This window comes from Echiichthys vipera (assembly GCF_963691815.1).
Source record: "Echiichthys vipera genome assembly, chromosome: X".
NCBI classification, from domain to species: domain Eukaryota; kingdom Metazoa; phylum Chordata; class Actinopteri; order Perciformes; family Trachinidae; genus Echiichthys; species Echiichthys vipera.
Window position 1 is genome coordinate 4,023,527 of NC_139825.1, and position 72,089 is coordinate 4,095,615.

General features: G+C 41.5%; 1 protein-coding gene across 1 annotated transcript; it reads right to left on the reverse strand.

Annotated features, from left to right (window-relative positions):
* Window positions 1–14,132: 14,132 nt before the first annotated feature.
* On the reverse strand, window positions 14,133–47,937 carry LOC310965489 (3'-5' exoribonuclease HELZ2-like; the record flags this gene model as incomplete). The annotated part of the gene is given in 25 exon segments (XM_083939118.1): window positions 14,133–14,245; window positions 14,331–14,498; window positions 16,299–16,455; window positions 16,604–16,813; window positions 17,879–18,025; window positions 20,837–20,929; window positions 20,933–21,029; window positions 21,691–21,819; window positions 21,906–22,050; window positions 22,133–22,288; window positions 22,371–22,496; window positions 22,654–22,739; window positions 22,901–23,565; window positions 23,568–23,636; window positions 23,638–24,483; window positions 24,487–26,297; window positions 26,459–26,534; window positions 26,638–27,436; window positions 27,628–27,685; window positions 27,688–28,259; window positions 28,353–28,867; window positions 43,018–43,125; window positions 44,556–44,739; window positions 46,588–47,541; window positions 47,543–47,937. Coding segments are annotated over 25 exon segments (8,679 nt in total).
* Between the last annotated feature and the right edge of the window lie 24,152 nt (window positions 47,938–72,089).

Sequence of the window (72,089 nt, forward strand, 5' to 3'; positions counted from 1 at the left end):
ATGAGAAATTAATATCCAAAATAACAAAGGAAGAAATCCGAACAGCAATTAGGAGAATGAATTCTCCTGGAAGTCTCCAGGGACGGATGGTTTGTTCCACAGAATGGTACAAAACAATGCAGGATCAACTAATTCCAACATTATTAAAAACATTCAACTGGGTTTTGGAGAACAAAAATATCCCCCCCTCATGGAGGGAGGCAATGATTTCGATCATACCTAAGGAAGGGAAAGATAAATTGGAGTGTGGAAATTACCGTCCTGTAAGTCTTCTAAATAACGACTATAAACTGTTCACCTCCATATTATCCAAACGAATAGAGTTGTTACTACCATTATTAATACACAAGGACCAGACTGGCTTTGTCAGACAAAGACAAGTCACAGATCAAAAACTGGAGACGCTGATATTAAGTTTGGACGCCGAAAAAACATTTGACTCAGACAGGTGGTAATTTTTATACAAAGTACTTTCAAAATTTGGCTTCCATGCAACTATAATTGACACGTTTGCAGCACTATATAACAAACCAACAGCTAGAATCAAAATCAATGGAAACCGATTCATTCACTTTAGAAAGAGGAACGAGGCAGGGATGCTGTGCGTCGCCGCTCCTTTTCACCTTGTTTATAGAACCTGTGAGTCAACTAATTAGGCAGAGGAATGATATAAAGGGGGTAACAATGACTTCTGGGGAACAAAAACTGTCCCTATTCGCCGACGATTTATTGATAAGTATAACAGAACCGACTCAGACACTCCCAAAACTGATGAAATTGTTGGAGGAATTTGGTTTAGTTTCTGGTTACAAAATTAATATTAATAAAACTCGAGCATTAACATTTAATTATGACCCTCCACCTTCAATTAGGACCATGTACAATTGGAAATGGGATGCAGAGTCCTTTAAATATTTGGGTGTCTCACTACCTAGGGACTTCACAAGACTGTACAACATAAATTATGGCCCACTAAATTCAAAGATAAAAACTGATATACAAAGATGGAAAGTTATTCCCTTTTTAGGTTTAAGCTCCCGGATAGAATCAATCAGAATGAATATTCTTCCACGGATGTTGTACCTTTTTCAATGTTTACCAATTGAAATATCATCTAAACAATTCTTAGAGTGGGACAGAGTAATAGCAAGGTATCTGTGGCAAGGGAAAAGGGCCAGAATCAAATTTAAAACGCTGCAATTAAGAAAAGACAAAGGGGGAATGGGCCTTCCCTGCTTACAGGATTACTACCACGCAGCTCAGTTGAGGCCTTTAATCTGCCTGTGCTCACCTACATACACTGCAATATGGAAGGAAATTGAAGGAACGACGATAAAGGGAGCTCCAATAACGGCTTTATTAAGTGACAATAAATTACAAGAAGAACAGGAGATCCCAGAGGACTCTATAACATACAGATTACTGAAGTCCTGGCAGGAAATAGTCAAAATTTGCAGATTAAAAGACATATCTAAGATATGAGGTGGTGTGCTGAAGAATAAAAAATCTTGTGTTAGTGTGTGTATTAGTAATGATTCAATTAATAATCATGTGTTAGCGTGTGTATTAGTAATGATTAATAAGAGTGTGATAATCAATGATTCAATGTTAGCGTGTGTATTAGTAATGATTAATAAGAATGTGATAAGTGTGATTATTAGGTATGATCATTTAAAGTGTGATAGTGATTAGTTCAAGCTCAACCTTTTCTGTTCCCAGCATAGCACATAAACTTTTGATTCAATCTGCATCTGCTTTCTCTGCACAGGAACAAGTCAAGGTCACAAAGACAAAGAACTAGTCAGCGCTCGAACAGGCATCTGGCAGATAGCGTAAGAGTTAGGAGAATTGCTGTCCGTGTTTTGTTTCCTTCACAGATAAAGAAGAAGACTCCTGTGGACACAGAGGGAACCCCTACGCCTGGGAGTCGAGATGGAGGTGTCCTGACGGCTGTTTCAAAAATACACACATGCACGCACAAGCGCACACATAACCACGCCTTTGTAACAAGTTTATATGCTGGAGTAGTAAGAATAGATATCAGAACTTCTTGCCTCTGATCACGGGTACTGTGTGCTCACAGTTACTCTAGATAGAGAATAGAACATTTCTCCAGACGTCTGTATCATCCGATGTCCTTCTGCTAATAAATGCCTGCTGGCGCACTAAACTACCAACGACTCTGCTGACTCCAGAAAGCCTCCTGTAGAATTTGAATTACGCAATATTTAACTCTGTTAGGTCCTTTTGATTGGTGTGAAATTCTGAAAAGTATTGTGTAAAATTCCTACAGAGAAACTTGGTGACCCCGACGTGATTCTAACAAGGAGGAGCGGGCAAAAGGAGCTGCAGAGGTTGGACCGGTGACCACGCGGAGTCACTGGGAACCTCCTGGGGCCGACTGAACTTCTCCACAAGGGCGCCATCCACTCAGAAAGGTAAGCAGTCACCTATTCTTCTTAAGAAGTAAAGACTGTGATTCGGCCTAAATCTAAATTGGTGGAGAATGTCAGTATGTTTCCTAGAGGTTAATTTGATCCAAATTTAGCCGGGGGACTGACGATCGAAAAAAGGCCTGTTAAACTGATTTGGAATCAGTATAAGTAAAAGGTAAAGGAGTGTTGGGATCATAAATCCTGACAGGTCCTAGGCGCATAAACGGTGCTCAGTAAGACGTTCAGGGAACGCAGAAAGGCCGGAGGCTGTAGAGACCCTCGAATATACATTAGGCATTAAGGACTAAAAGCGCCACAGGGGGATAGCCCCTAGGTGAGCCTAGAAAGCCACCATAGGTCTGGGACCTAAAGGTTCTGGGAACCAAAGAAAAAAAATGTAGGTCTGGGACCTAAAGGTTCTGGGAACCAAAGTATAAGAAATACTTAAAAACTGTGTTTATTTGTGGGATTGTTGTGTGGGAAGTTTCGAGGATAATAGAGAACACAAACAGATAAAAGTGTGAGTAGGTTTCTGTGGTGGTGGATACACCCAGTCTGTAGCCACTGATGGTGAAACACTGTCAGTAGAAGCTTGTTGCAGACATCACAGAAAAGCCTGACGATTAAACTCACCACTGGTCTTCTCTTATCTGGGGGTACATAAATAACAGGGCTGTGACACTCGGCTTTTGGTCATTAAAACCAGTGATTAACATCGTCTCACTCCGCTCTATCACGGTAGAGTAGAAGCTTGAGTGAGGGGAGGATCACTGGGGACTAGATCCACTGACCGGATAACGAGTGTGTGTGAATAAATAATAAATTAATACCTGTGAATAGTACTTCAACAGCTGAAATAACTATGACAGGCCCAGGATTAGGCTGGGATGAATACTGGCAGCGAGTAGTAGGCCAGGCCATTTCCGGATGGCCTACTCATTGTCGGGATAAAAAGAAACAGGAGACCAGATTGATAGATTTGAAGGAGTATTTAAAGACGTGTAAACGTTGGGGTGAGGGCGACCCAGAGAATATGATTGAAATTATACAGTTAGAGGAGGACAAGGCACGTGAAAAAGTAGTGGGAAATAGAAATAATAGTCTAAGTAGGTTGTGGCATAAGAGAAAACAGGAGGAGAAGGAACAAGAAAATAGGGAGGAGCGAAGAGCAGATTTGCATATGGCCGGAATGGCAGCGGAAGTTGTACAGAGACAGCTGAGAAATAGGGTAGAGAAGAAAAAGGCAGACGCAGGGCCTCCACCCTATCCAGGTCCAGTCTCGGCACCGTCAGCCCCACCCTCAAGCAGCATTTATCCAGAGTTGTCTTTACAGTTACCTACAATTGAGGCAGAAGGAAGTATGAAGGTAAGAATGAGAAGAAACGCAGATCGTGAGGATATTAAAAAGAGTGATAAAATGGGAGAGGAGGATTATAGTATAATAACAGGTGAATCTGAGAGGGTGAGACTTCAGACAGAAGAGGAGAGACAGTGGGAGGAGGAAAAGCGGAAGGAGAGACAGCGTCAGAGAGGAGCGCGAGATGAGGAAGGGAGGGGGCATGAGAGGGCACAACAGAAAGGAGGGGCCTTCGGAGAGCAGCTGGAGGAAGAGACAGTGGGAGCAACAGGGGGGGTAGCAAGACTGCCCTTCAATGAAAAAACACACACGAACATTCACAGACACCAAGCATGCAGACCCAAACATGAGACTGACTCAGACCATTCAGATCATGACTCTGACTATGACCATAGGAGTCAGGAAAGTGATAGACATGGGAAAAAGAAAGGGGGATTTAAAGATAAACACATTAGTTTGAAAATAAGCGTGGCTAGTTCAGATTCAGAGGTTGAAGGAGAAGATGAAGATATGTGGTCAGATTGTACGAGCCAAGGATCCGCTGCCTCACCAAAACAGGAGGCCTTGGTGAGAGAGAGAGGAAAAGGTGGGGCAGGAAGGCCCAAAAGTAGGGTAGTGGATGTGGAAGCTTACGTGAATAGGTTAGAGAAAATGGTAATAAGAAACAAACATGAATTAGAGTTAGCTCAACAGAGAATAGAAGAACCAGTATCATGTAGAACGCGTAGCGGTGTTGCTAAAGCATCCGGCATGATGCCGCTGGTGCTTTCGAAAGGGTCAGGACCACCAGTATATAAACTATTTAGTTTAGCCGACAAGGAACACATGAATGCACAACTACCACCACTTAGTGACGGAGCTGGAATGTGGTTACAGAAATTAGCTGGCCTAACCGTAGGCACAGAACTTACCATAGGCGATGTGAGAGGATTAATTGGACAGAAATACGGATTGGGGACAACAGACCAATTGGATAAAGATGCAAGGACCATCAACGTTCCTAACGAAGACCCTTACAGCCACCACGCCACAGCATACGGAGGAGCCCTGAGGAAAAGATTCCCACAGCAGGGTAGTCATCACACCGTAGCATTTGTGAGGAAAGAGGGAGAGGGACCAGTAGACTATGTGGAGAGATGTAGGAAAGATTGGCAGGAGAGATCAGGAATGAATCCAGGGTCAGATCCATTACAGGGATCGATGTTTAAAGCAGCCGTTATGAAAGGAACAGATAAGGAAGTACAGGCAAAGATGGAGGATGACCCCAGGGCAGACACAGAGCCACTACACATATGGATGAGGACACTTCAACATCACATGCGCAGAGCAGATGAGAGAAAAGAGGCAAGCAAGACAGAGGTAGAGAATTTGAAAATACAACTGACTAAATTACAGTTAGCAAAAGCTAGAGAGGAAGGCGCAAGTCACAAACAAGCAGCCAAAGCGAAGACACAAGCACAGATGAGCCAACAACAGGCCGAGCCAGCGCCAATGGGAATCCCCATCCCTGTTACCCCAGTTGTGGGCCAATTCTATGCAGGACCCCCTCCCCAAGGACCATGGAACCCGCCAGGACCATGGGGCCCACCACAATCACATTATAGAGGAGGAAGAGGACGAGGCTTTAATCCTCGAGGAGGTTATGGAAGAGGCAGGGGCGGACCACCGGGGGCCAGGGACAATGGGTGTTTCGTGTGTGGAGGTCATGGACATTGGGCACGAGACTGTCCACAAAACCAGAGGGGGCCACCAAGAGGGGGACCACCACCACAGCAGCAACAACAGCATGTGCCACCACAACCACAACTGGCCCCAGGTAACCAGTTGCCCCAAAGCACCGGGTATCCAGACCAATACTAGGGGTGCCCAGGGTCAAGGGCGAGGGGAGAGGCTGACCCCTTGCTACGGGGAGAAGTGAACGAACGAAGAGTGAACTTTTTAGTCGATACAGGAGCAACACATTCGACTCTGATACAACCTCAGTTCGGTCAACAGCTCTCCAGATATTCCATAGACCTGGTGGGATTTGGAGGACAGCCAATGCCACTCCCTTTCACAGAACCCCTCCCCACGAAAATAGCTGGTTACCAGTTTCATCAAAGCTATGTATATTCGCCACAATGCCCAATCTCACTGCTAGGAAGAGACGTCCTAGTCAGATTAAAAGCATCTATCCTATGTGGCCCACAGGGGGTGCAAGTTCATTTCCCTAATGGAGTAAAAATAGACTGTTCAGAGACAATTACTTCAAGATGTAACAATGGACAATGGATCCTAGGGGAAGATCCTGATCAGCAGCAACAGTCGGCCAACGTTTACTGGGCTCAATTGAAGGAAGACCCAGACCCGCCAATCACCAATGTTTTGAAACTGTATCAACAATGGACACCGTGGATTCACTCAGTGCACCCATATGAACCGGTCCCTGACGTTCCTCACTGTACTCTTCTCTATGACCGCACCCAAACTGAAGAAGTGTATGAAGAAAAATTTAGGGAAGTGGAGGGTTCCCCTTGGACACTGACTTCGGACTGTATATATGTATCAAAGAAAGGAGTAGTAGCACAAGTCCTGCTCACTGCAGAACAGGCAGAGTGGTACAACATGGGGGACACTGCAGCACCCCATATTAGCTTAGCATTAGGAGCAGGAAGTCAAGCTAAAGATTTAGGGCCCATGGTAAAAACCGCCTCTCAGTTACAGGACTGGGAACAAACCACAATCCCCGCAGTCACATACAGGTGTATAAGATCACTCATCACACCACCTCACAATCAGAATTAGAGAAAAAGGTAATTACAAGAACACATGGCAGGGAAAGTACAGATCATGAACAGACAGAAACCATGTTAGGAAGAATACCTAGCACAGTGTGGGCACAGGGAAAGAATGACGTGGGACGATGTGAACCGCCAGAGCCACCCAGATTCAAGGTAAAACCAGGACCGCCAGTGTGGGTACCCCAGTACCCTACAAATGTAAAAGCAAAGGAAACCATAACTAAAACCATAGAAGAACTCAAACGGAATGGAGTGTTGGAACCCTCCGACAGCAACTGGAACACTCCTATTCTACCAGTCCCAAAACCAGATGGCACTTTCAGGATGGCATATGACCTTCGATTAGTCAACAGAAGAATAGAAACCCCTCCTATTCCGGTTCCAAACCCACACACAGCACTAGCAGAACTCACTAGGGAAATGTCCCATTTCTCAGTAATAGACTTGGCTAATGCGTTCTTTTCCATTCCCCTGGAACAAGATTTAAGAAAATACTTTGCATTCACATGGGAGGGACAGAGATATCAATACACATGTTACCCACAAGGAATGAATCTCTCACCCGGAGTGTTCAACAAAGTGTTAAATCAGCATTTAAAGAAGGAGGTAGCACTCCCAGAGAATACTGTTTGTCTACAATATGTAGATGATCTGTTGATAGCATCAGACAATGCAGAACATTGCCTACAAGCGACAGAATCAGTGTTAAAAGCACTAGCTAAAACAGGCTACAAAGCCTCGAGGAAAAAACTCCAGTGTTGCCGAACACAGGTGCAGTTCCTAGGGAGATGGATAACCGGAGAAGGAACCAGTCTCTCAGGAGCACACAGAGAGACGATTTTAAGACATCCAAAACCAGTGGACGTGAAAGGAATGTTGAGCTTCCTAGGACTGACAGGATACAGCAAACATTTCATCCCAGACTATAACAACAAAGCAGGCCCATTGAGAAGAATGGTCTTAGAAGCAGGGATGAGAAATCAGAAGGAGATTTTGAACTGGACTATGGAGGCCGAAGAAGCGTTCATACGACTCAAACAAGAGATGGCGTTAGCATCATCTCTACAGACTCCAGACTACAAAGAACCATTTTATCTAGACACATCAGAGAAAGACGGGACAATGAATGCAGTACTATACCAGAAAACACCACAAGGGAGAGCAGTACTGAGATATGTAAGCACACCATTAGATCACATGGAGTTGAGACAGCCTCCGTGTGTGAGACATGCAGCAGGATTAGCAAGAGTCCTAGAGAAAGTAGAACACCTAGTGGCAGGGCATCCACTTAAAATTTTGACCAGACATAGTGTAATAGCGTTAATCTCATCATCCGTTTTTACTCTATCAGGCTCTCGACTGAGGAAAGTAGAGGACAGCTTAATTGCGCCAAACATAACGTACACACACAAAGGAATTAATGCAGCGAGCTGTTTAGCAGTTCCAGATGACAAAAACCCACATGACTGCATTCCACTGACAGCGCAAGCCATTAAAGTGAGACTTGACTTGCATGCAAGATCATTGGACCGACGAGACATGGACTTGTATGTAGACGGCTGTTGTTTCAGAAAAGATAATGGAGGACTAAGCGCAGCATAGGCAGTGGTTACCAAAGATCAGGGAAAGTTTAAGACACTGAGTACAGGAGAAGTGACAGAAAAACCGTCAGCTCAGCTAGCGGAAGTGATGGCAGTGACAGCAGCTTGTAACCATGGTGAGGGAAAGAGAGTAAACATATATACAGACTCAGCGTATGCATGTGCAGCAGTGCATTGTCAGCTAAAAGAGTGGGAGAGAGCAGGTTTTGTGACAGCTTCAGGTCTGCCTATTAAGCATGAGGAGGAGATGAGGAAACTGACTGAAGCTCTTATGAAACCAGCAGAACTAGCGGTAGTAAAGTGTAAAGGTCACAGCACAGAGAAATGTGCCAGTGTGAACAGAGAAAAGAAGTTTACCCCTTACGAGTTGCTTACAGGTCGCACCATCCCCGGACCAAGACACCAGGAACCACTAGAGCCAGGGGCCACACCCGGACTAGCACGGTCCTACGTGACTCAGCTCCAAGGCTGGGTAAAGACATTGGCAGGAAGCCAAGGGGGGTCAGGACCAGCACCAGCCCCACTGACTTTGCTAGGAGAACCTTGGGTGTATGTAAAGACATTGAAAAGAAAGTGGACACACCCCAGGTGGACAGGACCCCATAGGGTAGTGGAGCGAACCTCCACAGCAGTAAAAGTGCAGGACAGTGACAAGTGGATTCACCTTTCAAGGTGTAGACAGGGGGAGGAGCCCAAAAGGTCCCTAGACCAAGTCAGAACAGATCTAACCGAACAGGGTTAAGGGACTTCTGTAAATACATATAATCCATTATTGACTCACATACAACATTAAAAAAAAAAAAAAAAAAAAAACACCACAGTATATAGAGTGAAAAAACAAAAAAACAAAAAAAAAAGAGAGCACAAAAACAAACATTGTGTGTGTGTGGACACTTAGTGTGTTTTTTGTAATATTCATTATTTTAGTGGTAATCTATCTTATATGTGTATGGTTTGATAATTGTTAGTTATGGAACTTGGCAGGCCACGTCCGTGGCATCCCTTTAGACACCCAGGATTTTGTGGTCTCAGAGGAACATTATGTTTCCTCCTAGGAATCACCCTAGTAGTAGTACTCCCGCTGTTACTTCTCCATGATTACAAAACCCAGTTGCAATCTAACAGTACCGTCCCCACTAAAGCCCCAAGTAATGTGACTCATGCCAAGAATCGTTCAACGTCAGAAAGTGAACAGAACTCCGCCCCCTGCAGTCAACCACAGGCTCACAAAAGCATGACACAATTCTGTCCATATCTCAATCACATAACTACGTTTGGCGTACAACTCAGCACACTGTATGGGAAAACGGGGAAGTGGGGATCGACAAACGCAGGTCAATATCATCCCAGTGGCTGGTACTTAACTAATGATCTCAAGAATACGGGGTGGGGAACATGCTTCGCAGACGATGGGAGAGTGGGGTGTAAGCCCAGCACCACTAGTGCAAAAGAGGCGAAGAAAATAATTACAATGCGGGTCACAGGGTCAGGGGCCAGACACACCCTTAAATTGACATTCAATCTAACCGGAGTAAATCAACATAACGGGTGGGATCTCCTGTTTTGGGCCTACTACAAATCAAGCAAAGACCCCTCCTTTCAGATTAAGGTTAAACCACAGATGAGGAACACCACTGCTCGGAGGAATAGCCAGCTTTTGGTTAACCAGGCCGCTACCGAAAGGGGGGAGGTCAAAGTAATAGTATGGGGTGACCTCGATGATACAGATTTTGATTTCTTTGTTGCTACGGGGATTTCTGGTAAAGGTAACAACTGGCTAATGTTAGCTCAACAGGCAGCAGTGGGAGCAAGCACGAGTTGCTTGGTGTGTATGGGACCTAGACCTCTTTTACACATTGTACCAGCCACAATAAACGCCACTTGTATGATTAACCTTATGACACAAGACAATCCGACTCAGAACTGCTCCAGATTTGATAAAGTGTACCCACTGACTCCCCCGACACAAAGGAAGCCGTTGTTTTCTACTATAATACCACCAATGAATTACACATGCATTAATTTCACAGGAAGTGTACCGCTATCAACATTTAATATCTCCCTATGTCAGACGGTCATTCTGTATAACAAAAGTCAAAACATACTGTCTAGAGCCGACATCTGGTGGTACTGTGGGGATAGGAGACTGTATGATATCTTCCCGGAAAACCAAATGGCCGTTTGTGCTCTAGTGTCCCTTATCCTTCCGGTTAAAGTAATTCCCATGGACGGTACTGACATTAGTAAGGCAGTGGAGCTGTCAGGTGTATCATTGGTCAGGAAAAGACGTGACTGGAAACAGGAACCAGACCCTACGTATATTGATGCTATTGGTGTCCCTAGGGGCGTTCCGGATCAATATAACTTAGCAGATCAGGTAGGAGCTGGGTTTGAGAACATACCAGTGATAGCTGCAATATTCCCGATCACTCCCAATAAGAATGTTGACAGGATCAATTACGTACATTACAATGTGCAGAGATTAAGTAATTGGACACAGGAAGGTTTTGATGCAGTGAAAGATCAGCTGAGTGCAACTTCCATGATGTCCTTCCAGACTCGCATTGCAGTAGACATGTTGTTGGCAGAGAGGGGGGGCGTTTGCTCTATTTTTGGTGATCAGTGTTGTACATTCATCCCCAATAATACAGCGGCAGATGGTAGTTTGACAAAAGCCATAGAAGGTCTCAGAGTATTGAACAAAAAGATGAAAGAGCACTCAGGTGTGGACACAAGCATGTGGGACAGCTGGATGGGTGTTTTTGGAAAGTACAAAGCCCTTGTGTCCTCAGTATTGGTGTCAATTGCTGTGTTTGCAGCTATTTTGACCTTGTGTGGCTGTTGTTGCATTCCATTCCTTCGCTCAATGACTGAAAGGATTCTCGAAACGGCTATAAAAAAGGAAGGGCCCAAGTATCAAATGTTAGCCACAACAGACACAGACCCTAGCAATGAGATAGTCCCATTGTCTGACCTGCCAAGAAGAAATGATCACTCTAGTGAGTGATCAACAGGGGGAATTGAAGAATAAAAAATCTTGTGTTAGTGTGTGTATTAGTAATGATTCAATTAATAATCATGTGTTAGCGTGTGTATTAGTAATGATTAATAAGAGTGTGATAATCAATGATTCAATGTTAGCGTGTGTATTAGTAATGATTAATAAGAATGTGATAAGTGTGATTATTAGGTATGATCATTTAAAGTGTGATAGTGATTAGTTCAAGCTCAAACTTTTCTGTTCCCAGCATAGCACATAAACTTTTGATTCAATCTGCATCTGCTTTCTCTACACAGGAACAAGTCAAGGTCACAAAGACAAAGAACTAGTCAGCGCTCGAACAGGCATCTGGCAGATAGCGTAAGAGTTAGGAGAATTGCTGTCCGTGTTTTGTTTCCTTCACAGATAAAGAAGAAGACTCCTGTGGACACAGAGGGAACCCCTACGCCTGGGAGTCGAGATGGAGGTGTCCTGACGGCTGTTTCAAAAATACACACATGCACGCACAAGCGCACACATAACCACGCCTTTGTAACAAGTTTATATGCTGGAGTAGTAAGAATAGATATCAGAACTTCTTGCCTCTGATCACGGGTACTGTGTGCTCACAGTTACTCTAGATAGAGAATAGAACATTTCTCCAGACGTCTGTATCATCCGATGTCCTTCTGCTAATAAATGCCTGCTGGCGCACTAAACTACCAACGACTCTGCTGACTCCAGAAAGCCTCCTGTAGAATTTGAATTACGCAATATTTAACTCTGTTAGGTCCTTTTGATTGGTGTGAAATTCTGAAAAGTATTGTGTAAAATTCCTACAGTGCCTATGATTCAGACTTTACCCCAAATAAAGCCGACGGCAGATTTAAGACATGGATCACAAAGGGGGCATTTCAGAGTTTTGAGTCACTACAGAAGGATCATGGTCTAGGGAGAGAAGATTTCTTTAGGTACTTGCAAGTGAGAGACTACTATAACAAAAATATTAAAGAGGTGTTAAGAAAAGACGAGTCAGGGTTCATGGAGGTATTCTTATCATTAACTAAGTCCAGATCCTGTAACAAAATTATCTCCAAATTATATAATGCCATATAAATATCCAAACCAGAGAATACAGAATACATAAAGAGGAAATGGGAAACGGAAATAAGGATAATTATTAGGAGGGAAAATATGTCAATTACAGTGGATCTCAAACACTTGGAGGGAGTTCTGTTGGAAAAGTATAGCAAGATTTTTTATCACACCCATCCAGAAGCGCCATCAGGGTAACGGGGATGCTTGTTGGAGACTCTGCGGGTCTAATGGAGCCAATCACTTCCACATATTTTGGGACTGTCAAATAATAAAATCCTACTGTGAAGAGATCGACAAACATATTAAAAATATATTTAATGTGAACATTCCATTAAAATGTATAAACTATAATGTTTGAAACATGGAACATAAAAGACAAAAAACTATTAACCATACTGTTGGCAGCTAGTAAGAAATGTGTCACTAGAAAATGGTTAAAAGTGGAACCTCCCACCATTGACGAATGGATCGACATTGTTTATGAGATTTATGTTATGGAGAAGATTTCTTTTTCCCTCAAAGTTGAGAAAGAAAATTTTTATAGGATCTGGACCAAATGGACTGAGTATGTAAAACCAATCAGAACTGACTTTATCTGACTATACTTGTGCTTTGTGTGAACCTACCCCCTTTTATTATGTATGATGTAATGATTACATGTAGGGTTGCGCTCCCCGGTTTTGTTGTTTTTGTGTTAATGCTTCCACCTGGAACGGTTCAGAACGGTTGGAAAGCTCCAGAAGGGCAGTTTGTACAACATCATTGTATCTTTGACAAACTGAGTCAATGTATGTGAGAAGTGATGTATGTGAAGGAGGTCTGCCTTTCTGAATAAAAAGAGAATATCAAAAAAAAAAGTATACGTCTTCTTTTCCATGGTGTTCAGTAATGTATTTTACGTATGTGTGTAATAATTACATCTTATTGACATGACATAAATCCACAGGGAAAATGCTTGCCTTGAGGCAGGCAGTACCTCTGCCTCAAGGAGGGCGGCGATAGTGAGCAGCCTGATAGCCTGCCACCAGCCAGGTCACAGTGAACTCTAACCCATGTGCAAAAACTAAACACAGAAGTGTGCTGTGCGACGCTGTAGAGCTTAGCAACAAGCTGTCATTTCTCGCCCTGAAAATGGAGGATTTGATTTCTAAACTAAGAAAGCTCGTACACGTGGGCACGCTCGTGCTTGTACAAGTGCAATCGTGCTTTACAAAAGCCGACCTCTCCCAAACCGTCCGTGGCCGCCAAGCGGGCCGCTCCTAGACGCGGTACAGTTGCACTCACACTAGTCAAACGAACTAGGCTTTACCCGTAAAACCTGTTTGGGCACGGTACAGATGGACAGTGTGAGTGCGACCTTAGTGGTTAAAAAAGTTGTTTACATGCCTTCACCGTACTACCCTGAGCTAATCAGTGTTAGCCACATCCAGCTTTTAGCGGCTGTTAGTGACTCTCCGGGATATCGCCTAAAAATTGTCTCCATGGCTTATTTGATGAGTGTATTTGCCGAAAAAGACCCTGGGATGATTTTATGCCGGAATTTCACTTTAGGGGTCCTGCTTGGGGGTGGTACTCTGAAAGTCTGTTTCCAAGTATGTCCGTTGCTGAGTAGTCTGACATATACAGCACTGTTGCAACTTTTATCAAATGTAATATCTAAAACTGAAGAAACTAAAATTGAGAGAAAAAAACACAAAACCCCCAGACTATTAAGTCTCTGTGTCAAATACAATAATGAAAACCTCAAATATGATACAAAACTGCAAAGCGTACGTAAAAACTAACAGCTACATCATAGAAAAAATGTATACATATTTAATGAAGTTGTGCTGTCTGCTGCTTGTAGAAATCAAGTTTTAAAAAAATCATAGATGAGATCAGCTATTTGGCACAACACACTGAAATCTTGTCTGCATTTGTCACTGCGCCGTGAGACTTGTAGTGGGCCAGGAGCCTTCCCCAAGCTCTACTGCTGCTCAGCAACTCTTGTTTCCCTTTGAGAGGACAGGAACATTTGAGTTATGAATTTACATAGGAGCTCTGTGCGTAGAAATAAACCATTGAGCTACAGTATATTACCAATGATGCACAGTCCCTCCTTGGCCCTGGTGATGCCCACATTTATCTGCTTGGGGTCGCCCACAAAGCCCACATGTTTGGACAGCCAAGCTCCGTCTGGTTCTCTGTCAATCTCTTCACTTGGCAGAGAGCACACTGTGGAAATTAGGACGTAACGCCATTCACTTCCTACAAGACCAACGTGATGAGCCAGGGTTAAACAACAGAGTGGAGGTTGTCCTTTGGTTTCTTCTGACCGGCACTGAGATACCACATCTGAGTCGTCATGAGATGGTCATTTACCCGTCCAGAAAATGTCTATATCATGAACAAAATCTAACTACATCAATTTGAGCAAAAAGTAGACAAGTACACTTGAAATGTTACTTAAAGGTTGAATATGGAGAATGAGCAGAACAGCGCCATCTAGTGTCTCAAGATAGTAGACGCAACAACAAAAAAATAATTCCAGCAGTCGCCTTGCCAGGTTGGTCAGACCCGGCCCAGTGGCTACAGGAGACCAGAGTCTGTTTGAGCCCGTTTGAACACATCCCCTCCAGCAAATCACACCATAAAAACAAGGATTAGAGGAGTTTGACTGACAGTTAGCATTAACCGTTAGCGTTAGCCATTCCAGCTAAGTAAAGATGATAGTGATGTTAGCGATCAAGGAGAAACGTAGCCAACGTTCGTTTTAATGCCGTTGAACTCCTTTATCTCAGTCCATGGAGTGAATGCTTGGCCTATATTGACTCTGGTTTTTGCCCGTCTTCACTCATTCAGCTGCTGGGACAAATAACCCAGTGCCAGCCTACAGTAGCTGCGCTGAACAACAGACAACCTGCTATTGGCTGCTACAATGTAAACAAAACGTGACAGAAGTCATTGTCAAACCTGTCAACATTTAAAAAAAATATTAATTCAGACTAAATATACATATTTTATGGAAAAGCAATACTTTCATTCTGTACCCCTCAAAATACTCCATGGGCGTATTGTTTTTTTTCAAAATATAGCTTTTAATAAAGATTCTACATATTCAACATTTAGGTATTTTCATTTTGTGAGACCCACTACATTTATCTGTAGTTAATACTTTAAAGATAAGGATTTTAAAGAGGACCTAATATGCTTTCCCGTCTTTTCTGACCTATGAATGTAGTTATATTGTTTTGAAGTCATGTTAAATAATACCAAAGCATAAAAGAATGAAGTCCTTGCATTTAGAAGTGAGCCCTGCTGACCGTCTGGGTCTCCTGTGCTCAGCTCTGAACGCTAGAGTGTCGCTCGCTTTTAAAGATTTCTTCAAATTTCCGGAATTTTCCTCTGTAGAAGAATCCTGACTTCCCTATTGGTCAGGCTGCTACACACAGGCTCAAACTGTAAGCTGTAAGTTCGGACACTTTATGCTGTTTGGTGTTTATTTTGGAAGTTAACCTGTTAAAGCTAACGTTAGCATGTTGCACAGCTAACGTGGCTAGCTTCCATACAGACGGTGTTTTCAGCTGTTGAGATAACGGATTCCATATATAGTAAGGGGCATAACATTTCCTGACACGCAGGATAAGGCAGAAGCTCAGACAGAGCTGCCACAAAGAGGTGTTGCATGGGTGCTGCAGCAATGGACAATATGAGAAATATGATGTGTTTTCTAAAGATTAAAGCATGTAAACCTATTGTATTGACCCAAAAAATACAAAAATGACCCCGAAAACCAGCATAATAGGGCCTCTTTAAATTGAAATTGTGAGATGCTCATATAATATGACATACTGCTTTAAACTAGCCATCAGGACAGGTAGTAGTCAGACTCAGCACCACTGACACAAGCTCCAACTTACTGTACTGGTTACATGTTTACAGTCAATACTTTGAGAGGAGCTATTCAGAGTGACCTTTATTCTGGAATATTGTTTCATTGTGGTGGAGCTACTTTACTTTCCGTAAAGGCTTTGTTGTAAGGTAGCAGAGAAGTACACGGTCAGTCACCTTGGCTTTTAGTGATTGTGGTAACGGTGATATGATCCATTTTCTTGTTATTCAGCTCCTCTCTGATTTCTGACACTTGGGCATTATAGGGTGACAAAATCACAATATGATGCTGGTTGATTTTGGCATCCTTCACCAGCTTTTCAGCAATGCGAATCTGCAAAAGGACCAAAACCAGTGATTGACAGCAATAATAAATTACGTCAGTGAGTACTATCTGTTTAGTAACTCTACTCATCTTTAGCCCTAAATTTTATAATACTGTTTAAAATCAACAAGAAAACCAAGGGTGACCAATACAGTACCACTTTGTCTCTCTCTTCCTGGTTTACTTTAGAGTTCTCGTTGCCCTTGGCTGTGCTGACAACCAGACTGATGGTCGTTCCTTTGATGTCCCCAAAGACAATTGGCATGGTCTTGTTGTCAACACGCATGACGCTGCTCTGCTGCTCCACCCCAGTTTTCAGCTTTCCCTCATAGTATTCTTCTGATGGGAACTTGCAGATTTCCTCATGCTATAAAGGCACATAATTGGTAGTTGTTGAGGTCATTACTTTGCTACACTAAATATACAGCATACTGTATGATAAACAGTATAATACACTGGAGTTCAAAATTTGAGAACAAATTATTAATTCTTGATTCATTCTAAAATACTGTTTTTTTATTGTTCAGAATTTGATAGAATATCAGCTGTTGCTGTACCATTGCTGTATAAGCATGTTTTTAAAAAAAACTTTATCTTTAAACATCACTAGTTTCTCACACTGCAAGAAGAATGGACCCAGATCAAACCAGAGCAGTGTGAGAAACTAGTGACGTCCGGTCGGTGCAGATGTGCTGAAGTCATTCAAAGCTGTGGCCTCTACACTTCCTGTTCATTTTTGAATCTTATAGAAGAAAACATTGTTGAAATCTTCTCTTCTGACACAGTGGTTACTGTTCGATCACTGTTTTTTTCTCACAAAATAAAGTTTTTTGTTAAAGTGCCTTAGTTATTTAAAAACATTGTAGTACAGCAGTGGTATAGCCACAGAGGATATTCTATCAAATTATCTCATCTCATCTTCAACCTCTTATCCGGGGTCGGGTCACGGGGGCAGCAGCTCTAGCAGGGGACCCCAAACTTCCCTTTCCCAGGCCACATTAACCAGCTCTAACTGGAGGATCCCGAGGCGTTCCCAGGCCGGTATGGAGATATAATCTCTCCACCTAGTCCTGGGTCTTCCCCGAGGCCTCCTCCCAGCTGGACGTGCCTGGAACATCTCCCTAGGGAGACGCCCAGGGGGCATCCTTACTAGATCACCACCTTAACTGGCTCCTTTCAACGCAAAGGAGCAGCAGCTCTACTCCGAGTTCCTCACAGATGGCTGAACTTCTCACCCTATCTCTAAGGGAGACTCCAGCCACCCTCCTGAGAAAACCCATTTCGGCCGCTTGTACCCGCAACCTCGTTCTTTCGGTCATGACTCTATCAAATTATGAACAATAAAAATAATATTTCAGAATAAGTCAAGTATTAATACTCTGTTCTGTAATTTTGATCTCCAGTGTATATAGTGTATATTTAATGTTCTCACCATTCTGTACTGCGTGTCCAGCATCACTGCCCTGCTCTTGTGTATTGCATAGTACCGTTCAAACAGAGACTTGGCCATCCCCAGCTTCCTCACACGGTCATTCTTCACAATGGGTCGTAACTGCTTGTGGTCACCGATCAAAACAATCTGAAAGTGATGTTGAAAGACATATGAGTGAATAAATCATAATGCAATAACGCAACCAGTGCCCTAAACTGCTGTAATTTCACAGAAAGTTGTTTAGCTGGCATCAGCACTTGGAGAACCTCCTGTGTCCTACATTGAAAGGCATGATGCTTTGATGGCCATTATATTTTGATAAGTGGAAGATCTGATGCCTGTACTATGAAAAGGGATTTGAGGTTAGCGAGTTAACTTCAGTGTTAACCCTGGGTTTTCCAACATAGGATGGTGGTTTACTTCTTACTGGGATACATCGCCATGATAACTTGTGCTTCAAACCTAGCCTGCTCCGGAGCAGGTTGTGTTCCAGTATAACCAGAACCACAACCAGTAAAAATCATTGTCTACTGACCAATTCGTTCTCTTGGAATCACTATTCATTTGAAGAACCTTAGATCATGATAGAGGAGGGCAGAGGGATATGCATATACTGTATATATATATATATATATATATATATATATATATATATATATATATATATATATATATATATATATGTATATATATATGGATTGTTGTCAGAGGTATGATGCTAGTGCATACTGCGTAGTGAAACTGTGACTTTGTTCTGCAGGCTGTTACTTCAATGTGCTTCTGCATTCACAGATAATCCTGCAGCAGAGTCTGGTTGAAGAACTGATATTGTTCTTGTTGCACTTATACGATTTGAGGGGAAGCCTACTTTATTTTCTGCCAATCCCGCCGGGATTCCAGCAAAAACACACACACACATGTAATAATAGGGGTAAAAAATGAGGAAGTGTTATTATAACAGAAACAAAACTCCATAACTCAAAGATAAATCATTTTATTTACTGTGATAATACTGTGTTTATTTACGAATGCGTTGTTTCCCTCAATGAATAAGTTCACTATTAATAGGACTATAAGGCTGCTATGACGCTATGTAAAGTAAAAATATGATATAAAAAAATATGATTTCCGGGTCCAAGCCGGTCCAAGCCTCGTATTTCTCCAACACCACAGTGCCGTGTTCCCCGTTGTTTGAGCAGATCTGATTTTAAAAAACAACGGAATTGTCATTTTACCTCTTTCTTATGGATAAAACATGTCTAACTGACTAAAGAGGTGATCGTTATTGTTCACGTGTTCGGTTGTTGTTTTCTGTTTGTTTCAAAGGAGCCTATGGACCCTGAAAACATATTTTGAAACAGTGTTACGTCAGACTTAACAGCTGGATGAAACAGAGTTTTCTTGTTTAATGTACTCTATAAAGATTAAGCAGATAAACTTTGGATGCCACAAAAGCTATAAGACACTACGCATCTGTAAAGCCATGGTTGTCATCAAATCAAAGTGCACCTGATACACAGTCCTATCTTTCCATTATTGAAGATTTAATGATCAATGAGTGAAGTATAGTAATCATGTGTTAGTGTGTGTATTAGTAATGATTAATGAGAGTGTGATAATAAGACGCAATAAGTATAATCATTTAAGAATGTGATAGTATATGCCTCTGCTATTATTTGACCAGGCTCAAGCTTTTCTGCTTTCTCCAAAAGCACAGGAACTTTTGGCAAGCAGTCAAGGTCACAAAGACGATGAAATAGCCAGCTTGCACAAACGCAAGCGGCAACTAGGTTGAGATTAGAGATTTGCTGTACGTGCTGTGCTTCCTTCACAGATAAAGAAGAAGACTCCTGCTATACAGATGATACTCCGACGCGCAGGGAGGAAGATGGAGGCTGTAGCAGCTGCTACTTCTGAAATAAACATATGCACGCACAAGCGGACACATAACCACGCCTTTGTAACAAGTTTATATGCTGGAGCAGATAGAATAGAGATCAGGAACTTCTTGACTCTGATCACGGGTACTGTGTTGCACACAGATGCTCTAGATAGAGAATAGAACATTTCTCCAGACGTCTGTATCATCCGATGTCCCTCCTGCTAATAAATGTCTGCTGGCGCACTAAACTACCAACGACTCTGCTGACTCCAGAAAGCCTCCTGTAGAATTTGAATTATGCAATATATACTCTGTGAGGTCCTTCTGATTTGACTAACGTATTGTGTGTAAAATTCCTACATTATACAGTGGTATTATAAGCCTCTGCATTTACACATTCACACGGTGTGTGATGTTCTTTTGTCAGTTGTCTTTCCTGTATTCAGCAGCTGTAACTGTGTTGCTTTTTGCCTGGATTCAACATCTTCATATTTGTCATACTAATATATGGTATAGTATATTACATAATATATATACTGTATAGTTTGCTCTTTGCTTTGCTGCCAGTAGACTTGTCCAAGTTTGTGATTGGTCATATGCAGCAAACGCCACCCCTTTTATGTGAACATGCTCGGGTCTAGATTGGGAAACCCTGGGTTTATTTGTTCAGGTTGATAACCACCATCATGTGACTGCTTAGTGTTACTGCAGATGCCAGGTTTAGTGAAGCCAGATCAAAACAGATACTGGATAGGATGAACTCGATTCATAGTACAGGATTCTGGTAGAGGCACTATTCAATTCAATTTTATTTACAGTGCCAAATCATCACAAAAGTTATCTCAAGACACTTTACATATAGAGTAGGTAAAGACCACGCTCTATGACTTATTCATGATTTACAGAGACCCAACAATTCCTCCATGAGCAGCAACAAGTCACACTATCTTTAATAATAAGACTACTACTACTAATAATAATAAATAACAAGGCTTATAAGAATTATTTTTAAAAAAGAGCAACATGTGTTAGTGGGAAGCACAAGCAGGATACTGATAGTTAAATGAAAAGCACACCTTTTCTGGTTTGTTGCAGACTAATGGAATCAGGGCCTGGGGTTCAGTTGCCATTCCACATTCATCAATGAGGATCTGACGTGCGCTGACTGTCTAAGTCAAACTCGGGGTGGAAGACTGTGTGCATGTGCACAGTATGATGTCATGCTTTTCTAGCTCATATATCCGAGCTTCTCTGAGAAGTTTTTTGTATCTAGGAGGAAAAACAATCAATAGTTAGGACTGCAAATTAAGACTGCTTATTTGCTCTTTTCCCACACGATTTTGGCATGTATGTATATTGGACATAGCCCTGTCATCGCTGGATAGGAGACAGTCCCATAGAAAACCTTAAGGAAGCAGTTGTGCACTGCTCTTTAATGGAGGTGTGAAAGATAAAAAGACATTAATTTGCCAAAGTATCTAGTTAGTCCTCATTCTTGAAGTATTTCTATTGTAATACCGATAAAAAGTTTTATTCCAAAAACTTCAACAATCAACACAAATGTGAGATTTATTGAATATTATTAAAAATTAGTATTTAAGAATTTCCTACTTTTTACTGACTGATTGTCAGTAGGGGTGATGATCCCCCTCAAACCGGCCAAAAGCGGTCCAGCCATGACTTGCTTACCCAAGGACACTCTGACATACAGACCGGAGGAGCCAGGGATCAAACCACTAATTCTCCAAATAGAGGATGACCTGCTCTACCTCTGGGCCCCCTTGTGTAATATTTTCTAAATTATAGCAGTGCACAAAATGAACTGGGTCCATCCCCCCTGAAAAAAATTAACAAATCACCTGAAACTAATATATGATATCCATATGCAGCTTGAATATTTGTTAAACCAAAATAGTGCATCTGAACTGACCTTTTCACTTCTTCGGCAGTCAGCTCTTCCCCTTTTTTAAGTGCAAGTTTGATGCGTCGATCAAAATCTTTTATTTCTTCTGATTTAGGGTTTTGGTCTTCTCGCATGCGGTGATGAAGAGTGATGCTCCTGAAACCATGTAAAATGCCAGTGTTAATTAATAATGAAAGACACCTTCCAAAACGGAGTGTCATCAACCGGTGGGATAACAATACCTGAGCTCTTTTTTGGCACGTTCTTGGCGGATTGTCCTCTGGGAAAACTGAAGAGAGCAATCTGGATAAGGGTAATCAAGCATCTCCACTTGTTGGCTGTAGACCCTGAGGGGCCTTAGTTTGTCTCCAAACCTCAACAAGTACTCTGTGTTTCAACAGTAAAACATGGGTTATAGTAACAGAAAGAAATGCAGCTGAAATTTCAGCAGAGAAACAAAATAACTTGCCTGCAACAACATCAACAGACTTGTTGGATGGGCCGCAGTAGAGAATAACTTGTTTCTTGTTCTCATTGTTTCGGTCAGTAATTTTCCTTTGGTTCTTGGAGTTCAGCTCAAAGAAACAGTACACTATGTACACACCTACTACTGTCTTTCCAGTTCCTAAGAAACAAATGGGGAAAATGCCATACGCTTTAACAGAAAATATGAAGCATCAGGGTGAATATGAGGTTCCAGCGCTTACCAGGTGGTCCCTGTATAAGTGTGAATGTATTATTTAGAGCTTTGTCCACAGCAACATGCTGACTCTGGTTAAATTGGGGCAGTCCATTTGGTAGCTCTTTCCTCATGACTTGCCACACTGGTTTTACTGCAAAGACAAAACGACAAAAAGAATTTCGAGCCATTGGATCATTGGATCAAATTTAAAAAATACAAATATGTGCACTATGTATTCAACTTTTGACTCCCATTGAAACAAATCTTTAAAGTTTATGCAAGTATTTAATGATGCCTAATGGACATACCCTCTCTTGGAATGTGTTGTCCAAGTGCTATAGCCTTGACAAGTTCACATGCAGATGTAATGCTGGACACAGCATCTTCTTTACGGCTACAAAAATAAATAAAAGTGCATGTTAACAGTTACAGCTGAAGAAGAAATTGACTATCAACATATAACCTCAGTGTCAAAAAATTAAATTAAAAATGAAAAGTATGAAAAGTCAATCTATAAGAAATGTTAAGGTCAAAGTGAACTACACTTGAACTTACATGTCAGGCAGGAGCTTTGGGATTATTTCAACTGTGAAACAAGTGTTTTTCTGAAAAACACAGTCAGGAAAGGTCTCCATCGGCAGTTGATTGACATAGAACTCCACTTTACTTCCTTCATTTGGAGGTTTTTTCCGTTCTTCTACTTTAGTTGTGACACCATGGGCTACCCATGTGAACTTTCTTGGGTCAACCATTGCGGAATGTTCCAGGATTGAAGTTAATTTCAAACCTCTTTTCCGTATGCAAAGTAAGCACTTTGAAAGGTTACATTCAATAGCCCATGCATTGGTCCATGCCAGAGGTAAGAAGAAGCTTCCTGTTAGTATGCCTTCCTGCTCATGATTAAAGTTCACCACCAGGTTCTCGATGACTATGCTTTCACTTTCATCCACTGCAGTGGAAGCAGATTCCATATCACACAACGGTTTCCAGATCTGTACATACTCTGCGATGTCGCTGTAAAAAATCCTTGATGGATCATCTGCCGATCTTGAGAAGCATTTAATAGGGCTGTGGACATGATGCACACAAATCTCAAACTTTGGTTTAATTTGCACCAACTGCACAGCAGGCATGTGATAACCTCTTTTCACCTCTGTTGTCATTTGGATCTGAAGGGTGTCACCTTTCTGCAACTGGAGCATGATGTCAACCTCATGCTCCTATGTTGCTCTTGTGTCTCAAGAGTAGTCTCTAAATGAGGCACCTCAGATGACTGTGGCATGTTATTTAGGTTTTTTCAGTCGCTGTGTAGTTGCATGCCTTGTGAGAGCCTTTGCGTGATCCCAGTTTTCTTTGTCAATTGCTTCAACAGTGGCTTTCCAGATTGTCAGTGGAAGCTCAATGCAGGGACCACAGTGTGGCATTTTCAACTCTTGGTGGATTTGCATGTTGTCAACTGCGTAGATCCGTCTTTTCCATGTAAGAGTGATGCAGGCATTTGCTTCATCATAAATTGGCTGGTCACACAATTGTAACTCTTTGTACATGATTGATGAACTCTCTGCAAATATGTTCTTGTTAAAAGGAAATGCCACTGTAAGACAGTCTATGTTGGGACGAACAACAAAGGCAAGTTTTGACGCACTTTGTTTTCTCATGCTCACTGCATAAGAGATCAGCTCAGCCTTTTGTTCATATTCCTTGGCATCCTTGAGTTTGTCCTCAAATTGACTGCACAAAATCATAATCTCAGGTGCAGTGTATTGGACATCCTTGTTACATATGATGGAGTGCAAAAGTCTCTGCAAGATGATGTCCATGTAACGCCATATTGGTGAGGATGCTTGTGTGTAAGCTCTTACGTTCAGAGAATAATGCCCAACCTGGGCTCTACGACAGGAGTTGGAACAGATGACTTCAGCTTTACTAGAGCACCTTCTGAACTGATCAATGACTGGCTGGAGCAGAGGGTGGATGTCATCTGCAGCAATCAGGTCAACCATCCCGTCTATATCATCTGCTCTGGCAGCTGACAGGATGTCTTCCCACACTTCTGCGAGTATGCGGAAGTTTTCACAGTTTAGGGCTTGTTGGTCATGGTCAACTTTGTGCCGTACATGAAAAGACAGTGGTATTAATTATCTGTATTTCTCCTTGAATTCTTTTATCTTTCCAGGATCTGGTCTTGCTTGACAGCGAAGGGGTGTACAATACCTAGTTGTCTCTGAACCAATCAAAGTCTCAGATGCAAGTGTATTGAATAAAACACTCAGCTCTTCAATCATCAGATTGGCTTTACGCTTTCCAGGCAACCTCCTATTATCAGGTTGATAATAAGCCCAATCCGATGATCCAAGTCTTATCTTCCTTTGAGCTTTTGCAAAACAATAAGCCACTGAGACACAGTCTTCTACAGAGTTAAATGTAGGTCTCTGTCTATATCTTTTGGAGATCATGTCCTCTGCCTCTTCATAAGACAACTGCTTGTCAGACTTGATCAATGACAGCTGGAATTTGGGTTTTCCAATGATCCCATTTGTTTCCTTGTCTACTTTGAAAATTAATGAAACGACCCTGCAATATTTACCTGGAAGAAGACTGAAGTGTCTGGTGCTCAAATCTTGGGGGAACATGTGCACAGGATTTTCCTGACTGCAGTAATATGTAGTACCACGTTGTTTTTCGGCCTCATCTAATGGATCACCCGGACTTACAAAGCTTGCCACGTCTGCAATATGGACTCCCAGCTCATACTGGTCTTCACATTCCCTGACACTGATAGCGTCATCCAAGTCTTTTGCTTCTTTTGGATCAACAGTGAAAGTTATTACTTCACTTATGTCCTGTCTGTTTTTCTCATCTTCATCTTTGGAGGAGAAACCCTCATCTGATTTACATGTATTGGGTGCAACTTTGAATTCTTCATTCAGGATCTTAAGTCCATCAACCAAGGAATGTCCGATTGGAAGAATATCTATGATGTTCCCCAAAGGAAGAGAGCAATTTTCTTTCCAGCCTATCACTTGTACCACAAATACATTGTCTTGTTTGAGCTTTTCATCAAGGCGTTCATAGGCTGCAACTGTCCACTGACCATTAATTTGCTCCCATATTGGAAGGAAGTTCCGTCTTTTCTTGCTGATCAGTATGCGTACTTTGGGTACAAATTTTGTTATGGGCATCATCGTCCTTTTGACAAATTTGTTATCAGAATTCTGTCTTGGTTTGCTGTAATCCTCATCCTCAAGCAGGCACACAAGTACACGGGCTGATACAGCTTCCTTGGTGATGCTGACCACTTTTGCTGTTTGTAAGACCACTTCATCTCCAGTGAAGACCTTACCTAGGTTTTCCCTTCCCTTGATGCTGATACGTCTGTTGGGGTTGTGAAAAGGTACGACATAACCTCTATTATGTGACTCCCTGACGAACTTTCCATGCTTGTACATGTCTGGTTGTTTTTTACACAACTCCAAATGCTCTCTATTAAGATCGCTGATATTGTTTGATGATCCTGACTTGTGGTGGTCGAAGTCTTCATATTTCAATCTGTCAGCATATGATATGCGTTCTGTTTTCAGCTGTTCATATTCATCTTTCAACTCTTGAGGAATTGCATTGCTGAGAGTATTTCTCTCATCCACATGTTCAGATTTTTGAAATGTTGCAGTTTCCATAACATCTTTTTCGAAGAAATCTTTGGTGAAATGCTGTGGTGCAACACTGTTGTGGGTAATGCAATGGTCTATGTAGCTCTTCCAGACTCCTGAGCATTTCCCAAAGCAACAGAGGGCAGCAGCATCTCCAACCACAACCATGTGGGACTGAGCCCTAGTCATTGCGGTGTTTAAAACACGGGCATCATTGAACAACTCCAGACCAGGTAGGTGAGATGTTTTTAGGCTGTCACGTGTTTGCACAGCTGTCATTATCACTGTCCTGAATTGTTTGCCTGTTAACACATGAAAATAATATTTATTATGTAAAATTATAATAGTATATATTAAAGGTAATATAAATATGATCTTTGTATAGCCAAACAGGTGAGCTACCATTCAGGTCTAACATTATGGGATAATCATGCAGGAGTTCCTAAAGCTAAATTAAAATGACCTTGTATATTTGCAAGATTCTCAACATGGACTGCAGGAAGGTTTCTTTTTACAAGTGCTGTCCTAATTTTCCTAACCTATGAATCATAAGAAACAATTGAGATTATTAAACTATTACAACTCTAATCATACAAAACAATGGCAATGCAGTATTGTGACAACTAAAAAGTTGTAATTCACCTGATATCCCTCTGATAGAACGCAGATTGAGCTTTGGTCTTTGGTCCCCCAGGTAGATGGCCATTGTTCGAGAATCTCTTTTACTGCTCCAACAACTTTGGAAACCTCTTCTTTGTTAAACCAAGACATAGACACAGTGTCCAAAAGACAATCACCCCTAACATGGTGAAACTTTACGGCATGGTCATTTGCAGGAGGCGGAATATTTCCAGTAGCTTTGATAACATCATTCTTGCCAACGTAGAAATGTTTGGACACAAACTCCACAATTTCTTTGGTTGAGCGGTAGTTTTCACTGAAAATGATTCTACTGTCCTGGGCAGCTTCACACTTGTGATCTTGATAGTAGTGGAACAAGCGATTAAGTAGTGTATGATTTGAACGATGATGATCATCAACTGAGAAAAGCTTGGGTCCAATTTGCATGTGATCTCCAGCCAAAACAACTCTGGTGTTTGGCCCAGCAAGACCAAGAGCCATCAAGGCTTCACATTCAAGCATCTGTGAGGCTTCATCAATTAGTATGTGGGTGAAGTATCCTTCTGGAAGCTTTAGGTCATGAAAATATCTGGCCATTGTTGTAGTTGTTATGACTATTTTGTGGCAATCTAGGGCAGTTTTTGTAGGTGGTAAAAAACACTGTCCATCTTCTGAAAGCAAACAGTATTTTAAAGTAATATCACCCGTGGCAAACAAAGCACTGCCTTGTTTGTTTGTTTTTATCCGAATTGGCCTCATTCCATCATTTTCCTTGTCAATGAATGGATGGAAGTGATCTCTAACGTACAGATCTGCAGAACTTAAAGGAAACAAAAAGGAAAAAAGTACACATTAGTGTTGTTATATTAAAAAAAAACATTTACAACAGTACAGCTCAGAGCAAAGAGCTTAGCCTCAATGAACATTTTACTTTTACTTCAGGAGCTCATGTCAATATGAATCAATCAATCAATATTTAATTAAAACAACATTTTCATTAATATGGATTACCTGTTGGTGTGGGTGCAAATTAGTACTTTGTTTTGAGGCATCTTACAAAGCTCTCTGTAGCAAGGGTGAATGTTTTCCCAGTTCCAAACGGTCCATATATGAGGAGTGGTGCCACGTATATTTGGTCATTCAAATTACCTGTGATAAAGTCATTTGCTGACTGCTGCTTTGTATTCAGGTTCTCATTGCGGATGTTATTCACAGGAACTCCACAGGTTTTAAGGTCTGGCAGAACTCTTTTTGTATCAGGAAGGATGTCTATGGCCTTGTACATGTTGCAGAAGTTTTGGCGATTCAGCTGAAACTGCACCTCCATTTGATACAATTTACTGCTTTTGAGTGAAAGATCAGAGCAACATTTTTTGGACAGTTGCAAATACAGTTTGTTCTCACTTGTTTTGTCTTGCAGAATGATGGCTTCATAGACCTTGGAGTTTCGACCACTTGAAGATAAAGGGGCTATCAGGCCAGACTGGATGCTTTGTTTTAGTGCCAGTCCCTCAGGGGTGTCTGGTGTGAGATTACAAGGAATCGAGAGAGCACAGAACAGCTGTCCCTGGGGAGCCATCATCATGCCAAACCTTTTACTGTGCAACATATCCATTGTTGTAATTTCTCCACAAACATTTAGTCTAAAGTAAATAAGAAAAAAAAAGCTTAGGCTTTGTAAATATGAGCAAATTCCAAACATTGTAAAAGGAAAACTCCACAAATAAGCATATTACCTTGAAACAATCTGGTCCTCTGCCTGTTCCTCATTGCCCAGGAAGTGGTGCATTCTTTCTTTGTAGTTCTCATTATTCAGAGGTGTTTCGCTATTGTAGGAGGACTTATACAGAAAGCTAATCTGAGGAGGTTTGTACTTCTTTAACAGCTCCTCCTGTTCTTCTGTCCTGGATGAACATGGGATGATAACCCTGTTCCCTCGATGCCAACGCTCAGCCCTTTGAAAGGTGGCTTCACAGTTCACAGTTGGTTGTTCAATGTCCTCCAGTGACAACTGGCTTACTCTTACTCTGACTTTCTTCAAGAGCACTGGTCTCATGTCAAAATCTAGCACCAACCACTGGTCATACAGGCCTGGGTTGATGGAAGTGAAAGACACGGTGATGTCATAGGTCATGTCGTCACTGAGAAAGTGTTCACCTAAGGAGTAGATGCAGGGCAAAGAACCAACTTCACCAAGGGTAAATGAAGCTCCTGGTTCTTGCTTCAGCAACGCCACATGCATAAGCTGTCTCTGTACATACAGAAAAATGGCAATTAAGTATACTATGACAAAACATTTCTGGGACATGAAGGAAAAAACAACCAGGATGAAGACACCACAGTAGATGTGGTAACATGGACAATATTTCTTCAACCTGATTGAAATCATTCTGATTAGAGATTCCTACTAATCTGTTTAGATGGACACAATATAAAGTGATGCTATAGAATATCTGTTTACATGACCAATGCATTTAAAGGCTCAGTAGGCAGCTTATTTTTGGCAGTATTTATGTAAATTAAGTTAGTTAAGTCATCTCTCCTAGGCTCTGTTTTCAGCCTGCAAAGAATCTACCCTGTGATGGAAGACTTTGACCAATCACAGAGAAGCTGAGAGAGCGAGCCCTGTGATTGGCTTTTCTACTAGAGCAGATGCAGCAATGGCGGATGACCAGACAGAAAAGATTGCGATTCCACAGTTGTAAACACCCGCGTTCAGTGCAAAACTATCTAAAAAGAGGAAGACGGACTTGTCAAAAAACGAGTCTAAAAGAGACTCTGACAACAAACGCAAATAAAATGCGTATCAATATTGGCGTTGCGTTTCAAAGATAGAGATAATTTGGGGATAACATTGGTTTGAACTTGGACTCAGAGCTCGCTGTTCTTCTTTTGGACAGGTAAACTGCTAAATGATTTTTCTCTAACAACTCCAGTTGCTTTTCTCTCCAGTGGTGGGGGTTAGGTTGTGTGGGCTGATGTACCATCGAAACAGCCTGGTAACAGCGACTACCCATAACGCATTGTCAGAAGTTGCTAATACGTTAGCCTCCTGCTAACCATAGCCAAAGGCATAAGGCTGCTGCTAATGAAAGCTCAGGTTTATGTTGCTACGTTAGAGTCCCGAATCATACTATTTCACCTCAAACGTCTTCACATACCTACAAGTTTGCCAAGAGTGGTGAACATATACAGGTGAACATACAGTATGAGTAAAGTTAGTTCTCCATTCCAGTCATTCCCGGCCATCAAATGAACTAATTCAGCACTGTTCAGTATTTCCTAAATATAAATACAATTTACAATCGCTCATGTGTTCAAAAAAAGGATTTTCTTACCTGTGACTCGGACATTATTATTGTTGGTGATTGTCTCGGGCAGGGACTGTTGGGTGCGTGTATGAAGCATGTGCATCAGATGCCCGTGCTTGTCTGGTGGGAAGGGCTTAGGTCAGAGGTGAGTAGATGAGACCCGTGTAGACTTAGGGCCCGTCCACACGAGGACGCGTTTTCCTGTAACCGCACAACTTTAGTATCGGTTAGGCCGACCATCCACACACAGCCAAACTGTATCTTTTGTAACCAGGTCCCAGATTTGGAAGATTTGAGAACGCCCCCCGTGCCGTCATCGCCCCACCTCTGACCTCTAACCCCGCGGCATCACATAACAACAACAGCACTTCTGTGTGGTGAGAGACACGGACCCACAGACTGAACTGTACTCTGAGCCACATGTATGTGAATGAATTAGGACGATCAGATTTTTTTTTTCTTTTCCCTGTTGATCTGAGTAAGTTCGCTAAATTGGTCGCTAGTAGCTTTTAATAAATATAGTTGGCAAGAAGGTCGCAAAAAGTAGCGAGACAGTGCCCGCCTGTGAGTGCTTTGGAACGGGGAAGGGGCTCACAGCAGCACCCTCTGCTCATTGAGGACAGTACAGAATAATTCATGCATCAGAGTCCAAAAGACCACAAAAGTCTCCACTAACACCAGAAACAGGGGAGAGATTTCTCTCTAGCATGGATGAGGATTTGGGAAGTCTCCAGATTTGGAGAGAAACCCCGTCTCTTCTTCTCCTTTGTTGGTGTATTTCTGTGGCAGTTACAGCGCCATGTCTAGGCCTGGCATGTGTACTACAGTGCTTTTAGCCAGTTTAGTTCACTGGTTTCCTGCGGGCACAGATATTTCCGTGTCCGTGTGGATGGAAAACTTTGTAACAATTGAGAAAAAAAGGTCGTTTTCGATCGTGTGGACGTACCCTCAACAATCACCTTTTTCTAGGCTTCCTACCTACTGAGCCTTTAATCAGAAAACTTTTTTGACACAAGAGACTTTCAACTTTATTCAAATTAATTTCATTCCATTCAATAACTGGTTCTGCCTTTGACAGGCTATGATTTCCACATGTACCCACAGCATGTTGTAGGACAGTGCGGTTTAAGGAATTCTTTGAGTCTGGTTGGTCTGCTAAGTGTCCCAGTAAGGGAGTCGTAGATGAATAAATTTTTATACTGGTGTCAATGGGAGATAAGGTGTTTACAACCTCGGACCCTCCTGGGGTAATAAAACCTAGAACTCCAGGTCTCAGGACCCCCTTTTAAACTAAATCAACGTTAAATCTGACCGCACTTCGAACTGGAGGAGCTGTCTCTGTGAGACAGATGGACTTTCATTAATAAAACAGAACTTTGTGTAGATGTTTGGAAAAACAGTTAAAGTTCGATGTTTCAACGCAACTGGCTGTTCAAAGACATTTTTGCAAGTGTGTAACAGTATATGCATTATTTGTATCTTGTTGTGATTATGTTTATGTGGTTTCAGAAGTGCAAAGTCTCTGTCTAATTCCTGAAATAATTTGTGTTTTAATAATAGGCCTGTCACTATATCCAGGAGAGTGTGATGTGTAGTATCTGTATCTGTTAAATCTGTCTGCCTAAAGATTTGGTTAAATTGGATATCAGAAAGCTTAATAATGGAAAATCAACCAAAGATAGTTTAATCTCAGAATTAGAATTCCGGCGTAAAAAGCAGTTGATTCGCTCAGAGTCAAAGGGATGCGTTAAACCCTGAGACACCCCCCCCCCCCCCCCTTTGCTGAGTAGAAAAGGAAGAGACTGCTGTCACTCTGGTCTCTCTCTCTTGTCATCTCTCTTACCTACTCTCCTCTCTCTCTCTACTCTTCTATATATCTCTTCTCTTCACCTCGCTTGACCTCCCCTCCTGATGTTCGTTCCTTTGTTAACCCAAAGTTAGCAAGAGACGTACTTTATACGTCGTTGTTTTCTTACTTAAGTATTTTCGTTTGTTAATCTATTTTTATCGCGTGACCTTTTTTAAGTTTTCCACAACACGTTTTTTTAATCTTTTATAAGTATAGTTAAACCCCTCGTGCTGTCTTTGCCTTTTTGTCCGGCTGGCAAATTGCATCGAACTCGCGACTCCAGCCCCACAGAACCGGTCAGAACTTTTGTCAACCCACAAACCACTTCAAAGGCAGCCACCTGAAGCACCAAGTCCAGGCCACGACGGGACTCGACGAGAGCCGCCAGTTCAACCACACAGCTGACCCTGTCTACAGACCGAGCCGAGGTCCGCCAAACACCGGGACGCGGACCCACGGAAAACTGCATCGGTACTGTAAGACGCCAGGGCGACTGTAACATCAACGGCAAAGTAAGGTTTGCCTTTAATGCAACTCTTGGTTAAACGTTGGTGACAGTTAGATTCTGATCCGAGTTCTGTTGGCAGGCTAATTAGAGTAAGTTTTTGTACCCGCCAGTGATATTATAAACAAGCCCTCTCGAGCCTCAAGCTTCTTATATCCACATTTAACCTTTTTTACTTGTCTATTCAATGTTGCACTATACTGTATTATAATCTCCTTATTATGTAGTCAAATAAATGTTTATAACCTTATGTCGTTGTGAGAGTCTTCCGTTCTGTGCAGAAAGTGTTGGTCCCTGATAAGGCTTTGGTACGAATTAACGCGTTCAAGACGAGACTGATAAAAATTAAACAATCAATTACTTAAATAACTAACAGGTATTAAACCTTCACCAAAGTTTAATAAACATCCTGTCTTAATTTGGTGTGGTGCCCTTACTTCAAGGTAAAATAAATCCTAAATTTTAACGAGTCGTGTTAATTCATAATTAATTCAGCGACTACTATATTCTAGCCATAACAAAAGTAGGCTTTATCTCCTACATTATTATGGTGCCCCGTGTGAGGCCTAGCAAACCAGCCTGTCTGCAAGAACGGAACGATTATTGTCAGAATAGGTTATGTTTATTTGTTGAATATGAGTATTGATTGAACACTGTGTGTGTTGTTTTATGGTAAAGCTTCACGCTAAGCCAAAACTTTTCCACGTCGCTGAACGTGAAGAGCTTCGAGTGAGTAAATGCTCCAGGCTGTGATTGTGCACATTTATAAACTGGTTAGAACTGTTCGCGCTGCGCCAAAGTTCTAGATTATAAATTCTGATCATATTGTTGTTGCTGCGCTGTGCCAGAACAAATTAATAGACAGAAATAGCCCCTTTATGAGAGAACAGCTGACTCTTACAACCGCTGCTCGCAGCGTGAGGCTCGTGTTCCTGCATGTGAAGTAAACAAACCCACATAGCAGAAGGAAATATTCCGATCACTTGAATAAAAGTGAAAACTTGTGCTTGAGAAACGTTGTGGAAGTTCCCTGCATTCTGAGGTCTGTTTGAAAAACCCTGCGTTCCGAGTGTGGAGGACGGCAGCTGAAAGCCGGTCTGCGTGTATTGTGAATTACTGCAAAGCTAAGCTGCTGTGAAGTTAACTCTATAGCGTCTGTCTGAACTGACTGAAGTAATTTGAGTGACAAGCGGCGTCATTAGAGGAGGCGGAGCAAAGGAAGCGTCCAGCCGGCCTCTTCCTGGAGGAAGTGAGATTCACCATGAAGTGAGACTCACTCAGGGAGTAAGAGGGCGCGACTGCGCAAACCTAGGACAGCGCCCCGGTGGCTGGCTGTCTTAAAGTTGGAATTAGGGCCCCTAGTAGCCGAATTGAATAGTCAATTGTAAAACCTGGAAGTGGCTACATCTGGTGGTGACATTCGGTAATTACAACCAGGACCTTTGCAGTCAGCAAACTTAAGCCCAGGCAATAGTGAAGCCCATTGAAGTTAACGTTATAGCGACACACTGTCATAATGCATTGTTGAACTGATGTGCTTTGTTGTGAAATTGCAATCATTGATTGAGTTTGTAAACAACACTTCAATGAATAACTTGTTTTATTTTTATTCTTAATTTTAATTTTATTTTAAAAAAAAATTTTCTATTATTTTAATTTTTTTTTCCTTTCTCTTTTTCAATTTAACCGTATTACTAATTTGAAGGTTTGATTTAAAATGATCTTGTAAAACCTCTTTGGTTTAGAACCATTGTCTCCCTTCTATTAGAAACTTTAGATTTCTTAAAAATGAACAAAAATAAAACACTTCAACACCCAGACACACTTTAAGAAAGTGTCGTGTTAACAAAAGAACATATTCAAATAGCAATTGCAAATACACATTTGATATTGGTTATTATCATAATACTGATTGAATTAGGGATTATCTGACATTCACCGTCACATCTTTGCTTAGGTTTTACCTGAAACGGCATTGCCTTGTGAAGCTGATGTCAGGTGTTTGAAGTTGAATTTAAATTAAATTGAAATTTGAAGTTTAGGCATCAAAACCTGCCCTCCTTCAAAACAAATAAGGATCCTTACAGCAAAAAAAAATTATTCACACACCTTGATAGAATTTTTTATTTATTTATTTATTTATTTTATTTTTATCTTTAATTTTAATTTTTTTAGTAAATTTTTATTTATTTATTTTTTTTAAATTCTATTTAAATTTTTCTGCTTTGATTTTTAGTCTTGAATAAAACTTCGACAAAATGAGTGCAAACGAAGAAAGGGACAAAAGCACTGGCAGTTCATCACCAATACGTAACACAACGCCTCCTGGCCTGGTGAGAGTTCTGTCTGAACTTTCATGCAAAGCCATAACGACACCACTGGGAGGTAAGGCCCGCGAACAGATGTTGGCATCCTTGGCTGTGGCGTTGTTTTTCAAGCTTAAACAGGCTAACCACCTGTTAGAACAGGACAAGTGTAGACACGAGTTCTAAGTACTGGAGACCCAAGCCCTCAAAACGGAACTTGAGGAAACGAAGCAGTCTTTAGTAGAAACCGAAAAATGAGTTTCCGAGTTAAAAGACCACCCTGAGCAACCACAGGTTGAATCCACAGCGGAAAGAAGCGAATCTCAGCTCCAACTGATAGATGAGAATGAAGCGCTTGCTAGGCGCCTTCAGTGGCGTGAGCAACAGTGCCAGGAGTCAGTTGACGAGCTCAAAAAGGTGACAGCCCATGTTGTAAACCTTGACGCTCGTCACGAAAAGATAAAAAAACAGCTGGAGTCAGCTAAGGTAAAGCTGGAAACTTCTGATTTAGCTAGAGAAGCTTTGCTTACACGTCAGGAAACTAGAGTCGCTGACATGGAAAAGCTTCAGCATGCTGTCGAGATGGCCCGACAGCGACAGGAATTAGCAGAGGCCGAGCTTGAAAACCTCAAGCAAAAGACATCCTACCGGGAGCATATCTTGTATCAACAAGACCCCTTAGCTACCGCTCTTCAGGAGGAGGACATAGAAACCAAACCCCCTGAGGTCATTCCTGAAACACCTTGGCGACACTCTCTGCCGCCCACAGCCTCTGTTTCATATTCTCAAAGTGGTTTGAAACCCCTCCAACAAGGTAGGCGCTCTCCCTTGCCTCAACCTGCTCCACCATCCAACGTGTATCAGTCTCGCGGTTTCATTGACCCGATGATTCGTGACGCAAAACGCGCTGGACAGGCGCCTCATACAACTCGTATGACGCGAACGTCCCACATCCTTTACCATTCTCAGCTCTAGCCCCTCCTTCACGGACTGGCATAGGGTTGGCCGATCATATGAGGGGGGTTTCTCCCCCTCAGCCTTCCCCACCTGCAACCGGCCACCCCATGCGTGGACCCTCTGACCAATGTAAGCCGATTTGAGCCTAAACCAGGTGGCGTACATGACATCAATTCAGTTTTATCTGCGAAAATTCCCCAATGCTTCGGTAGATGACAAAATCTATCTGATTAGGGTGACTTCCGATCAACGCGTCAGCAAATTCATACACAGACAACCTTCTCACATGAAAAGTGATTATGGTAACCTTTGTAAAGCTTTGAAGGATGAGTTCAAAGGCTACACACCCACGCCGGGCTTGACCAACGCCTTGACAGTCAAACAAGGTAGGCAAGAAACCCCTCAGGAGTACTATGAGCATCTCCAAACGGCGTACTTTGGGCCTAGAAATGACGTTGAGATGGAAGAAGAGTTCCACTTTAAGCAACTTTTTGTTAGGAATCTTCACCCAACAACCAGTCATCACCTTGGGATCATGGCATGTCCGGAAACCCTCAACAATCAACAGCTACGTGACCTAGCTATGAAGGGTTTTGCCAAACAAAGACAAACAGTGGTGAAACCCATGGAATTCACCGGTGTCTTGAACATCAATACTCCGTCCTCAGACCCGGAGCTGGAAGGAGCAGCAGGGGCTAAGCCAAGGCCGGCCCCAAACTCCTCACAGTCTTACCAGTCGGAAAGCAGACAGAAAGGTTACCCCCATCAAAGATCTGACTCCGGACGTGAGCACGCACAAGCACCATGGTCAGGTAGAAACTCATACTCACAACGGTTTGACTCAAACCAGTACCCCTCGGATTTTCGTCAAGGTAGGCCTCCCCCTAACCGGTCGAAAACCTGGCAAAACCGAGATTATAGGGATTACAACGGAAATGGGTCCCGGGGTAGACAACACCCGGAAAGACGCCGCCGCAGTCCGTCTGTCGATGAAAATCCAGACGAAAAGAACAAGCAAACAGGCAAAAACAAGGCGGACAAAACCAAGGGTAAGTCTAACCAACCACAGTCGTGTGAAAGAGACATTGAAAGCATAAGACGCCTAATACGGGAACTGAGTAAGGAGGAGAGGAAAAAGGTGGGACTGTTTACAGTGATGGCTGCTGCGCCTGCAAACCTGGCCTCCTCTCCGAACACTCCACCTTACCAGCCTGATGTGATTGTATGGGAAGAGTTGTATCAAGGTTCTGAGGAACCTCAAAACATGACTCCTCTAAGTCCGACTGTCACTCTGTCATTCAGGGTGACCCACCTTTCCGACAGTTCTTAGGTGACCTGAGAAGAAAGGGGGTTGCAAAAAAGCTTTACCTGTCAACCACACTTGAAGATGAGCTTGAACACGAAGCACTTCTGGATACAGGGGCAGATGTCACCCTAATGTCCTCTACGCTTTTCAACAAACTACAGGGAAAGGTGCGTCAATCCAACGGGAACTTGACCCTACAACCCTGCTCGCTGGAGATTCAACCGTACTCATCCACAGGTGAAACTGTGACCGCAAAAGCGGCAATCCACTTCACCATCGGGCCTATGAGCCTCATCCATCCAGTGTACGTGTCTCATCTAGGGTCCACCCCTCTTCTAATCGGTCAGGACCTCCTTAACCGCTTCGAGCCACTGCTTGATTACAAGCGTTCCGAACTCTGGGCACAGGGGAAGAGGCCTCTTTCCTTGACCCCTTCTCAGGGCGCTGTAAACGGCCCGCAATGGCAATTTGACGCTGAGTCTTTTCCCTGCCCTCCCAACCCACTGGTCTGTGCGGTCACTCAGGCCTAGGCAGCGGCTCCTACCCCCGCTACGGCGCCGGCGGCTACTCCTGTTGCACCCAAGTTCACCGATCCTGACCTTGTGTCCCTTTAATCCCTCAACCCGGCTATTAGCCGGATGCTTCTAACTGACGCTTCCGCCCACAGCGTCTCCGCCGAGGACCTTAACGCGATTCCTGTTTTGCGGCACCTGTACCATGCATGGCCGTCTCTGCGTGTCGTCATGGACTACTCGTTCACGACTGCAAGGACCTCACTTCCTCTGCTTTCGTGGCTCCTAGCAGCCTCAGTGGGGTGATGCTAAAGCACGCCCATGACTCCCCATGCGCAAGCCATAAAAGAACCAAAGCAACACGCCAAGCGCTCCAACAGGTCGCCTATGGGTACTACATCTTTGCTCAACCAAACAGAAAGGACAGCCAGGGAGCCAGGAAACTTACTCGCAAGCTTCTCCCTCACTGGGCTGGTCCTTATGTAATCACAGACAAACTCGCTGCCGTGGTTGACCAGATCAAGGTTAGCAGAGGTCAGAGAGAACCAAGGTTTAAATGGGTACATAGAAACCAGATTAGACCACACAAAAACCCCATGGGACTTGTAGGGGACACCAACGCCTCTATTTAGGTCATAAAAAGGGATAAAACACCTAAAGCACCAAAGGTGCCAATAGCGAGTAGGAAAAGAAGAAATCTCAGAATTATTATTACATTTTTTTTTTTTGTTTGTGGTGTGTTGTTTGCAAATTCATAGGAAATTGATTGAAGGTTCATCTCAAAGCCACCCAGTTGATGTACTGGACACTTCAGGGGGGTAGCCGACAGACTAAATTGTATATCTAATCAGGTGTATTCTTCTCGCTGCTGACCTGGCTGCTGACACTCCTGACGTGGGCTCCCTTTTAGGATTGGGACTCTCCTCAGTCAACGCTGTCAGCCTGTCCACGTTAAAACAAATGGGTGAATGGGTGAATTACAGGCTGAAATACCAGACCTCAGAGCACAGGTTAACCGACAACAGAGCGAGTTACAAGTGGTAGGACAATCATTGAAAGGAACCATCCTCGTGGTGAACACTCACAGCGAGGCCCTGAAAAGGACCATCTGCGCCGTAAACTCTCTCCTGTCAGTTGTTTCGGCTCAATTCAACTAGTTACCCTGCTGATGAACGACATGCTTAGAGACATAGGATCGTCAGTGGATAGCTTAGCAATGGGTAAGATTCCCCCATACCTCATTCCCCTTTCTCTGGTGCAGAACATTCTGGCAATCACCACTAGGGACGCAGTCGCCCCTCTTCAGGCCCATTTAGCATACTCGCTAGGTAGGGCTGTTCCCATTTATGTCAATCCAGAACAGAGAGTGATAGGGTTCATCATCAACCTCCCTATCATTGCTGCTGAGAACATTTACAGATTGAAGGACTTGGTGAATGTGGGATTCTGGCAGGGCGACACGCACGTTAAGGTGCAGACCCCGTCACTCATCGCCTACCACGATAACAACCCAGAACTGTATTTAGCCCCAAATTTGAGGATGTGCACCCTCACGAAGGACATTCACTACCTTTGTCCCAGTAAGCCCTTTTTACGGAACAACACAGACTGAATTTGTGGACTAAAAGCCATGACTATCTAGTCTCTCGTTGCCCAACAACCGTTACACCCAGATCCCGAATCACCACGACTCAGGCTGAAATTGTAGGAGGACGTTGGTTGGTTAACACACCAGTAAGGACAGCTACTTTGACTTACGACCAGCATGACACTGCCACCCGCATAACTCTACCCGACCAGACATTATGGATCAGCGTACCAAAGAACGCCATCCTACATGTTGATGACGTGGCTCTCTACTACTTAGACTCGGACCAATACGAGAGCGAGATTGAGGTTTCTGAGTTCTTCAAAAAACATACTCTAGAACTCAGCCCAGAGACCATTCAGCAAGTGCACTACGAAGGGACTAGGACCATTGATCTGACACCGGTTGATGATGTACTTAAAGAAATCTCCTCTCAAAAGAAAGACCCTATCCGGCCCATCACGTATGCCTGGTCGAGCCCTGACTCAGTGCTCTCAGCCGCGGTAGTATTAGGTTATTTTATAACTTTCGCCATGGCTTTCTTCTACCTCAAACGCACCCAAAGCTTACAATGCAAGCTCAGCAAGTGTACCAGTGGGTTAGCAAAGATAGTTAGACGCAGAGGGACGGAACCAAATTATCCTCCCGCCGGACTCCGTGTAGTGGAGGAAGGGAGCGATGAGTCACAGGAGGTTATTTTTGTCCACTTTTTTTTTTTGTCTTACTTAAGTATTTTCGTTTGTTAATCTATTTTTATCGCGTGACCTTTTTTAAGTTTTCTACAACACGTTTTTTTAATCTTTTATAAGTATAGTTAAACCCCTCGTGCAGTCTTTGCCTTTTTGTCCGGCCGGCAAATTGCATCAAACTCGCGACTCCAGCCCCACAGAACCGGTCAGAACTTTTGTCAACCAACAAACCACTTCAGAGGCAGCCACCTGAAGCACCAAGTCCAGGCCACGACGGGACTCGACGAGAGCCGCCAGTTCAACCACACAGCTGACCCAGTCTACAGACCGAGCCGAGGTCCGCCAAACACCGGGACGCGGACCCACGGAAAACTGCATCGGTACTGTAAGACGCCAGGGCGACTGTAACATCAACGGCAAAGTAAGGTTGGCCTTTTAATGCAACTCTTGGTTAAATGTTGGTGACAGTTAGATTCTGATCCGAGTTCTGTTGGCAGGCCAATTAGAGTACGTTTTTGTACCCGCCAGTGATATTATAAACAAGCCCTCTCGAGCCTCAAGCTTCTTATATCCACATTTAACCTTTTTCACTTGTCTATTCAATGTTGCACTATGCTGTATTATAATCTCCTTATTATGTAGTCGAATAAATGTTTATAACCTTATGTCATTGTGAGAGTCTTCCGTTCTGTGCAGAAAGTGTTGGTCCCTGATAAGGCTGTGGTACGAATTAACGCGTTCAAGACGAGACTGATAAAAATTGAACAATCAATTACTTAAATAACTAAGTAACTAACTAACTAATAACTAACCTTCATCAAAGTTTAATAAACATCCTGTCTTAATTTGGTGTGGTGCCCTTACTTCGAGGTAAAATAAATCCTAAATTTTAACGAGTCGTGTTAATTCATAATTAATTCAGCGACTACTATATTCTAGCCATAACAAAAGTAGGCTTAATCTCCTACAATGTCCTGGGAACATTACTGGTGTTTCAGCTGTTCTTTCTTATTAAGCAGTAGTCTCAGCAGCACATATTTTTCCTGTGATTGTTAAACCAGGGGAGCGCGAGAGGACATTTACCAGGAGCCAGTGGATGAAAGTCCATTAAGTTTTTATGGAGTTTACCGATCAGGAATGGAAACTTAATTTTAAAAGGACACGACAGTCATTCAGAGACGGTGACCCTGTAACTTTTTTCTTTCATCTGTGTGTTATTCTGTCCCTTTTCTTCGTGTGTTTATTGGAAGCAACGTCACCTAATGTAACAAACATGCACAGAAAGAGTATATTCATTCCAACGAGACAGAAATGATCAGATTATGCGGTTACTTTAGGGTTATTCGGAGCTTTTCCAATTTAATAGATTATCAAAGATTCACCCCCCCCCCACACACACACACACACACACCGCCAATGTCCTATCTCTTTGTTTACGCGAGACATTTTATTCTGATTGAGCTATTATTTTGATTATTAGTGGTATATTAGGGTTCATGGAAACAAGTAAAAAGCACAAAGTAGCAAGGCTCATGGTTTAATATATATATATACATATACAGGTATGTATACTGTATATATTATTTATGCATTATTATACTGCAAATATTTAATATCACTCATTTTTGGTTATTCCGTTGGTTTCCATAATGTTCTTTGCTCTAGTGCCAGTCCAGCCATTTCTGCCTACTACTGAGCTTAGCAAACTGCCTTTAAAGATGTCAGCTCTGTCTGAGTGTTTGTGTTATGGTCCTGCTTTTCTCTAGCCTCGTGAGACCATCCCGATCCCACAAACTCCATTGTATTTTACTCACAGATCAGTCTGGTAACGTGCAGCGGAAAAAATTTGGAGATGTTTGCAAAGCGACCGAACCGAATCAGTGTTTGTTTTGAGGCGGGTTTGAGTGTGACGCAACGCATTCAAATCCAACCGGATCTAGACACATTTTCAGACAGCGGTAGCCCTAATTCTGTCAGCCTCAAATTAAATTCACGTTGCAGAAACAGCAAATATCCTTTACCAACATGTTGTTTACTTTCTGAGCTTTGCCTCAATGCTCTCTTCATACATCATACACTTGATCTAATGGTTTATTCGGCCTGATAAATAGATAGTTTTTCCAATCAGCAACTAGTATTTTCCGCCTCTTCCCAAAAGATCTCCAAACGAGAGTTCCCAGATGGATATGCTGAGAAAATGAGAAACATGCGATTCAATCCATCTGGCGGAGTCAGTTTAGGTTATCTCTGCATATAATACACTCAGAGGACAATGGGCTGTATTTTCCAACGACTGTTAAGTCGCTCTGAGGAATGGCAAAGATTTTGTTCAAGTCCACCCAATGTTCTGTGTCTGTTATATGTTATTCCTGCCAGTTTTAGCTTCCCTATTGGCTCATGACCCATCAGATCAGACTTTAAGGTGCTTCTGATGACTTACAAAATGATAAATGGGCACACACCCTCATAACTGTTTGATCTTCTTCAACCTACTTCTATCAGGACTAATACAGTATATCCGCTCTCAGATATACAGATATACAGGCACCAGTCTGTCCTCAGAGTTAAAAGAAGTCAGCAGGCCACAGGGCCTATTCCTATTGTGGCCCCTTCCTCTGGAATAACCTCCCTGCTGATATCAGACTGACTGCTGACTCACCAAGTTGAAAGTCGTCTTTCCACCTTAACAGCAGCAGTTAGTTGATTATAATTCAGTTACTTTGGGGGCCCTGTACCAGTTATCACTATAGGTCAGTCTCAGCCTCAATGTATAATTTAGCCTACTTAAATAATATTAACTTTCTAAAAACCACTAGAGCTCTCAAACCCTCGGCTGTAGACCTCTGTCTCCCTATCTTTCTCACTCTCTCCCTTTCTCTTCCATGTCCTCTCTTTTCACTCTGGCTTCTCTGTGCTGGACCATCAGCTGGACCTCTCTCTCTCTCTCTCTCTCTCTCTCTCTCTCACTCTCTCCAGGCTGAGGAGGAGGCCATGTGTCTCAGGTTCTATCTGTTTGGTGACACCTGATGTTGCTTAATATGCTCTTGGATCCATGTTCTATATATACAATATGTTTAAAAGCTATCTGTAATTGTGTCACACTGATCATCTAAACTATTGTTTTTTTTATTCTGCTGGTTATCCTGTAGACTATTTCCTGTCTCCTCTAGGTTGTTCTTTAAAAATCAGGCTACTTCTATGACTTCGACTTTTATGGCTTCTTTGATCAGGCTACTTTCCAATCTGGCAACACTGGGGCAAGTATACTGGAAATGTGAAAATGGACATGGGCACAAAATCTTTGTCTGTATGAAGTAGTTTGATGTTAGATACTGAGTGGCTGGACTTAGATACAGGCACAGGAACCAAAAATCTTACCTCTGTTTCTACTTGGAACTTCCATTGCAGTGATGCATTGATCTGTTCACACTCCACAGTTAAATCTTCATCACAAGAGATGCTGATGTTGTCTACTTGTTCTGATATCTGTTCAACATTTCAAAATATTGGATTAAAAATATCGTTAGGATGGCAAGGAACTGAAGAATAAAATGATAGTGTGAAAATATCAATTTAGTTTAACCCTTGTATGGTATTGAGGTCAAATTTACCTGTTTCAAGTTTTTGAAAGAAAAATGGTACTCAGTGGCCTTAGCTTATTTTATGTGATAAACATGTACAAACAAAAAATTATAATACAGCACACATGCTACTATTCCCCATACATTTACATCCTTCATGTGGTATTCGGGTCAGTTTGACCTGCATACACAGAGACACAGAAAAAATAATTTAATTGTTAATTTTGTTCTAGTAGAGAGTGCTTGCATTTGTTAAACATATATGTTATCTCTTTTGTTTGAAATTGAGACAAAGACAATGTATGTTAATAGTTTATGAAGTTAAATTTTATTTCAGACCTGTTTTTAAAAAACCCAAATATGTCCCGTGTCAATATGACCTGAGGGATACCAGAGGGTCACAAAAGTAAAGCCCATACAAGGGTTAAAGGGAGAAATTACACTCTGTTATACAGTAAGTCTTTGCAAAGCAGAAATCCCAGGGTTTAATGTCTCTGGTATGCTTATACACACAATGCCATATAGGTTCAAACTCAGTCAGACATCTTCATCTGTACTGCTCAGCAAAATTCTGCATGTGACCTGTGTACTTGTTCACTTAGCACTTGATGCAAACATGTATTCTTATTTTCACACATTTCTTCTGCTTTGTCTGATGTGCAGTGTGTATATATTATCTTCTTTGGTCTGACAGCACTACAGTGTTCTCTCTAGGGGAATAGTAAAAATTGGCTTTGACCTTGAGAAAGACTGGGGTGTGTTTGTGATAAAGGATGGATTCACAGACTCTATGAGAACATGGTGTGCCTCTCAGTTGACTGACTGGAACATCCTGTTAAGGGGCCTTCACAAGATAAGGTTTTTATCTCGCTGTGCTCACCTCGAGGTTGGGCGCAGAGACCCAGTAAACGGCTACTCCCAAACCTGGAGTGATGCTTTTAAACCTCCAAGCATTACGTTTTCTTCCCAGATTGTGATACGACTTTAATGTAACGTTAAATAGTTCGGGAAACTCAGACACACAATAAGTTTTTCCTCCATCTTTCTAAACGGCTTGATATCGCTCTCTGGTTGTCTAGGAAACGTAGATATCACACTCAAAGCTTCTAACTCATTGGTTGACTTTTGAAACGTCAGCGGCAACATGAGCAGCAGCAAAGAGGCAAATCTAAGCAGTGCGCGCTGCCATCTTGGGAGCTGCCACCTCTTCCATAGGAAATAAATGGAACGGCCAGTGCAAAGAGTTTTTAGCGTGTATCATGTGTAGGGGCCTTTAAACAAACAATTTCCAACAGAATAAGATAATGAGACAAAGGACTGGAGCCTCATACTCACAATGTGTACTTCATTACTGCAGTTTTTGTATTCCTCCAAAAGCCTTTCATTATAGCACATGAGACCGTAGGCCCCAATGTTATGTCTGATCTCCTTCTCCTCTGCAGCACGCATCAACCACTCCTGCAGTTCTTCCACAGAATGAGCTTTTGGACACTTGTTGCCATACTCGCACGTTTGTGGTCTAGGATAAAATGGCAATTTTTAGAGAACGACAAAACTAATCAAATGAGGCAATCAAACACTTTGGAGCATTTCAAAAAATAAAGACATCTAAATGTTTCACAGAAGATTTATAATTATTTAGATTTACATTTTTTATTGTAGATACTAAATTAAAGTAATAATCCATAAGATTAGAGATATCTTGTTTCTAGTGGCCTCTGTGGCGGTAAGATGTAAATGCAGGGGATCCTGTTCTTTCAGAGCCTCCATCTTGTCACGTTCACGATCACTGTGTGTTTACTTAATTTTTTTTGCTCTTTTGTAAACTTTACTGAAACACATTCACTTCTCTTCTTCCAATCCGTCCCCTATATGTTACCCTCTTAAATCCACACACACACACGCACACACACACACACGTTTCTATTACACTTCTATTACAAGCCTCAGAAGATGGACGTTCCAGATTTCCAATTACAAGTGAACGCAGCATAAAAAAACACCATCACCAACATGGCGGCCTATTAGATGTCTCCACACAGATTGGAACACTCAGCAAAAAGGCAACAAGTGCTTTCATTAGTGGGTCATCACCATTGTTTTAACTCACTCTGTGATAGATAGGAACTTAACAGACAATTAAATAGATGACAATCTTATGCATTACAACTTTAAGTCAAACAAAGACAGTAAAATATACATTGTCATATGAATTTCCTTTTTGCGTGAGCATTACGCGTCGTAATTAAATGAAAAACATACTGTATGTTAAAGATATAATTCCAAGATCAAACCAGAGCAGTGTGAGAAACTAGTGACGTCCGGTGGGTGCAGATGTGCTGAAGTAATTCAAAGCTGTGGCCTCTACACTTCCTGTTCATTTTTGAATCCTATAGAAGAAAACACTGTTGAAATCTTCTCTTCTGACACAGTGGTTACTGTTCTCTAATTTTTATCTCCAGGCTTTGCAGGAGAGGAGGCCCTCATTGTCAAGCGTGTCATTCAGAAACAGACATTGTGAAAGACTAATCACATGTCAGTGGGACCCTTATAGATCTATTGCTGTCGTCACTGACCTCATTGAAACCTCATTTGCAACTTTATTAGTCATTTATAATCGTTCCAACAATTAAATATATTCTGTAGCCTATATTTAATCGTAGACTATTTATCAAACTTCTGACAGCAATATGAACGAATAATCACATGAAGGATTCTTCTGAATGGTTCTGTTAAAATACAAATAATAAAAGACTATCCCACTAACTGACAATGTATCCCCGGTACTTCCATGCAGTCTTCTGAAATTAAAGTAAGCTAAAAGATCATGGAATAATTGTGAAAAACATTTGATTTCTGATCGGAGCAGCAGGATAAATCAAGCCTCCATGGTAACTTCTGTGCCTCTGCTTTTGTGCAACCAAGTCATGGATAAAGTAAACCAGAATAACTGGAAAATCCCGGCTAAACCCCTAGTCAAGGTTTGTGCAATAGCCCCCTGGAGATTGTATTTACGCTCCAAAAATGCTAAAAGTGGGGTTGATTTGTGAAGATTATCTTACTTAACAAAATGAGTAAGTATAATAAACTTTTGTTCACAAGTCTTATTTTAGGCAATCATCTAAAATCCACTGGAAAAATCCTGTTTACTATTTGTCGAGGGAACCAGGGTGATGTTAACTCTAGGGTCCCCCCTGCAACGTCATCCCTGCAGCACTATGTTGTGGTAATGTACGGCATTTATGGTAAAACAAAATGGTTAAGTTCAGAGTGTTTCAAGATTGCCTCACCATAGGGGGGCATGAACTTAATAAAGAACCTGCATGAATGTGCAGTATGGTTGTAAAACATGAGTAACGTTGTTTACCTCTCACACAGCCAGAACTCTGATCGGGGGATGTGTGGAGGCTGTCGTCCCCTCCACTTGGTGGTGGTGTCCTCACAGAGTAACTGGGCATGCTCCAAAGAGGCGCAGTGCTTGTAGAAGCTCTCTGGTGAGGAAAGGACCAGGAGACAAACTTTGCAGTACATGATGACCTGTCTGGGTTCTGTCTGCTCCCGCTGGCACAACTGAAGGAGGTGAGGCCGAACAGAGAGCCCACTGTGCTCCGCTTTCCACACGGCCATCTCCACCTCACTCTGGGCAGACTGGCAGTGTCCGGCCCCATGCCAGCAGGGCTTGCCTTGCCTGACATGACTGCAGTACTTAAACTGACAGTACTGTAGAAGAGGGCGCACCTGGCTGTAGACGTGCTTCCTGCTGTTCTCTGATAGGTGATAAACTAAGAATGGGTCCCAGGGGTGTGCTGCATCTGCTGAGCAAGTGGAATTCCACCTTTTGGATGTTAGTTTTTGTGGATGATCATGAAAGCAGTCCTTGCACAGCTTAATGAATTCACCTGAAAACTGTTGGAGAATGCTTTTAGCTGCACTTTCTGGTGTTATTAAAATAGATTCAGACTCAATTAAAAGTCTGATCAATCTATCTTTATCAATGTGTTTGTCTCTAACATAGTTCCATACAGTGGCCTCTTCATTGCTTCTGGCATAAGTGCATCCCTGTCCGTGTTGTGTACATCCAGAGCCCTCGACAAAGAAGTTACACTCTTGGTAATGAACATTTGCACCGAATTGTCCAAATTTAGGCCGCTCATCGATGGGCCTCCATTGGTTAGTGGCTTTTTTTTTGGCTAAAAGCACATTTTTACAGCATTTGTGATGAACTGACTGAGCTGTGTATGTTATTTCTTTCTCTTTTACAGAACACAGATCACACACAGCCTTCAAGTCTAGAGTTTGCAAGAGGTCACCCTGAGATTCAGTTATCAGGCAGATCAGATCCTCTCTCAGACTGAGCTATAAGATTACAGAGAAGCACATAGTCTAATCTGTGATGCTTTTCAAATGTCCAAACGGCAGCTTCCTCATTAATTCTGGCAAAGGTGCACCGCTTCTTGTGGTATGTACAACCAGAGCCCTCGACAAAGAAGCAACATACCACATACTGGTTTGGATTTGGAAACTTGGGCCGCCTAGAGACAGGCCTCCATTTACTGCCACCTTTGGTTTTGCAGAGCAGTTGACTGCGTGCACACTTGTGGTGGACTGATTTTAACATATACGTAATTTCTTTCTCCTTTACAGAACATTGAGTGCATACAAGTTTGAGGTCATGTGTCGATAAAAGAGGAGCCAGTCTGGATTCACTAGCTGACATTGTGATACTTTCATAATGCCCAAGTCAGCACCTGGATTCTAAATGTGTAATGGCCCTGCAGATTATAGGAATATGCTCAGAGCTAATGCCTGCTCTCTATTTTCAGACGCAGCCAGTCACACTAGGCACCAACCATTTAATCAGGAACCTGACTGGATTAATTTGTCATTATTTGTGGCAGACCGAAAGTCTGAGAAATGTCCAGCTTTGCTTGAATGTCCGAAAGAAAACAGTAGAGAAGACATCATGAGAGGAGTGCTCATATGTATTTGTATATATATATATATACATATACATATATATATATATATATATATATATATGTGTAAAGTATATCCTAGTTTGGGCACTTTCAAAAGCCTTGAAATATTCGATTTCTGAGAAATGATACAAACCATCACCTAACAGCACACCTTTGCAAACTGCTCTAGAAACAATCAAAAAATTATTTTCTGTATGTGGTATGTAACATTTATATATAAAATTTTAAAATAAACTTTATCTTAAGCATGGATACCAAGTTGTTAGCCTATAAATCAAAATGACTCAAGATATCCACTTGATGATGACCCTTTTTTTAAAGTTTGAATATGTAGAATCTTCATTAAAAGCTATATTTTAAAAAAAACAATAATAATACACCCATGGGGCGTTTTGAGGGGAAAGTATTGCTTTTCCATAAAAACATTTTTTAGTCTGAATTAATATTTTAAATAACATTTGACAGGTTTGACAATGACTTTCTGTCTCGTTCTGTTTCCATTGTAGCAGCCTATAGCTTTGGGCATTGCTGGTTGCCAGGGTTGTCTGTTGTTGGGTGCAGCTACTGTAGGCTGGCACTGGGTGAAATGGAGTTTGCCAATCCTGCAGCTGCTTATTTGTCCCAGCAGCTGAGTGACCGGAGACAGGCAAAAACCAGAGTCAATATAGGCCAAGCATTCACTCCATGGACTGAGAGAAAGGAGAGAAACGCCATTAAAACGCACGCCCAAATGGCTACGGTTCTCCTTGATCACTAACGATAACTGTCAGTCAAACGTCTCTGTAATACTTGTTTTTATGGTGTGATTTTCCGGAAGGGATGGGTTCAAATGGGCTCAAACAGACTCTGGTCTCCTGTAGGCTACTGGGCCAGGTCTGACCAACCTGGCAACCCAACTGCTGCAATAATTTTTTGTTGTTACATCTACGATCCTGAGACACTAGATGGTGATGTTCTGCTCATTCTCCAATTTAAACCTTTAATGTTTACGTTTCGTTTTATAATAATGTAGTATGTTATAATTCAATTACCCTCTAAATGATTATAGAGGGTATTCAAATTATTACATTGATCAGGGCTCTCAAGTCTCACGCATTTGGCGTGTGACATGCGCATCCCCACCCGTTCACACGCCACACATTGTATTTCTCCTGCATGTAAATAACCACGGTGACGTCCACCAAGTTTCACCGCTTTAACAGTGGAACAGGTAAGAACCAATGAGTTACCCCCACAGTCTATGGTTCCCCCGAGAGTTCAGAAGCTGCGTGCCACACGCAAGCCAAATAAAGTATATCTACGGAACAGCCAATCAAAAAGTAGCATTGCTGTATTTTGATATTCCACGGTTAGGCCACAGAAGAAGACGGACTAAACACATCCAGACACTCAAATGAAGCAGGTGGTTTCATAAGGAGAGAAAGATCCAATGATTACAGTAAGTCACGTCACTGTCTATGAATATTTTGTCCAGGCAGAGCAGGAGTGGGAGCGAGTGTGAGTGTGTATGTGTGTGTGTGTGTGTGTGTGTGTGTGTGTGTATGTGTTTGTGTTTGTGTGTGTGTGTGTGTCCACGACATCGCCTACCAAGACCCACAAAACCAACTACCAGGTAATACTATTAAGTCTCAAATTAGGAGATAAATGTCTCCTTGACCTCAAATACTTTTTGGGAAGACTGTTGATATGAGTTGGGTGATACCGTATATCTGATGTGATAAAATGTATATGTAGTCCATGGGTAAAATAGCATGCTTACAGAGGAATCACTTGCACTTACTGTGCATATCTTGCAGAATCTGTGCCCTCACTGTATGTCTGTCTAGTCTTGCATTAAAATGCTGATTGCAAAGTAAAATTCCTTTGTGCCTCACATTTTCCAGGATTTCACATATTTAATACTTAAAGTATTAAGTCCAGTTTTGATCATGGTCACAAAACAAATTCTTAATTTTTTTCTTTACACATGGTGCTTTTTTTTTTTTAGATTTCAGGAACTACTTCCATTCCCTGGGCCACAGGAACAGGATAAAGTGAGTGAGGAGTTCCTGGGCTACCAACTCATGGACATCTCCAAGAGCCCACCACCTTTAATGTTAGGGAGTTTTGGGGGAGTATGTCCTCAACAAAGAGCAAGGTAAGAAATAGTTTGCACCACATGACATATATCATTAATATGAAATAATAAAAGCTACGCCTTAGAGTAATAGACACTCTCGGTTTCTTATTTCAAAGGTGACCGGTTTGAGGCAGTTTGGTAGGCTGTATAGCTGCATTAGTGCTTGTGCCCACATTCAAACGCTGACGCTGAAAGGGTGTTCTCTATGGTTGGACTAAACAAGACCAAAAACAAGGAACAGTTTAGCACTTGATGGCACTCTGTCATCAATCATGGCAGTAAAAGTAGCTGGTTTGGAACCATAATGTTTCAAGTGGGAGCCACCAACCCCGTCCTAAAGGCCTCAAAGCAAGCCACAAACACATACAATAAACAACAAATACGCGCACACATGCACTAAAATAACACACACACACACACACATGCACTAAAATAACACAAATACACACACACACATGCAGTAAATTGCTCACAAAGTGTAATCTGAAGTCTATAAATATTTTTGTTTGAATGAATTTGGTCGGATTAAGGAATTCCTAAAAGTGCTCCTTCCACTGCCCTATTACCTCATCAACTGAGGGCACCAGCGTCCCGTCCTTACTGTAAACAGCTTGGACGGTTCCCCGTTATTTTTCAGACATCCACCCCCGCCTCAACCAAATCCCCACTGCCGCTGGTAAAATCTCACTCTGAACTCACCTCAAAACTTTAGAGCCCTGTATTGATATTCAAATTACCGTCTAAATTACCCAGTTAACCCTATCCCACAATACAATGCAGTAGGCCTAACGTTAGTAAGTGCTAACGTTAGACAGCTCTGTAACGTCAATAACGCTTCAGTTTACATACGTACACGTTAAAAATCGGTGATCTTGTCTCCTGCGACCGTGACCTACCTTTTCCGGTAATTTAAGCGTAATCTAGCGATGCCGGTGGAGCAGAGTTGGCACGGTTACCCTGGTTACGGCTTTCAGGAAGTGCAATTTCAATTCTACGCATCCGGAAAGATACATTATGCTATTTAGGGCTGCGCAAACGTTTGTTGAACAAGTATTAAGCATGAAGTACATAGCAGGCCTAGCGTTAGCGTTTTGTGATTTCAGAAGCAACAAATGTTTTCTTGTTGCTATGGTCATCTGTTAAAAGGACCACACGACCTAACAGGTGTCGTCAGATTACATTTTTTCTTGACGATGCGAGTCAGACTAGCAAAATAAAATGCAAAAATATATAACAAATAACAAAATATATCTAATTGTTAACATAAAATTATACAATACTGCAAATAATGTTCAGAAGAAAAATAAATTCCCTGCCACACTGTGACGCTGCAAAGGTTATTTTCAATAAATGAATGTAAATAGGCTGTTTGTAAATTTACAGTAGCCTACAATGGATCTAAAGGGGAAAAAGAGAGATGGTTAGAAAGGATAAATTATGGAACACTGCTTACATATATTTAAGAATATATGTAGGGTATTTTTGAGGGCTATAATAGTAAATGACTATATTTTTTATTTTATATCTTTGTTTCTCGAGAGTAGGTACATTTTTTAGAATGCAGGACAGGCATATTAAGCTTTATGCTTCTGCGTCATAATTATTATTATTATTATTATTGTTATTATTATTATTATTATTATTATTATTATTATTATGTATTCTCCTGATATGATATCTAAAGATCCCTTGTTAAAGCCAGGTGTAAATGGGGACCATGTGTCTGCTTCAAATTGATCCAGTGAGTTAAATATAGAGTGGAGGACTGCGTGACTAACAAATCTTTCACAGAAAAGCCTCAAAGAACAGCAAACATCAACAAAGTCAAATAATATTAAGGAACAATAAAAGTCACAGCTGAGATGAGCCCTGTTACGTAGAGCTTGCATCTGAAGTCCACCAGAAGGCGCAGACTTTTTTCTTAATGCAACAGCAGGAGGCAACACACACTCACCGAATAAGGTCAGCAGCTCAGAAGGCTCAAACTATCAACTGTAGAGCAGAGTAGGAAATTAATTAAAAAAATATATTTTAATAAATAATTTTTTGTGCATAAAGTTGCTGTTTAATGTAAAATGAGGCCACCTTAAAAAGCATAGCCCACAGCAATAATTAAACATGTGATGACAACAACATGAGTAAATAAAAACGATAGGCCTGTAATGTTATTATCAGCATTTCTATTATTATTATTATTATTATTATTATTATTATTATTATTATTATTATTATTTTTATTATTATTATTATTATTAGGGCCCTAGCACCGACTAAGTCAGCAAGGGCCCTATTGTAATTGGAATAATAATAATAATAATTAATATTATTATTATTATTATTATTATTATTATTTACAACAACAGCCCACAGGAAGTTACATTTTATAGATTTTGATGTTCTTTTCCTATCCGGTTGAACACATCCACCTCAAATCCTGTTAGCACATACTTTAGACCTTCATGATGCTAGATCACGTAGATTTTGGCTTTTCATCAAATTCTGTTGTCATGGCGACCATCCTTCGCCGTGAAACAGGAAGTGGTTGTGATTTCAAAATAGATTATCAAATATGCCCCAAATTTATCATGATTAATTACAGTGCAGGCCTGGGGTCCGTTTCACAAAGCAGGTTAAAAAAACTCTGAGTTTAACCCTGAACTCTGAGTTGATCTACTCTGAGATAGGAAACTCTGAGTTTTCGGTTCCAGAACAGCAGATTTGCGTTAGGTTGATCAACTCAATGTAGTTTGACCTGGAGTTAAGCGCGTGCACCACAAGTAAAAAAAGACAGCATCAATGGAGGCCTGATTCAACGAGTCACCATAGCAACGCTGAAGCAGAGGGCTACGCTACCACTGGAAATGGAAATATTAATGCGCCTATACAGAGAGTTTGAGCACGTTTACACCGCTGCTTCAGCAAAAGAGAGGGAGACGGTGCGGGAGAACATTGCTTCTCGGGTCAGTGCATAAGTTTAAATGTAGTCCTGTTGCAATCACAGTAATATCACAGGGGGAACTGCTTGGGTGGGAGCCTATTAGTTTATTTCATTTAAGTGCAACCCCGCTGGGGAGAAGCGCACTTGGCAGCAGTTTAAGATGAAAAATAAAAACATTGTTCAAACAGGTAAAACATCGGCACAATCTCATGGTGACGCCTCATTTTTAGCATGTTTTACATGGTAAAGTAAATATTACCGTAAGTGGCTGTTTTATATGTTGTATAAAAAACTCCCATTTGCAAAAAAACGCAGCGCAACACATAATATCTGCTGGGATATGAGAGCATGACTTTGGTTGTTAATGTTGGAAATGTAAGGAGGGATGAGATGGACTGTGACGTGAAACGGTGTTGTGCGTATTCAGCACCCCTGCTGTGAAATTCACCCCTTCGCATTATAGATGAAATTCTGGATCAGAAGGCTGTTGTTTCCACCTATAGGAGTAGTTTATATACCGGTAACCACATTAAAAGCACACACTTTTGAACGTATGAATTGCAAGAAAAGCTGGGATTATATTTAGGAAACGCTAAGTCACATACATTCAACTTGCTTAAAAGATCCATTTCATTCATTTTGTAATTATGGCTGCAGTATATTAAGGACGTCTATGCGCGGTCTGATCATCTCCCGACGAATATTTAATTCTCTGTGCGGTAATGCTGCAGCTTCATCCACGGGATCGTTATCAAAAGTACATGCCATGGTAGTGAAAATATTCACCACCTAATATAACTTCTAATGTAGGCCTACTGAATGATTTTTATACGTTGTATAAAAAAACTCCCATTTGCAAAAAACCGCAGCGCAACACACAATATCTGCTGTGATATGAAACGGTACCGCTCAAAAAGAGAATTGCCTGGAATTGCAAGAACATCTATAATCAATAGTTTGATAATCATCTCCCGACGAATATTTTATTCTCTGCGCAGTAATGCTGCACCTTCATCCACGGGATCGTTATCAAAAGGACATGCCATGGTAGTGAAATAGTTGCCACCTAATATAACTTATAATGCAGGCCTACTGACTGATATTTGCAGTGATTTTCTGAAAAAACAGACAGAACTATACTACGCCAAAACTCGCCCGCTGACTGAATGAATGAGGAAATCAAACACCGTGTGTGGCTGAAAGAGGGCGGAGACAGAGAGAAACTCAAGGTTTTCTGAGAAAAACCTGGTCCCGACCAGGTTAGTTTCAGAGGGCATGTTACCATGGTAACTGACCGAGAGGTTAAGTTACCTCTCTTTGTGAAACAGGCTAGAGTTACCCCTCTCTCTCTGGTTTGAGTTACCTCCCTCTGTGAAACGGAAAACTCAGAGTTTCCCTCATTTCAGGGTTAACAGACTCAGAGTTTTCACTAAACCTGCTTTGTGAAACAGGCCCCTGAACACATCTGCATTACAATAATTAGTCATAAGCATAGCGCCCCCTACTGGCAACAGGAAAAATGACAAATATCAACCGATTTACATAAAAACTAATATTGTTGGTTCTACACTTGATGTAGGGAAACACGATGCATGTCTTGTGTATGTTAGGTAATGGCGTGGCAGCCATTTTGTACCACCCGCCATGAACAGGAAGTCGCTCTAACTTTAGCATACATTGTCCAAACTGCACCACATTTCCCAGAGATGATTAGAGTCAAGGCATGAGGACAACTACATGCTGATATCCACTAACAGACACAGCGCCACCTACTGGCAACAGGAAATCAGACTTATATGACAAAATTAATCAGATTTACATGAAATTCTCAATATCTTAAACACACTGCCGCCAGTGCCGGCGACCAGCCACCTCCCCGACATGCACCGGGTGCGAGAGCCCGTTCATCGCTGCTTGCAGCTTTAATTAGGGCCCGTGCACCGACTAACTCGGTCGAGGACCGACCTATTGTAATTGGAATTATTATTATTATTATTATTGTTATTATTATTATTATTATTATTTTTATTATTATTATCATGATTATTTTTTTATTTCTTTCCCCGCCTCTTAAATCGCATTTTTGAGGGCCTAAACATATCTAACTTTTTGTGAAACTTTGCACACTGATCAGAAGTGGTAAAAAAATTTTTTATATTTTATGGGTCTCAGTCTTGGGCGTGGCAAATTAGCTCGATAGCGCCCCCTTGAATATTGGCAAAGCCCAGCCCCTCAATACATTTTCACCTACATGTATGAAAATTGGTAAGCATGTGAAGAATGCAGAGACACATGAAATATCCTCTTGGAGGTATGCCCTAAACACAACAGGAAGTCCGCCATTTTGATTTGAACATGTCATTGTTCATTTTTTAGCCTTTTTAAAAAAAAACGTTGCTCTGTACTTTAAGGAGCTCGTCCTAGAGTTTTTAACGGAAGTACTTCAAAGTTGGTCTGTACACCTTCAAGACATGGCCGACGCTAAATTCATCAATCAGCCTGGCCGTGGCGGGGCCTCAAATTTCACATGCACGCCATGAACCAGGAAGTGGTCTTTAACACTTTAAAATCATGACCATACATTGTCCAATCTGTCCCAAACTTCTCAGGCATGATTGGACTCTCGGTCTGAACACATCTATGTGACAATATTTACGTATAGTCATAGTGCCCCCTGCTGGTAACAGGAAACAACATGTTATGCTTTGATGTCCTTGGCCTGATTGGTTCATCACATCCTCCTTAAAAGTGGTGATGATAACCTTAAGACGCGAGTGATGCTTCACTGTGACCATGGGACGATGTTGTGTAACGGCACAGCTGTGGCGGCATGGCCAATTTTGATGCAACACCATGACAAAAGACACTACTGAAACTGCCCACTAGGTGTTCAGATCTTTTCCAACCTTCACATGTTTTGACAATTTTGAATAATTGTCATGGCTTTTCATTAAATTCTGTTGTTGTGGCGACCATCCCCCCTCATGAAATAGCAAATGGTTGTAACTTCAACATGCATTGTCCACTATGCCCGAAATTTCTCATGATTAATTACAGTCTAGGCCTGAACACATCTGCATTACAATAATTAGTCATAAGCATAGTGCCCTTACTGGCAACAGGAAAAATGACAAATATCAACCAATTTGAACAAAACTTACATTGTGCGTTCTACACCTGATGTAGGGAAACATGATGCATAGTTTGTTAGTATCTGTATGTTAGGTAATGGCTTGGCAGCCCTTTTGTTCCGCTCACCATAAACAGGAAGTCGCTCTAACTTTAGCATGATTTGCCCAAACTGCACCACATTTCCCAGAGATGGTAAGAGTCAAGGCCTGAGGACAACTGCATGCCCATATCGACTAACAGACACAGCGCCACCTACTGGCAACAGGAAATCAGACTTATATGACTAAATTAATCAGATTTACATGAAATTCTAAATATCTAAGGCACATTGCCGCCATGGCTGATGACCAGTCAAGTCCCCAACATGCACCAGGTGCGAGGGCCTGTTTATTGCTGGTTGTAGCTTTAATTATCATTATTATTATTGTGGGGATTTACACACAGAACATTATGAAAATGGTAAAACAGTATGTAATTCTCCCTAATATAATATTAACAGAGAGAGTTAAACATGGTCTCCAAAATTATGAAAGAAAAACATTAGTATTTTATCATTGTAAGGCTGATGAATTTGCACTGTGGACATGGTAAATCATATTTAAAGTAAATATGAGGAAGTAATGCATGGGGACTAAAATGTTGCTGCATAACAGGAATAACAAAGGGGTGTCCTCTTCACAGAAAATACATTACGTTACATTACGGTCAGATTGCACCTGTTTTCAATACAAATCTACTTGTTTAATTGGGTTGATATCACTCGATATTACTATTATTTTCTCATTCACTTGAATGGTGAAGAATTAAAAATCAATGCGTGAAGTATAGTAATCATGTGTTAGCATGTGTATTAGTAATGATTAATAAGAAGTGTGATAATCAATGATTCAATTAATAATCATATGTTAGCGTGTGTATTAGTAATGATTAATAAGAATGTGATAAGTGTGATTATTAGGTATGATCATTTAAAGTGTGATAGTGATTATAGTATATAGTGATTATATAGTTCAAGCTCAAACTTTTCTGTTCCCAGCATAGCACATAAACTTTTGATTCAATCTTTTTCTGCTTTCTCCAAAAGCACAGGAACAGTAAGTCGGTCAAGGTCACAAAGACAATGAACTAGCCATGTTGCAAATATGCACCTGGCAAAGTTAGTTGAGATTAGGGAAATTGCTGTACGTGTTGTGCTTTCTTCACAGATAAAGAAGAAGACTCCTGCTCTACAGAGGCTACTCCTACGCGCAGGGAGGAAGATGGAGGCTGGAGCAACTGCTACTTCTGAAATACACATATGCACGCACAAGCGCACACATAACCACGCCTTTGTAACAAGTTTATATGCTGGAGTAGTTAGAATAGATATCAGAACTTCTTGCCTCTGATCACGGGTACTGTGTGCTCACAGTTACTCTAGATAGAGAATAGAACATTTCTCCAGACGTCTGTATCATCCGATGTTCTTCTGCTAATAAATGCCTGCTGGCGCACTAAACTACCAACGACTCTGCTGACTCCAGAAAGCCTCCTGTAGAATTTGAATTACGCAATATATAACTCTGTTAGGTCCTTTTGATTGGTGTGAAATTCTGAAAAGTATTGTGTAAAATTCCTACAGAGAAACTTGGTGACCCCGGACGTGATTCTGACAAGGAGGCTCAGGTAAAAGGAGCTGCAGAGGTTGGACCGGTGACCACGCGGAGTCACTGGGAACCTCCTGGGGCCGACTGAACTTCTCCACAAGGGCCCATCACTGACAAAAGGTAAGCAGTCACCTATTCTTCTTAAGAAGTGAAGACTGTGATTCGGCCTTAAAATCTAAATTGGTGGAGAATGTCAGTATGTTTCCTAGAGGTTAATTTGATCCAAATTTAGCCGGGGGACTGACGATTGAAAAAAGGCCTGTTAAACTGATTTGGAATCAGTATAAGTAAAAGGTAAAGGAGTGTTGGGATCATAAATCCTGACAGGTCCTAGGCGCATAAACGGTGCTCAGTAAGACGTTCAGGGAACGCAGAAAGGCCGGAGGCTGTAGAGACCCTCGAATATACATTAGGCATTAAGGACTAAAAGCGCCACAGGGGGATAGCCCCTAGGTGAGCCTAGAAAGCCACCATAGGTCTGGGACCTAAAGGTTCTGGGAACCAAAGAAAAAAAATGTAGGTCTGGGACCTAAAGGTTCTGGGAACCAAAGTGTAAGAAATACTTAAAAACTGTGTTTGTTTGTGGGATTGTTGTATGGGAGGTTTCGAGGATAATAGAGAACACAAACAGATAAAAGTGTGAGTAGGTTTCTGTGGTGGTGGATACACCCTGTCTGTAGCCGCTGATGGTGAAACACTGTCAGTAGAAGCTTGTTGCAGACATCACAGAAAAGCCTGACGATTAAACTCACCACTGGTCTTCTCTTATCTGGGGGTACATAAATACTCGGCTGTGACACTCGGCTTTTGGTCATTAAAACTAGTGATTAACATCCTCTCACTCCGCTCTATCACGGTAGAGTAGAAGCTTGAGTGAGGGGAGGATCACTGGGGACTAGATCCACTGACCGGATAACGAGTGTGTGTGAATAAAGATGAATAAATACCTGTGAATAGTACTTTAACAGCTGAAATAACTATGACAGGCCCTGTAGAGTCCCGGCTGATTGATGGTCGGACTCTTTAACTGATGGTTCACAAGTGTTTATTTTTGGGCAAAATAGATGATACCGTTGCTCCATTAAATCTTTTATCACCTTAAAGACTCTGAACACAACGTGAACAATAAGAGTAAAAGCTATGGAATGAAACAAAAATAATATTTTATAAATAAATAAATAATACCATCTATATAATATCATGTTCAAAAATATCAAAATAGTGTTTTTAACCTTTTACAGAAAATGAATTGTCATTTACAATCATGAAATATACTTTAAACCTATTTTATCTTAATTACAAACTCAGAATAGAGTGCAATAAACAAACATATTTAACTTAAAAAATGATATTATAACAGTTATTATATCAGTTTGCAGCTTTAACTTCCAAAGATTGTTTATGCACACAAAAATAATGCTGTATTTATTAAAAACTAGCAAGCAGTGTAATGAAATAATTGTCTCCTTCAGAGAGACAGATGCTCTGAATCGCTCCAAAACAGCGTTACTGATTAAATTAAAAGCTTAAAATAGACTTGTATAAAACGATGCAAAGCAACACAAGGACATCCCGTTTTGATAACGCATTAAGCACCACATGAAACAAAATGATGACAAACCTTGTGCCTTTATCAGCCAGGTGCTAAACAAACTTGTCGGTTTACATTTCCTTAAGTTTTGCACTTTTGATAGACCTGTTTGCAATACACTTAACTTTCTGTAAAGTTGTTCTTTTTTTTCCGTTTCCGGTTACACTCTATCAAAATAAAAGCACAAGCCTAAAAACAGGAAGTAACGGTAAAAATAAACAAATTGTAAGAGATTTCTCATGAAAATGCAACTACACATTTTGGGAATATGATGTGCTATATTAAAGGTAATTTACAGGCCGAGGATTAGGTTGGGATGAATACTGGCAGCGAGTAGCAGGACGGGTGAAGCGAGCCAGAGAATATGGTAAAATATGTATGTATGTAATATATGGTTCAGTTAGAGGAGGAGTTAGAGGAGGACAGAGCACGTGAAGAAGTAGTGGGAAACAGAAATAATGGTCTGAGTAGGCTGTGGCATAAGAGAAAGAAGGAGGAGAAGGAATAGGAGAAGAGAGAGGAGCGAAGAGCAGATTTGCATATGGCCGGACTGGCAGCTGAGGTAGACAGAAGAGGAGAGACAGTGGGAGGAGGAAAAACAGTAGGAGAAGGAGAGACAGCGTCAGAGAGGAGCGCAAGATGAGGAAAGGAGGGTGCATGAGAAAGGAGGGGCTTTCGGAGAGACAGTATGAGAGAAGAAGTTAGAGGGAGAAATAGAGGGAGCAGCAACAAGGACAAAACTGCTGTTTATTGAAAAAACACCTACTAACATCCACAGACACCAAGCAGGAAAACCCAAACCTGAGACTGACTAAACTGACTCAGACCACTCTGACTATGACTGTAGAAGCCAGAAAAGCGACAAACACGGGAGAAAGAGAGAGGGATTTAAAAACAAACTCGTAAATCTAGAAAAAATCAGTATGATGAGTTCTGGCTCAGAGGGGGAGGAAGAGGAGATACTATGGTCAGAATGCGGAAGTGAAGGACCAGGAACTAAGACTAGGGACAGGACCACCGGTATATATAAACAATTTAGTTTAGCAGACAAGGAACACATGAATGCACAACTACCACCACTTAGTGACGGAGCTGGAATATGGTTACAGAAATTAGCTGGTCTAACCGTAGGCACAGAGCTCACCATGAATGAATGAATGAATTTTATTTTTGGTTCTACATCAGATGTTAAATAAAATGACATAATATTTTGACAATTTCAACCAAAAAAGGATTGCTTTTATTAGCCCACCCTAACATCACAGTTCTGACTGTTTAAACACAACGTATTTACTTATGATTAAACATATATTTGATTAAAAGTATATTTATTTATACCTAAATAAATGAAATAATTTACTTACTTTATATACATTTAAACATATTATACATGTAAACATACATACACATACTCACAAAGCAAAAATCAAAATCTGCAAAATCAAAATTCATATTTGCTTGAATAAGGTTTATTTTTTTCTCATTTCCATGTATTAAAATGAATAACATTTCCCTTTTCTTATTCATTTATTTTTTTTTCTCTTTTCCAATTATAACATTTATACATATGCATTAATTATTTCAAATTTCAAGGTCTTTTTAAATATCGGTCGTGTTGTAATTACTTTCAGTTTATCATTAAGGTCATTCCACGTTTTTACGCCAATAACGGACGCGGACGCGCATCTTTGTCTAATGTTAGTTCTTGCTTTTCTTGTTTCAAATCAAAGCAGTCCTCTTAAATTATAGCAATTGTTTCTTAATTTAATTAAAGATTGAATAACGGTAGGAAGATTTTTTACAGCTCTGAATAAGATTTCAAGTATTTTTAGCTTGACTATATCTGTAAATTTTAAAATATTATATTTTATGAAAAGCTCCTTAGTAGAGTCACGGTATCCCATCATAGGTGATGTAAGAGGATTAAGATTCAAGATTCAAGAAGCTTTATTTATTATTTTATTTATCCCGAGGGAAATTATTTTGCAACAGTTTCAATACAAAGGTGGGAAAAGATCAGAGTAACAACAAGCATAGAAACATAATCAAATAAAATAAAGCTAACGTAAAATAAATCAAACAATAACTAAATGTGACAGAGTGCAACGGACATAGTGGTTAAACGTAGATATATACAATAAACAACAATACGCACTGTGCAGTTTAGCAGCATATGAAATAAAATAAGTACAAACTAAATAAGTGGTAAAGAGCGATAAGTGATAACAGTGTTAAAAATGTAGCAGCATTTCCTACAGAACTCAGAATTAATTGGACAGAAATACGGATTAGGGACAACAGACCAATTAGATTTAGATGCAGGAAAGACTGGCAGGAAAGGTCAGGAACAAACCCAGGGTCAGATCCACTGCAGGGATCAATGTTTAAAGCTGCAGTTATGAAAGGAACAGATAAGGAAGTGCAGGCAAAGATGGAGGATGACCCCAGAGCAGACACAGATCCATTACACATATGGATGAGGACACTTCAACATCACATGCGTAGAGCAGATGAAAGAAAGGCTGTGAGCAAAACAGAGATAGAGAATTTGAAAATACAACTGACCAAATTACAGTTAGAGACACAAGCACAAATGAGCCAACAACAGGAGGAGCCAGCGCCAATAGGAATCCCCAGTTCCAGTTGCCCCAGTTGCAGGCCAATTCTATGCAGGACCCCCTCCCCAGGGACCATGGAACCCACCAGGACCATGGGGCCCACCACAATCACATTATAGAGGAGGAAGAGGACGAGGCTTTAATCCTCGAGGAGGTTATGGAAGGGGCAGGGGCGGATCACCGGGGGCTAGGGACAATGGGTGTTTCGTGTGTGGAGGTCATGGACATTGGGCACGAGACTGTCCACAAAACCAGAGAGGTCTACCAAGAGGGGGACCCCTGCCACAGCGGCAACAACAGCAGGTGCCATCACAACCACAACTGGCCCCAGGTAACCAGTCGCCCCAAGGCACCGGGTATCCAGACCAATACTAGTGGTGCCCAGGGTCAAGGGCAAGGGGAGAGGATGACTCCTTGCTACGGGAGAAGTGAACGAACGAAAAGTGAACTTTTTAGTCGATACAGGAGCAACACATTCAACTCTGATACAACCTCAGTTCGGTCAACAGCTCTCCAAATATTCCATAGACCTTGTGGGATTTGGAGGACAGCCAATGCCACTCCCTTTCACAGAACCCCTCACCACTAAAATAGCTGGTTACCAGTTTCATCAAAGCTATGTTTATTCGCCACAATGCCTAATCTCACTGATGAGGAAGAGACGTCCTAGTCAGATTAAAAGCATCTATCCTATGTGGCCCACAGGGGGTGCAAGTTCATTTCCCTAATGGGGTAAAAATAGACTGTTCAGAGACAATTACTTCGAGATGTAACAATGGACAATGGATCCTAGGGGAAGATCCTGATCAGCAGCAACAGTCGGCCAACGTTTACCGGGCTCAATTGAAAGAGTACCCAGACCCGCCAATTACCAATGTTTTGAAACTGTATCAACAATGGACACCGTGGATTCACTCAGTGCACCCATATGAACCGGTCCCTGACGTTCCCCACTGTACTTTTCTCTATGACCGTACCCAAACTGAAGAAGTGTATGAGGAAAGAGTTAGGGAAGTAGAGGGTTCCCCTTGGACACTGACTTTGGACTGTATATATATATATATATCAGAATCAGAATCAGAAAACCTTTAATGTCCCGCAGAGGAGGAAATTCTTTTGTCACAGCACCAACAGAATATTACAAAATAAGATAAAAAATAGCAAAAATAAGCAATAAAGTTAAATTTTAAAAAGGTAAGAAATAGAAATAGACATATATACATATTCACATGACATGGTGCGGTTGTTCTTGTTTTGTTTGTTTTGTAATAATATAAAATGGAGTTAATAAATATGAGTAAATAAGACCAAATAGTGCAAAAACAGAAGTGACCATAGTTCATTGTACATATGTATCAAAGAAAGGAGTAGTAGCACAAGTCCTGCTCACTGCAGAGCAGGCAGAGTGGTACAACATGGGTGACACTGCAACACCCCATATTAGCTTAGCATTAGGAGCAGGAAGTCAAGCTAAAGATTTAGGGCCCATGGTAAAAACAACATCTCAGTTACAGGACTGGGAACAAACCACAATCCCGGCAGTCACATACTCTAAAGAAGGACAGGTGTACAAGATCACTCATCACATCACCTCACAATCAGAATTAGAGAAAAAGGTAATCCAGGCATCCACTCAAAATTTTGACCAGGCATAATGTCATAACGTTAATCTCTTCATCCGTTTTTACTCTATCAGGCTCTCGACTGAGAAAAGTAGAGGACGGCTTAGATGCAAATATAATGTACACACACAAAGGAGTTAATGCAGCGAGCTGTTTAGCAGTTCCAGATGACGAAAACCCACATGACTGCATTCCACTGACAACGCAAGCCATTATAGTGAGACCCGACTTGCATGCAAAATCACAGGATCGACCAGACATTGACTTGTATGTATACGGCTGCTGTTTCAGAAAAGATAATGGAGGACTAAACGCAGCATGGGCAGTGGTTATCAAAGATCAGGGAAAGTTTGAGACACTAAGTACAAGAGAAGTGAAAGAAAAAACCGTCAGCTCAGCGAGAGGAAGTGATGGCAGTGACAGCAGCTTGTAAGCATGGTGAGGGAAAGAGAGTGAACATATACAATAGATAGATAGATAGATAGATAGATAGATAGATAGATAGATAGATAGATAGATAGATAGATAGATAGATAGATAGATAGATAGATAGATAGATAGATAGATGGATAACTTTATTTTTCCCCGAGGGGAAATGAGGTCGTTGTAGCAGCGGTACAAAACAAACAGAAGTATTAAAAATAAGATAAAATATAAAATACAAAATATGAACAACAATAAAATAAAATAAAAGTACAGTATCGCAGATAAACACTATATTACAATGTGCTGTGTGGATTTTAATGTGCAAGAGAGATAAAGGTGCATTTCAGTGATAGGTCACTTTGAGTAGTGTTAGTTTATTCCCTGAGCGTCGCTCAGCGTGGCTGTGCAGCGTTGTACAGTCTGATGGCAGGCATATGCAGACTCTGCATAGGCCAGTGCAGCAGTGCATTGTCAGTTGAAAGAGTGAGAGAGAGCAGGTTTTGTGACAGCTTCAGGTCTGCCTATTAAGCATGAGGAGGAAATGAGGACAGAGAAAATAGCTAAAATGATGGCAACTATAGGTTTATCATGATTAGATTGTTTGCCTATGACATTATGCTCTAAGAGGGCTAGTGTGAACAGAGAAAAGAAATTTACCCCTTATGAGTTATTTACAGGTCGCACCATCCCTGGACCAAGACACCAGGAACCGCTACAGCCAGGGGCCACACCAGGACTGGCATGGTCCTACGTGACTCAACTCCAAGGCTGGGTAAAAACATTGGCAGGAAGCCAAGGGGGGTCAGGACCAGTACCAGCCCCACTGACTTTGCTAGGAGAACCTTGGGTATATGTATAGATATTGAAAAGAAAGTGGACACAATTGTAGGTGGACAGGACCCCATAAGGTAGTGGAGCAAACCTCCACAGCAGTAAAAATACAGGGAAGTGACAAGTGGATTCACCTTTCAAGGTGTAGACAGGGGGAGGAGCCCAAAAGGTCCTTAGATCAAGTCAGAACAGATCTAACCGAACAGGGTTAAGGGACTTCTGTAAATACATATAATCTATTATTGACTCACATACACCATTAGTAAAAACACCACAGTAGGAAAAAGAGTGAAAAAAAAGAAAAAAAAAAAGAGAGAGCACAAAAACAAACATTGTGTGTGTGGACACTTAGTGTGTTTTTTTTAATATTCATTATTTTAGTGGCAATCTATCTCATATGTGCATGGTTTGATAATTGTTAGAGTTATGGAACTTGGCAGGCCACGTTCGTGGCATCACTTTAGACATCCAGGATTTTGTGGTCTCGGAGGAATGATCACTCTGATGAGTGATCAACAGGGGGAATTGAAGAATTAAAAATCAATGCGTGAAGTATAGTAATCATGTGTTAGCATGTGTATTAGTAATGATTAATAAGAAGTGTGATAATCAATGATTCAATTAATAATCATATGTTAGCGTGTGTATTAGTAATGATTAATAAGAATGTGATAAGTGTGATTATTAGGTATGATCATTTAAAGTGTGATAGTGATTATAATATATAGTGATTATATAGTTCAAGCTCAAACTTTTCTGTTGCCAGCATAGCACATAAACTTTTGATTCAATCTTTTTCTGCTTTCTCCAAAAGCACAGGAACAGTAAGTCGGTCAAGGTCACAAAGACAATGAACTAGCCATGTTGCAAATATGCACCTGGCAAAGTTAGTTGAGATTAGGGAAATTGCTGTACGTGTTGTGCTTTCTTCACAGATAAAGAAGAAGACTCCTGCTCTACAGAGGCTACTCCTACGCGCAGGGAGGAAGATGGAGGCTGGAGCAACTGCTACTTCTGAAATACACATATGCACGCACAAGCGCACACATAACCACGCCTTTGTAACAAGTTTATATGCTGGAGTAGTTAGAATAGATATCAGAACTTCTTGCCTCTGATCACGGGTACTGTGTGCTCACAGTTACTCTAGATAGAGAATAGAACATTTCTCCAGACGTCTGTATCATCCGATGTTCTTCTGCTAATAAATGCCTGCTGGCGCACTAAACTACCAACGACTCTGCTGACTCCAGAAAGCCTCCTGTAGAATTTGAATTACGCAATATATAACTCTGTTAGGTCCTTTTGATTGGTGTGAAATTCTGAAAAGAAAGTGTGTTCAAACATTTGACTGGTACTGTATCTTGTTTAGAAATTAAAGTTGGAGAAGATTTGGGTTGGAATAGTTCACTCTGTATGCATCTAATACACCTCTCTGCGCTGCCCTTACCACAGACGCAAAGGAAGCAGAGCTGCAGTCTTGCACACCTCTTCGCGCTCCCTGTAGAGCACTTTCCAGCTCAGCATAGTATACAAACGCTGTGTGCCTCACGGTCATCTACATTAATTAAATCAAAAATTAACAGAAGAGGAGCTATACAGAAATACTAGAGATACAAATCAACACCAAATCTGCGATAATGCAACAAAATCAGAAAATAAAATGTGGATCTCTGTCATCTAAAGCTGTATAAGAAAATGATCTGATATCAGATAACCATATTGATTTACTCTGCCTGACTGAAACCTGGTTGTGTCATGAAGAATATGTTAGCCTTAATGAATCCACTCCTCCCAGTCATATTAATACTCATATTCCTCGAGGCAGTGGTCGAGGAGGAGGCGTTGCAGCTATTTATGACTCAGGCCTATTAATCAACCCTTAACCTAAACTAAATTATAATTCATTTGAAAGTCTTGTTCTTAGTCTTTCACATTCAACCTGGAAAACTGTGCCACCAATTCTACTTGTTATAGTGTACCGTGCTCCTGGTCCGTACTCTGAGTTTCTGTCAAATATAGTCCTTGAATCTGATAAAGTAATCATTGTAGGAGATTTTAATATTCACTTGGACATTGATAAAAATAGCCTTAGTATTAGATTTATCTCTCTATTAGATTTGATTGGTTTTAGTGTGTTTAGAGTGTACATAAACCTACTCACTGTTTTAATCACACCCCTGACCTTGTTTTGGCTTATGGTGTGGAAATCAATGACTTAATAGTCTTTCCACAGAATACTATTTTATCAGACCATTATTTCATAACTTTCAAATTCATATTACAGGACTACTCACCTCTGGGCAAAAGTTTCTACATTGGATGCTTATCTGATAGTGCTGTAACTAAATGTAAGGAAGCGATTACATCTGCATTTAATTAAATGCCTTATCCTAATATTCAAGATTCCTGCATGTAGGAATTTTACACACAATACTTTAGTCAAATCAGAAGGACCTCACAGAGTATATATTGCGTAATTCAAATTCTACAGGAGGCTTTCTGGAGTCAGCAGAGTCGTTGGCAGTTTAGTGCGCCAGCAGGCATTTATTAGCAGAAGGACATCGGATGATACAGACGTCTTGAGAAATGTTCTATTCTCTATGTGGAGTAACTGTGTGCAACACAGTACCAGTGATCAGAGGCAAGAAGTTCTGAAATCTATTCTAACTACTCCAGCATTTATGCTTGTTACAAAGGCGTGGTTATGTGTCCGCTTGTGCGTGCATATGTGTATTTCAGAAGTAGCCGTCCCGATTCCTCCATCTTCCACCCCCGCCCTAAGGGGTATCATCTGTTCCGCATGACTCGTCTTCTTTATCTGTGAAGGAAGCATATACTTTCATCCTCCCTGTCCTCTGCCTCCTTATATGGTTGCTCCTGTCTCCTTATATGGTTGTTGTTTGCGAACGGCAACTCTCTAATCTCAACTAGTTGCCAGGTGCGTTTGTGCAAGCTGGCTATTTCATTGTCTTGTGACCTTGACTGTCTGCCAAAAGTTTGTGTGCTTTGCAGAAAGCAGAAAAGCTTGAGCCTGGCAGAGGCACATACTATCACACTCTTAAATGATTATACTTATTGCGTCTTATTATCACACTCTCATTAATCATTACTAATACACACGCTAACACATGATTATGATACTTCACTCATTGATTATTAATTCTTCAATTCCCCCTGTTGATCACTCTGGTGAGTGATCATTCCTCCAAGACGAAAAAATCCTGGGTGTCTAAAGGGATGCCACGGGCGTGGCCTGCCAAGTTCCATAACTCTAACAATTATCTGACCATGCACATATAAGATAGATTACCACTAAAATAATGAATATAACAATAAACACACTAAGTGTCCACACACACACTGTTTGTTTTTCTGCTCCTTTTTTTACCCTATTTATCCACTCTATATACTGTGGTGTTTTTACTAATGGTGTATGTGGGTCAATCATAGATTATATGTATTTACAGAAGTCCCTTAACCCTGTTCGGTTAGATCTGTTCTGACTTGGTCTAGGGACCTTTTGGGCTCCTTCCCCTGTCTACACCTTGAAAGGTAAATCCACTTGTCACTGCCCTGCACTTTTACTGCTGTGGAGGTTCTCTCCACCACCTTATGGGGTCCTGTCCACCTGGGGTGTGTCCACTTTTTTTTCAATGTCTTTACATATACCCAAGGTTCTCCTAGCAAAGTCAGTGGGGCGGGTGCTGGTCCTGACCTGCCCTGGCTTCCTGCCAAAGTCTTCGCCCAGCCCTGAAGCTGAGTCACATAGGACTGTGCTAGTCCTAGCTGTGGCCCCTGGCCGCAGCAGTTACTGTTGTCTTGGTCCGGGGATGGTGCGACCTGTAAGTAACTCATAAGGGGTAAATTTCTTTTCTCTGTTCACACTAGCCCTCATAGAGTATAATGCCATAGGCAAACAGTCTAATCATGATAGACCTGTAGTTGCCATAATTTTTGCTATTTTTTCTTTTAGAGTCCTGTTACATCTTTCTACTCCTCCCTGACTCTGGGGGTGGTACACAGTGCCATAAGTATGTTTGAGCTCAAACAACCCTTCCACCCATCTAAGGTCCTTTGATCTAAAGTGAGTGCCATTGTCTGAATGGATCACTCGGGGCATCCCATGTCTAGGGATCCACTCATTAGTCAACCATTTACACACTGTCTGTGCATCCTCTTTCTTTGCAGGTACGGCTTCTACCCATCCTGAAAATCTGTCATAGATTACCAACAGGTATCTAAAACCTCTGCATGTATCAATCATGTCTGTATAGTCAATGCATATCTCCTCTACTGGCCCTGTCAATTTTGGACGAGCCCCTGGCTGCTGTATCTGTCTTCTCTGTGCTGTGACCTTTATATTTTACTACCGCTAGTTCCGCTGGTTTCATAAGAGCTTCTTTCAGTTTCCTCATTTCCTCCTCATGCATAATAGGCAGACCTGAAGCTGTCAGAAACCCTGCTCTCTCCCACTCTTTTAGCCGACAATGCACTGCTGCACTGGCATATGCAGAGTCTGCATATGCCTGCCATCAGACTGTACAATGCTGCACAGTAACACTGAGCGACGCTCAGGGAATAAACTCACACTACCCAAAGTAACCTATCACTGAAATGCATCTTTATCTCTCTTGCACATTAAAATCCATATAGCACATTGTAATATAGTGTTTATCTGCGATACTGTACTTTTATTTTATTTTATTGTTGTTCATATTTTGTATTTTATATTTTATCTTAATTTTAGTACTTCTGATTGCTCTGTACCGCTGCTACGATGACCTAATTTCCCCTCGGGGATAAATAAAGTTATCTATCCATCTATCTATCTATCTATCTATCTATCTATCTATCTATCTATCTATCTATCTATCTATATATCTATCTATCTATCATATATGTTCACTCTCTTTCCCTCACCATGCTTACAAGCTGCTGTCACTGCCATCACTTCTGCTAGCTGAGCTGAAGGTTTTTCTGTCACTTCTCCTGTACTTAGTGTCTCAAACTTTCCCTGATCTTTGATAACCACTGCCCATGCTGTGCTTAGTCCTCCATTATCTTTTCTGAAACAGTAGCCGTCTACATACAAGTCCATGTCTGGTCGGTCCAGTGGTTTTGCATGCAAGTCGGGTCTCACTTTAATGGCTTGCGCTGTCAGTGGAATGCAGTCATGTGGGTTTTTGTCATCTGGAACTTCTAAACAGCTGCTGCATTAACTTCTTTGTGTGTGTACGTTATGTTTGGCACATTTAAGCCGTCCTCTACTTTCCTCAGTCGAGAGCCTGATAGAGTAAAAACGGATGATGAGATTAACGCTATTACACTATGCCTGGTCAAAATTTTGAGTGGATGCCCTTCCCACTAGGTGTTCTACTTTCTCTAGGACTCTGGCTAGTCCTGCTGCATGTCTCACACACGGAGGTTGTCTTAACTCTATGTGATCTAATGGTGTGCTTACATATCTCAGTACTGCTCTCCCTTGTGGTGTTTTCTGGTATAGTGCTGCATTCATTGTCCCGTCTTTCTCTGATGTGTCTAGATAAAATGGTTCTTTGTAGTCTGGAGTCTGTAGAGATGACGCCAACGCCATCTCTTGTTTGAGTCGTATGAACGCTTCTTCGGCCTCCATAGTCCAGTTCAAAATCCCCTTCTGATTTCTCATCCCTGCCTCTAAGACCATTTTTCTCAATGGGCCTGTCTTGTTGTTGTAGTCTGGGATGAAATGTTTGCTATATCCTGTCAGTCCTAGAAAGCTCAACATTCCTTTCACGTCTACTGGTTTTGGATGTCTTAAAATTGTCTCTCTGTGTGCTCCTGAGAGACTGGTTCCTTCTCCGGTTATCCATCTCCCTAGGAACTGCACCTGTGTTCTGCAATACTGGAGCTTTTTCCTTGAGGCTTTGTAGCCTGTTTTAGCTAATGCTTTTAACACTGATTCTGTTGCTTGTAGGCAACGGTCTGCACTGTCTGATGCTATCAACAGATCATCTACATATTGTAGACAAACAGTGTTCTCTGGGAGTGCTACCTCCTTCTTTAAATGCTGATTTAATACTTTGTTGAACACTCCGGGTGAGATATTCATTCCTTGTGGGTAACATGTGTATTGATATCTCTGTCCCTCCCATGTGAATGCAAAGTATTTTCTTAACTCTTGTTCGAGGGGAATGGAAAAGAACGCGTTAGCCAAATCTATTACTGAGAAATGGGACATTTCCCTAGTGAGTTCTGCTAGTGCTGTGTGTGGGTTTGGGACCGGAATAGGAGGGGTTTGCATTCTTCTGTTGACTAATCAAAGGTCATGTGCCATTCTAAGAGTGCCATCTGGTTTTGGGACTGGTAGAATAGGAGTGTTCCAGTTGCTGTCGGAGGGCTCCAACACACACATTCTGTTTTAGTTCTTCTATGGTTTTAGTTATGGTTTCCTTTGCTTTTACATTTGTGGGGTACTGGGGTACCCACACTGGCGGACCTGGTTTTACCTTAAATCTGGGTGGCTCTGGCGGTTCCCATCGTCCTACGTCATTCTTCCCGTGCCCACACTGTGCTAGGTATTCTTCCTAACATGGTTTCTGTCTGTTCATGATCTGTACTTTCCCTGCCATGTGTTCGTGTGATTACCTTTTTCTCTAATTCTGATTGTGAGGTGGTGTGATGAGTGATCTTGTACACCTGTCCTTCTTCAGAGTATGTGACTGCAGGGATTGTGGTTTGTTTCCAGTCCTGTAACTGAGAGGCGGTTTTTACCATGGGCCCTAAGTCTTTAGCTTGACTTCCTGCTCCTAATGCTAAGCTAATATGGGGTGCTGGAGTGTCACCCATGTTGTACCACTCTGCCTGTTCTGCAGTGAGCAGGACTTGTGATACTACTCCTTTCTTTGATACATATATACAGTCCGAAGTCAGTGTCCAAGGGGAACCCTCCACTTCCCTAAATCTTTCCTCACACACTTCTTCAGTT